The 55,035-nt window shown below is 37.1% G+C and overlaps 5 protein-coding genes across 5 annotated transcripts; 4 read left to right on the forward strand and 1 right to left on the reverse strand.

Annotated features, from left to right (window-relative positions):
* The first annotated feature begins 1,593 nt into the window (after positions 1-1,593).
* On the forward strand, positions 1,594-3,960 carry LOC112707817 (polyadenylate-binding protein-interacting protein 6). Its single transcript, XM_025759792.2, has 3 exons — positions 1,594-1,756; positions 2,298-2,748; positions 3,567-3,960. Exons 2-3 carry the CDS (start codon positions 2,353-2,355, stop codon positions 3,729-3,731), a joined length of 561 nt encoding a protein of 186 aa, XP_025615577.1. The 5' UTR covers positions 1,594-1,756; positions 2,298-2,352; the 3' UTR covers positions 3,732-3,960.
* Positions 3,961-7,918: 3,958 nt separating this feature from the next.
* LOC112705426 (uncharacterized mitochondrial protein AtMg00810-like) lies at positions 7,919-8,416 on the forward strand. The gene is made up of 2 exons (XM_025756257.2): positions 7,919-8,045; positions 8,136-8,416. Exons 1-2 carry the CDS (start codon positions 7,919-7,921, stop codon positions 8,414-8,416), a joined length of 408 nt encoding a protein of 135 aa, XP_025612042.2.
* Positions 8,417-19,206: 10,790 nt separating this feature from the next.
* On the forward strand, positions 19,207-25,584 carry LOC112707818 (DEAD-box ATP-dependent RNA helicase 10). Its single transcript, XM_025759793.3, has 13 exons — positions 19,207-19,670; positions 20,030-20,159; positions 20,264-20,333; positions 20,488-20,550; positions 21,367-21,441; positions 21,989-22,108; positions 22,725-22,766; positions 22,842-22,916; positions 24,007-24,153; positions 24,371-24,508; positions 24,648-24,759; positions 24,843-24,931; positions 25,198-25,584. Exons 1-13 carry the CDS (start codon positions 19,532-19,534, stop codon positions 25,318-25,320), a joined length of 1,323 nt encoding a protein of 440 aa, XP_025615578.1. The 5' UTR covers positions 19,207-19,531; the 3' UTR covers positions 25,321-25,584.
* Positions 25,585-26,386: 802 nt separating this feature from the next.
* Positions 26,387-29,507, forward strand: LOC112707819 (uncharacterized). The gene is made up of 3 exons (XM_072200105.1): positions 26,387-26,666; positions 28,214-28,557; positions 28,810-29,507. The coding sequence occupies exons 1-3, from the start codon at positions 26,502-26,504 to the stop codon at positions 29,246-29,248; spliced, it is 948 nt and encodes a 315-aa protein (XP_072056206.1). The 5' UTR covers positions 26,387-26,501; the 3' UTR covers positions 29,249-29,507.
* A 15,666-nt stretch (positions 29,508-45,173) lies between these two features.
* LOC112707820 (uncharacterized) lies at positions 45,174-50,867 on the reverse strand. Its single transcript, XM_025759796.3, has 5 exons — positions 50,617-50,867; positions 47,972-50,291; positions 47,199-47,319; positions 46,469-46,525; positions 45,174-46,360 (listed from the first exon to the last, which is right to left on the reverse strand). Exons 2-5 carry the CDS (start codon positions 50,221-50,223, stop codon positions 45,383-45,385), a joined length of 3,408 nt encoding a protein of 1,135 aa, XP_025615581.1. The 5' UTR covers positions 50,224-50,291; positions 50,617-50,867; the 3' UTR covers positions 45,174-45,382.
* Between the last annotated feature and the right edge of the window lie 4,168 nt (positions 50,868-55,035).

Below are 55,035 nucleotides of genomic sequence, written 5' to 3' on the forward strand. Positions count from 1 at the left end.
AAAAAATATGGAGATTTGGGGATTAGAGATCCTTATTGTGTAAATATTACTCTTTTTGGAAAACTAGTTTGGACTTTTTTCTAGCAGCCAAACAAATTATGGGTCCAATTGTTGGATGTCAATACCGATAACCTCTACATGACTGTTTTAGTTATCTTAAGAACAAGGACTCTCCCATTTAGAGGAGTCTTTGTAAGACTTGGGAAGTGTTGAAGGATGGGTTTGTTTGTTGTATTGGAGATTTGAACCAAAATTTTTGGTTTTCTAGCTGGAGGAGAGAAGGACGGCTATCTAATGAGATGTATTATGTTCACATTTCTTATTCAAATCTCCGGATACAGTATATTTGGTCGGTTGGTAGGTGGCATTTGGATACTCTTTATTCTCCTTTATCTCAAAATCTAAAAGGTAATATTCTCTCTTACAATCCAGATGAACAAGCAGGTCCGGAAGTAGGTTAGTATTGATGTGGGTTTGCTGCCAAAGTCTATGACTCACGCAATGGTTACTTGTGGTTGTGTAAGCAGCTGTTTGGTTGGGAGGAGTGGGAGAATTGACTTTGACTTTGGCGTCAGCTTGTTCCGAAAAAGCACAAGTTTTTGGCTTGGTTGTGTCTTAAGGAGGCTCTTCCTACTGCAAGTTTTCGCTTTAGAAGAGGGATGTCGTCATCGGATAGGTGTCCAAAATGTCTTTCTAACCAGGAATCGATTTTACATTGTATTCGAGATTGTCCAAAAGCTCAGCTTGTCTAGGTTGGATATTTCTTATCATCCTTTGGATTTGAAGAACTGATTCTTGTATTATAGCAGAGAATATCCGTTCAAGTTCTTTTCGGGACTTTGGTGGATATGGCGAGTAAGGAATAATGACATTTTTAATCCTCATGAAACTTGGCCTCCGGAAAAAGTAATTTGCCTGGCATTAACTTCAGAAAAAGGAGTTTAGGAATATTTTTGAATTACAAGGTATGTCTCTTCCCTCAACTCTAAATGGTTTTTGGAATTCCCTATTCATTGGTACTTTTAAAATTAATTGTGATGCTAGTTATTTTGGTTCAGGTGATAAGTGTTGGTTTTGCTTCTGTTATTAAAGATTGTAATGGGAGTTGGCAAATGGGGTGTTTGGGAATGATTGAGAGTAATAGTATTCTTTAAGAAAAATTATTTGCTATTTGGAGATGATATCTCTTAACTTGGAATGTGGATCAACGAGATGTTATTTGTGAGATGGATTGTGTGGAAGCATTTAATCTTGTTACTTAAGATGGTTTTGGGTTATTGATCCATTGGTACTCAAAATAAGAGATATCATGCATTGGAATTAGCGTGTTGATTTTCATTTGATTATGAGAGATGCAAACACGGTAGCAGATACTATAACAAAGATGACGATAAAGTTACAACTTTTTCATGTGGAACTTCCTTCACCTTAAGAAGAGTTTAAGAGTAGTCTTAAACGAAACTATCCCTCTATTTAAGAAATTCATTTATTTTGTTTGTTTTGTTTTTCTTTATTTAATTTATTTCGGTCACAACAAAAAAAAAACCCTTAAAATATATATTCTTAAATTTTGCTTGTCTTAAAATATATATTCACAAATAATATATATATCATTTATTTGCACTGTTAAGTTAGGAGTGAGTGATTGATTTTCCACCAAATTGATCACACAATTATTTGTTCTACACTTCTTCCCTCTGACTCTCTCCGTCTCACCGATCTCAATCATCACTCATCGCCCTTTCCCATTCAACTGGTTCGTTCTCTTTCTCTCTTCATATCAATCATAATTTCTTTACTGTTTTCTTTTTTTTGCCGTTTTTGTTTTCTTTTCCGATGAAAGTTCTAATCTTTTTTGAGACCCAATTGCGAAAAGGGACGAAAAGTTGCAAACTTTTCAATTTTTATTCTTCAGGGTTGTTTAATTTTCTTGATCATCTCATAATTTGTTATTTCTCTTGTAAAGGGAAATTGGGAAAGTTGAAGATTTGGGTTTTAGACTCTTAGTAGTGACTAGTTAGCATGTTAGTAAATATTATGATCCAGATTCTTTTTTAATTTTCTAAAGATTCTTTTTGCCATCACTTGAACTTGAAACAGTTGTTGTCTTGGTGAAAAAGGGAATTAAAAAATTTTAATTTCATTTTTTTTTCTTTCATGAATTCATTTTATCATTGAAGCTGGTAGAACCTGTTAGATTGATTGAATCTCTCTGGTGGATTTAGATTTTCTATTGAAGTCCTGGGGATTTATTGTCTAATTCTATGGTTCTTTGTTCTTTATGTGTGTGTATAAAGGCAAGAAGAAGAAGTAGAAGGAGATTGTTTTTGTGTTTTATTCGAATCAAGTTCAATGAAGCAAATAGTGTCTTCTTTGAATCCATATGCAGCATCCTATGTTCCACTCTCTAAAAGAGAGTCACATGATGCAACTGCTGATCCATTTCAGAGTCCTCCTTATCATGCTGCACAGAATCAACACCATCAGTTTCACTCGAGCGCTTTGGCTTCTAAACCGGTTGTCGAAACTTTCCAAGGGAATATCAACAACCCTGCATCTAGTTCTTATGGCTCGGTGCCGGCAGGTTTTGTAGATAACCAGTTCGCGGATTATGATCCTGATATGGATGTTGAATATCTTAGAATGCAGTTCCCGGGTATATCTGAAGAATCCCTTAGAGATGTCTATATGGTAAATGAGTGTGACATCGATGCTGCTGTTGAAATGCTGAACCAACTTGAACTTAAGGTAATGCTTTTTGGCTTTAAATTTTGTAGTCCACCGATGGCAAAGTTGTTTGGTTTGTTGATTGATTGTTTCATTGTTCTAGAAATTTTATATTCACAGTTTACCTAATTATGTACTCCATGCTACTCAAATTTGTGTGATTTTTTGCAAATGTTGAATCACTGATTGTGGCAAGAGTATTTGCAGTTGGAATTTAATCGCGGAGGAAAACAAATAATTGATATATGCTTGTTCACCTTTTGTACATTAAATCTCAACAAGTTATTTGAGATTCCTAGGTAGAATGTTTTGAATATTGGAAAGTTTGAATTCCATTTATTTCCCCTTTGAATTATTATAAGTACTTCATTTGGTTTCAAGTTCAATTGTTTTAATGGTTGGTCTTATTTTCTTGCAAGTAGTTCAGAGTTTGTTTGGTTTCCGGTTTCATTTTCTGATATCACTTCTAATGTTTTGTTTTCAGAGTGAAGGAAAAAAAAGTGAAAATAATACAATCCTCTCTTTACTTTTGCTTTTGTATGCACTTCTTTCACAAAATCTTGAAAACAAAAATATTCGAAATAGAAATAGGAAATCAAAATAGAAACAAAAAATGAAAACAGAAACCAAACAAATCGAGTCAATTCGAAGTTTTCCTACCTATTGATGTTTGACCTGTCTGTTTCATACCTGTTTGTCTGAGTTGATATAATTTCCCAAATTCATTAAATAGTATTTTTTTTTGTGTGACTAATCCATTAAATAGTATAACCAAATTATATTCATATTATGTCTCCGTGATACATATTCTAAGGGGTAATTGTTTACCCACTTTGCAGTTCGATGGTGTCGAGTCCTCTGGAAGTCTTCCGGAGACGCTGGATATTGGCGATGTATCGGAATCTGGATCAGCTTCTGATTCTGCATCATTGAAACTGAAGAATGTAGCAGCTGAAGCTAGCACTTCAACTTCTTCATCCCATTTATCTGCCAATACATTATGAAATTACATAAAAAGAAAAACGAATCTTTTGCTCAAATTGGTGTGTAAAATAGGGTAAAGTTTTACCTTAGGTTGAAGCAGCCTCTCACATACATAATTTGTTTTCTTTTTTTATTTTTGGGTGGTGTTTGTATAGTTTCTCAGCTGCATCTTGGTTTCTTTTTACCCCCTATGGACTATGGAGTATGGATTGAAAAATGTTTCTTTATTTTGATTTGTTAGTTGTTACACATTGAAGTGTGTGTGACTCTGCAGCTTTTACTTGTATGACATGCCAAAAATGGTACAAGAAAAGAAAAAAAATTGATCCAAAAGGTGATTTTAAAAAAAAAATATTTGGGATTTGGTTAGCTGGCTTGTTAAAGCATTGTAGCTTGTGAGCATACCTTGGAGATTTTGCAATGGAAGATTTGTTGTACGAAAAAGAAAATTTAAATTTTGAAGTATGCTATTGTGCCTTATTGATCACTTCATAATCAAATCCTTATTTTTTTCTGTCCTATTAGGTATATACCAAAATTAGTTATCTGCATAGAATATATATTACTATTCTTTTCATTTTAAAGAATTTTTTTGCAGCAAAAGTGTATAGTTAAGAACAAAAATATAGTTTATTGAACCCATATTTATCTTGGTAATAAAAGGTATTGAGAATCAGTTACAATTACAAGAAGAAATAAAAGAGTCGTGCCACACATTCAAATTTTTTTTGGCAATCAAATCTAACTTGGTCTAAATCTAATAAAAATTAATTTTATTAGTGAAAGCGTAAATACATGCTTTAATTACGTGAACGTTTTTGCGTTTCTCCTCCTCTTCCTTTTTTTTCGTGTTTCTACTCTTTCTTTTTCGCAGTTCTTCTTCCTCTTCGCGTGCTTTCTCCCTATCGTTATTCTTTTATTGTTGTTATTATTGTTGCGTATTTTTTTTCTTTTCTTCCTCCTCTTCCTAGTAATTTTTCAGTATTATGCATTTCTTCTTCTTCTTTATTTGATTTTTTCTTATTTTTATTCTCGTTGAAAGAGTAAAACCAGAAGAATAATGAGAAAGTAAAACAAGAAGAAGAAGAAGATGAACAAGAAAAGAAGAAGAAAATAATGATGAAGAAGAAGGAGGAGGAGTTTTGAACTATCATTAAGTAATTTCTGTGCATTCTGGATTTAATTTTATTGTATTTTGGTCTGAGCTTGTTTTGAACTGAGTTCGTTTGTGTGTCATCATCATTAAGGAATTTCGGTGCATTCTGAATTTGAACTGTTATACATATAAAAAGAAGATGACGACGATGACAATAACGATAACAATGATGATGATGGAGGAGATCCAAAAAACTCAAATGAAAAAAAAAATGAGGAAGAGGAGATTGAGGTGATGGTGTGGTGTGGTGTGGTGTGGTGACGACGACAATAACAAAAGATAATGAGATAAAAACAAATAGGAGGAGAAGAAGAAGAAGTAACAACATTAGTGGGACAAGGAGGAGGAGAAGTAACACGAAGAAGAATAAAAAGGAGCGCCTAATGTGAAAAACAGTTACAACAATTTAGTTGAAGTTGATTAAATATTTCACTTGGTTCCAGAGTTGTATTTGAAATAAATTTATATATTGTTGTCTATCAACTTTAATAATTTGGTCTCTTCTTAAAATAAGAACACAAGTTTAAATTTTGAAAAATTCACTTTTAAGAGGGCAAGTTACTTTACATATTTTATTTATCAATTTATCTGTAATATATACCTTTTGTTACGATTTACCTATGTATTATTTAATATTTAATTCTTTAAGTGAATAGGATAAAATCATAATAATTTTAAAATAAAAATTTATGTGAATTCTATCACCTTTTTTTAATAGTAACTAATTTTTTTATTTTTTCTTTGTTAGAATATAAGTAGGATCAATTAAGATTAGTTAGTACCATTTATATTTATATAGCATATTTATATATTTATTGTAAGATTTTATACTTTTATTACTTTGATTCTTCTAAGACCTATATATACTTATACATTATACATTTGTCAATACACTCAATACAGTTTTCTTTTTTATCTTTCATCTTTGTATCTAGTGTTATTAAAAAATCATATGTCTTTGCTGCCATAGATAGAAAGGATGAATTTTATCGAAACTGTGATCGTTTTGGACATCTTTTCTCTGATTGTTCTTCTATTGAATGTCAAAAATGTAAATTCCAAAGTAACATTAACTACAATTGTCCCAACCTGTTCTGTCATTATTGTAAGCTATCGGGATACGCGATTACTACCTGTCCTACTTGCCCACCATGTTCATATCATAACAAGTATCATTTTCGTCCTAACTACTCTAAGAATGTGCCTGCTACTGCTGCTAATAAATCTACTAGCTCCGTTTACTCAACCCATCTCTTGTCTCCCTATCCGATATTGAGTCCCTTCTTAAGCAACTTCTTTCTTTTCTGGTAATACTCTTGCTATTTTTTCCACTATTCCAAGTAATTCTAAATGATATTTTGATTTCAGTTGCTTTCATCACATGTATCCTTTGCGTCATCTTTTCTCATCTTTGTCTACCACTCCAAATGCACCTTCTGTCAATACCATTGATGGTTCCCTCTTGCATGCGACACATAAGGGTTTTATTTCACAGTCACATCTTAATCTCCCTGATACTTATTATATTCCAAAATTAAACTTTAATCTTATTTCTGTTGGTCAACTTGTTGATCTCGATTTTGCCATTATGATTAAAACTCAGTTTTCCAAGGTCATTAAAGTTTTCGACATGATAATGCTATGGAAAACAGTGACTCCAAACTTTTAACTTTTCTTGCTAATTAGAGTACTTTGTCTAAGTTTTCTTGCCCTAGTACATCTCAACAAAATGGACAGGTTGAACACAAACATCGTCACATTCTTAACTCTGTTCGTGCAATGCTTATTTCTTCTTTGTATCCTAAGCATACTTGGGATGAAGCTGTTCTTACTGCTGTCCATGTTATCAATATACTTCCTTCTTCTGCCATTGGTAACATTACTCCCTTTGAGCGTTTTTATCATACTCTCCAAATTATAGTTCTCTTCGAGTCTTTGGTTGTGTCTGTTTTGTTCTTCTTCAGCCTCATGAACATAATAAACTTAAACCTCGGGCTCCCATGTGTTGTTTTCTTGGTTATGACACTACAGACAAGGGTTATCGTTGTTGGGATCCTCTCTCTATCCATATTTGTATATCTCTTCATGTTGTATTCTAGGAGCATCACATGTTTTCTAGGTTCTCTTCATTTGAGTCCATTCCTCCTACTCATTCAACATTTTTTTACTAACCCCAATGTTGATCTTTTTCCTAGTGATGATTCCATAGGTTTTATCTCAAGTCAACCTCTCCAGCCCCCTACTCTTCTGCCTTCTCCATCTCCCGATGATTCCAGACCGGACGATGATCCTGCTCCTACTGTCATGCCTCCTCCCTCCAATCGTTCTTGTAGGGTAAAAAATCCACCTCCTCATCTTCTTTATTATCATTGTCTTTCTACTATTCTTTATCACCATGAACCTAAGTCATTCTGAGAAGCCTCCACAAATCCAATTCAGCAGCAAGCAATGCAGGAAGAAATCCAAGCACTTGAAAAATAACACACTTGGGACTTGGTTGATCCTCTTTCTGATCTAGAAGTTGTGGATAGTAGATGGGTATACAAGATCAAGACTCGCTTTAATAGTTCTATTTACCATTATAAGGTACGATTGGTTGCTCAAGGATGTACGCAAGAGTATGGTATTGATTATGAAGAGACTTTTTCTCAGGTTGCTTGTTTCACATCTGTTCGAGCTCTCGTTGCAATTGTTGCAGTCAAGAAATGGTCTCTCGGTCAGATATATATGAAGAATGCACTTCTTAATGGGGATTTGAAAAATAAGGTCTATATGAAACCACCTATAGGATATCCTTGTCCTTGTAGCAAAGTTTGTCTCCTTTGTAAGGTACTTTATAGTCTTAAGCAAGCTCCTCGTGAATGGTTTGAAAAGTTCAGTACCACTATATGCAATCTCGGTTTCACTTGCAATCCTTATGAGAATGCTCTCTTTATTCGTAAAAGTGAACATGGTGTTGTTTTTTTTTTGTATGTTGATGACATGATCATTAATGGAGATGATGTTGATGGTATCTCTGATCTTAAACCATCTTATTACCATACTTTTAAGATGAAAGATCTTGGTTCTCTCAGTTGTTTTCTTGGTCTAGAAGTCATAATCACAGATGACGGTATCTATCTCTCTCAAGCTAAGTATGTTTCGGATCTTGTTGCTCGAGCTGGAATTATAGATAGTCGTACTGAGTCTATTCCTCTTGAGCCTAATGTTCGATTTACTCCTATGGATGACACTGTTTTGGATAATCCTACTCTTTATTAACAATTAGTTGGAGGTCTCGTCTATTTGACTGTCACACGACCAGACATCGCCTATCTAGTTCATGTTCTTAACCAGTTCTTATCAGCTCCTCCTACTACTTACTATGTGGCAGTTCTTCGCATTCTTCACTACATCGAAGGCACTCTATTTCATGACCTTTATTTTTCTGCCTATTCATCTTTATCCCTTCATACGTACTCAGATGCTGATTGGGTTGATGATCCCACTGATCATCGTTCTACTACTGGTTATTGTTTGTTTCTTGGTGACTCTCTCATTTTCTGGTGAGCGAAGAAGCAAACGTTCACTACTCGATCAAGCACAGAAGCTGAATACCGTGCTGAGGTTGTCTCGATTCATTAGCTTCTCGAAGACTTCAGTGCTCCTCAGTCGTCTCCAACTGATTTTTTTGTGACAACCACAGTGCTATTCAGATTGCCTATAATGATGTTTTTCATGAATGCACCAAACACATTGAGATTGATTGTCACTTTGTCCGGCAACGTCTTCTTATTGATGTTGTTCATCTCATAGCTGTTGCCTGTTGGAACTTTGGATTAGACTTCTGATATCTTCATGAAGGCTCATCATCCTACTCATTTTCGGACTATAGTATCCAAACTCAAAATGATATCTTTAACTCCTACTTAAGTTTGAGAGGGGAGAGAAATATTAAAATATAATTAGGATCAATTAAAATTAGTTAGTATAATTTATATTTATATAGCATATCTATATATTTATTGTAGGATTTTATATTTTTATTATTTTGATTCTTTTAGTACCTATATATATCCTTGTACGTTGTACCTTTGTCAACATACTCAATAATACACTTTTTAAATTATTCTCTTGTTTTTAATATTCTTTAAGAGAATTGGGATATTTGGTTTAATTTCTTTGGTGTCTTATATTTTTTTTCTTCTTAAACATAAAAAGAAGTTCACCTTTTATCATTTGAACTCAAAAACAATTAATTATAAGACTAAAAAATTAATGTTACATTGGTTATTTTAAAAACCCTAACAAAAATAAAAAGTTAATTAATTCAACAATGAAGAAAAGATAATTGCTTTTGTGTGTTTGTTTTTTCGTTTTAGTCAAAACTGCATGTGCTTGGCTATTTATTTTTTTTACTTAAGGGTGCGTTTGCTTTTCTATTTTTTATTTTGTCAACATGTGTAATAAAAATATATTTTAAGAATATATAAAATAACAGTTTATTAAAATTTATTAAAAATTAAATTTTTTAATATTTTTAATATATTAAATAAATTTAATTTTAATGTATTATTAATTTAAAATAATTTTACACGTATTTTAAATTATATAATTGTTCATACCCTGGCCCAACGACAAAGGCCCAGGTCCAAATAAAAGGCCTAATCTAAAGGATTAAGCCTAGCTAAGTACCGACCTTCACGTAAGAAGTCGGTATCAACCACGACTTGGTCTGAAGAAGTCGGATGTGAGATTAGCTGGCAGATAAACACTCATTCAAATGAGTAACCGCCCCTAAAATCTCTCTAACCGCTTCATAAAGCCATATCTTAACCTCCCCAAGATAATGGGGCGGTTAACACCCTAAAGATACGGCACTACTCCAACGGTGGTTATTGGCTCACCACTATAAATACACTGACACCCCTCAGGTATCTCTAAGCCCAATACTCTCTAGACCTGCTCACACTCTTGCTAACTTAGGCATCGGAGTGTCTTTGCAGGTACCACCCCCATTCACTCACGTGTACAAGTCGGAAGAAGGCTCCAGCGTGCAAGCCAACTCGGAGCTCACCATCTTTCGGACGATTGGGCCATCCTACACCATTTACTCTATTAATCTCCGGTTACCCACCGTAACATTGGCGCCGTTGCCGGGGACCCGAGAGATCATCCATTGATGGCGGACAGATCCCATGAAGACGGCCATGTGGAAACAGATTCCGAACAAGAGAATCTGGACACAGGTAATAACAACATGGACTTAATCCTCCACCAGGAGGTCAACCATCAGCAGAGAGAGGACACCTCCGGGGTAAAAAACCCGAAGGCAAACTTCTCGGACGAACACGAATCAGAAAAAGGCGGACCATCCCACGTAACTGAACTAATGGGACTAGTCCATAGCCGCCTGGAACAATTAGAGCAAGAGCGGGAGAAGCAAAAGGAAACTGAAAAGTACCTCAAAGAGGAGATGGAGTGGCGAAAGGAGTTAGAAAGAAAACTCTTACAGCTAGAATCTTCTCTCAAGAATCACAACTCCAGCGACGAACGAGAAGAACAACTCTTGGGCGGAGACGATCCTTTCAGCGAGGACATAATGAGGGCAAAAGTTCCGAGAAACTTCAAAAGCCCTGATATGGACCTCTACGATGGAACCACGGACCCAAAGCATCATCTAAGCAACTTCAAAAGTCGGATGTATCTAACTGATGCTTCCGACGCCACTCGATGCAAAGCCTTCCCGACCACTTTATCAAAAGCGGCGATGAAGTGGTTCGATAGCCTTCCCCCAAGATCGATCACTAGCTTTGAAGACCTCTCAAGGAAGTTTTTGATGAGGTTCTCAATTCAGAAAGACAAGGTGAAGCACGCACCGAGCCTCCTGGGAGTAAAACAGGAGGTCGGAGAATCTTTACGAGCCTATATGGAAAGGTTCAATAAAGCTTGTTTGGAGATCCAAGACTTGCCCACAGAGGCAGTCATAATGGGGTTAGTCAATGGGCTCAGAGAAGGTCCATTCTCACAGTCCATATCTAAAAGACACCCCGTTTCTCTAAGTGATGTACAAGAAAGAGCTGAAAAGTACATCAATATGGAAGAAAACGCCAAGTTAAGAGACCTGAGTTGGCGATCTGGACCCCCTCCCTCAATTAAAGAGAGGGAGAGGGAAGCCAAGAAAAAGGAAGAACTCGGTCTCGAGAGGCCCAGGAAATATCACTCTTATACTCCTCTAAAAACTTCTATAGTGGATGTATACAGAGAGATTTGCCACACTGAAAGGCTGTCACCCCCTAGACCTATTAAAAATAAAAAAGGGGGGAGCCGCAGCGATTATTGCGAGTACCATAAAATATACGGTCACTCCACTAACGACTGTTACGACCTTAAGAATGTGATAGAAAAGCTGGCCAGAGAAGGTCGGCTCGATAGATATCTCATGGAAAGGTCGGACAATCACGGAAAGAGAAAGCGAGAAGATATGGATAGAAGAGACCCACCGCCGCAGACTCCAGAGAGACATATCCATATGATCTCAGGAGGATTTGCGGGAGGGGGGCTCACTAAATCCTCTCGCAAAAGACATCTCAAAAGAGTCTATCAAGTCGGGGAAGAGTCACCCGACCTCCCCACTATTTCGTTCACAAAAGAAGATGGGCAAGGGATAATCCCCGGGCACGACGATCCCGTGGTGATAACTATGATCCTAGCCAATGCCCATCTCCACCGAACTCTAGTGGACCAAGGAAGCTCGGCGGACATTCTCTTCAAACCTGCTTTCGACAAGCTTGGGTTAGATGAGAAAGAATTGAGAGCCTACCCCGACACCCTATATGGATTAGGGAACACGCCAATAAAACCACTAGGATTTTTACCCCTTCACACCACTTTCGGAAAGGGGGAAAAATCAAAGACTCTGAGTATAGACTTCATAGTCATTGATGAAGGGTCAGCTTATAATGCCTTAATTGGCAGGACTACCCTTAATCGGCTCGGAGCAGTGGTATCCACTCCCCACCTCTGCATGAAATTCCCGACCTCAGCGGGAATAGCAACGGTGAGAGGAGATCAAAAATTGGCGAGGAAATGCTACAATGAAAGCCTAAATCTGAGAGGAAAAGGCAAAGAAGTCCACACTATAGAGCTCGGTGACGCAAGGGCCAGAGAAGAACTGCGACCTCAACCGGGAGGAAAAACCGAGGAGATACAAGTCGGTGGAGAGGAAGGGAAAAACACATACATAGTAGCCAACCTAGGGGAAACCCTAAAACAAGGGTTGGCTGAACTCCTAAAAGCTAATTCCGACCTCTTCGCTTGGAAGGCTTCCGACATGCCCGGGATTGATCCCAAGCTCATGTCCCACAAGCTCTCGGTTTACCCAGGGTCCTGACCTGTACAACAAAGAAGACGCAAGCTCGGCACAGAGCGAGCCCTAATAGTAGAAGAGCAAGTACAGGCGCTCCGGGAGGCCGGCTTTATTAGAGAGGTCAAGTACCCAACATGGCTAGCCAATGTAGTGCTGGTCAAAAAACAGAATGGTAAATGGAGAATGTGCGTCGACTATACCGACTTGAATAAGGCATGTCCTAAGGACCCTTATCCCCTACCAAGTATTGATACCCTGGTGGACTCCAGCTCGGGGTACCAATACTTATCATTCATGGCGCCTACTCGGGATATAACCAAATCCCGATGTACGAACCCGACCAGGAGAAAACATCATTCATCACACCCCGAGCCAACTATTGCTACGTGGTCATGCCATTCGGATTAAAGAATGCAGGAGCCACATATCAAAGGTTGATGAATAAAGTGTTTTCTCCCCACTTGGGGAGCCTAATGGAAGTATACGTCGACGACATGCTAGTAAAAACCAAGGATGAAGTCGACCTCTTATCCGACCTCTCACAAGTCTTTGACACCATAAGGTTGCACGGGATGAGACTAAATCCTGCAAAGTGCGCCTTCGCGGTTGAAGCAGGAAAATTTCTAGGATTCATGCTAACACAAAGAGGGATTGAGGCCAATCCCGATAAATGTAGAGCCATCCTAGAAATGAAAAGTCCGACTTGTTTGAGAGAGGTCCAGCAGCTCAATGGTCGACTTGCAGCCCTCTCCAGATTTTTGGCAGGATCGGCAATAAAATCCCTTCCATTATTTTCCTTATTAAGAAAGGGATGCCCATTTGAATGGACTCCGGAATGCGAGGAGGCGTTCCAAGAGTTCAAAAGATTTTTAAGCCAACCTCCTATCCTATCCCGACCAGTACCTGGAAAAGACCTCGTTCTGTACTTATCCGTAGCAAACAGGGCTGTCTCGTCAGCCCTGATAAAAGTAGACGAGGTCGGACAACACCCGGTCTACTTTATCAGCAAGGTCCTACAAGGCCCTGAACTAAGGTACCACAAACTAGAAAAGTTTGCCTACTCCTTAGTGATAGCCTCACGAAGGCTACGACCTTACTTTCAAGCTCACACAATAAGAGTCCGTACGAACCAACCCATGAAGCAAATCCTCCAAAAGACGGATGTTGCAGGGAGAATGGTTCAATGGGCAATAGAGCTCTCCGAGTTCGACTTAAGATACGAAACTCGGACAGCAATTAAAGCCCAATGTCTCGCCGACTTCGTTGCAGAATATGCAGGGGATCGAGAGGACAAACCGACTACATGGGAACTCTATGTAGACGGATCCTCCAACAAAACAGGAAGTGGTGCAGGCATAATATTAGTAGATGAAAGAGGAACCCAAATAGAGGTTTCCTTAAAATTTGAATTTCCGGCTTCAAATAATCAGGCAGAGTATGAAGCCTTGATCGCCGGATTAAAGTTGGCAGAAGAAGTCGGTGCCACAAAGGTGATGATATACAGCGACTCACAGGTGGTAACCTCCCAAATAAGCGGAGAATATCAGGCGAAGGACCCTAATATGAAGAGGTACTTGGAAAAAACCTTGGAGCACCTTAGGCGCTTTGCAGAAACCGAGGTCAAACACATAACTCGGGATCTAAATAGCAGAGCGGATGCCCTATCCAAATTAGCAAGTACCAAACCAGGAGGAAACATGAGAAGCCTGATTCAAGAAACCCTCCAAGAGCCCTCAGTAGCAAAAGATAAGCAAGAGATACTCGAGGTAGACGGTTTAAACCTCGGATGGATGAATCCCTTAGTCGAATACCTGAAATATGACATCCTCCCTAAGGAGGAGAAAGAAGCTAAAAAGATCCGAAGGGAAGCACAACATTACACTTTGGTGAGAAATGTCCTCTACAGAAGAGGGATATCAACACCATTGTTAAAGTGTGTACCGACCTCAAGAACCGCCGAGGTGTTGGAGGAAGTACATAGTGGGATCTGCGGAAACCATCTCGGAGGTAGGTCGCTCGCCAAGAAAATAATCCGAGCAGGATTCTATTGGCCGACCTTGCAGAGAGATGCCACATAATTTGTGAAAAAATGTCAACCGTGCCAGATGCATGCAAATTTCCACGTGACTCCCCCAGAAGAGCTCATTAGTATCACTTCTCCATGGCCTTTTGCAAAATGGGGAATGGATTTGTTAGGTCCTTTTCCCCAAGCGCCAGGACAAGTCAAATACTTGATCGTGGGAATAGACTACTTCACAAAGTGGATAGAAGCAGAACCATTAGCTACTATCACCGCTCAAAGAAGTCGCAGGTTCCTTTACAAAAATATCATCACAAGATATGAGATACCTTATTCCATTACTACGGATAATGGAACCCAATTCACCGACGCTACCTTCCGAAGCTTAGCAGCCAGTATGAAAACTAAACATCAGTTCACCTCGGTAGAACACCCACAAGCCAATGGGCAAGCTGAGGCAGCCAACAAAGTCATACTAGAAGGACTAAAGAAGAGGCTACAGGAAGCAAAGGGAGCTTGGGCTGAAGAGCTCCCTCAGGTGCTATGGGCTTATAGGACAACCCCCCAATCCGCCACAGGAGAAACACCTTTCCGACTAGTCTATTGTATAGAAGCCATGATTCCAATAGAAATCAATGAGCAAAGCCCAAGGGTAATTCTCCACGACGAAGTCGGAAATGTACGGGGACACAAAGAGGAGCTCGACTTGCTCCCCGAAGTCCGAGAAAATGCCCAAATAAGAGAAGCAGCATTGAAACAAAGGATGACTACCAGATACAACAAGAAAGTCATTCAAAGAACATTTGCCCCGGATGACTTGGTCCTAATCAGAAACGACATTGGAGTCAACAAATCAGGAGAAGGAAAGCTCGCCGCAAATTGGAAGGGACCATACAAAATCAAGGAAGTGTTAGGGAAAGGTTATTATAAAGTAACCGACCTGAACGGCGCTGAGCTACCAAGGTCGTGGCATGCTTGTAATATGAAAAGGTACTACAGTTAAAAGCGAACTCTACTCCCTGATGTACTCTTTTCCCAACTTCATGATTTTTTTCCCAAAAGGGTTTTTTCTGGAGAAGGGTTTTTAACGAGGCATCATAGTAGAGGCTAAGGGAAAATAGGCTATCAAGACCCTTAGTAGCAAGAAGGTACCTCCTCAATTAATAAAGATCTTTTTCAATATCTCTTATAATATCCTTCTTTATTTTTCAAAGTTTTTCTACGAAACGCGCCGACTTAAGCTCGACAAAACGTGAAAATCCCATGAACCGACCTAAATGGTCGTCAGGATAAAACGACGAGGTACAAGTCGGCGTAAAGAGGTTGTATAAGTTGATCGTGAAAAACTCGGGAACAATCCGACTCCTAAGTCGAAATGAGAACCCGAGTAAAACAAGCTCGGAAACATTCCGAGTAGATGAAAAACGCATCACAAAAATAACCTAAGTCATAAAAACTCGCTAAAGCAAAGTTGAGTATAAAGGATAGCGAAAAGAGATTGAAAAACCTGAGAAAAGTTTAAAGGCTGCATAAAAGCCCTTAAACGAAAAGGCTTGAAAAAACAAAGACAAGCCAATAGGAAAGGTTTTCAGAGGAAAGATCATAAGGACGTTAAAATATTGAAAAGCATGCACGCATAAGATAACTTAAAACCCTTGTCCAAAAAAGGGCATTTATTTTGTTAACTTAAACCCTTATTCAAAAAAGGGTACTCGCCGAAATATTTTGTTTACGGCCTAAAAAGGCCAAAACAAATTGTTCACACAACCACCAAACAACATATAAATAAGTTTAAAAAAGGGGGGACTCACAGGCCGAGCCCCCATATAGCCATGAAAAATAAAGTCATTTTTTCAGAGGAGTAGACGAATCACCACCACCAGAGTCAGGAGGAGCGCCACCAGGACCAGGAAGAAAAGCTGAAGAGGAAGTCGGAGGAATGACTGAAGAGCTCGGAGCATCTTTGGAACGAGGAGGAGACTCAATAACCCTCTGCCCCCGAGTCTTCAATTCCGACTCGGAAATGGGGACAGGAGGATCCACGATGGCACCATCAATAACGACCTTATCAGGATGTAAAGGAGAAAGATCCAAGTCGGGAGCGATAACTCTGACTTGCTCCAAGAAAATTCTCCAAGACTCCTCGGCACCATCAGCGATAGAGTCCTCCAACTCGGCATACGCGTTCCGAGAATTCAGCAAATCCTTCCTCACAACCACAATATCTTGAAATAAACTTTGGTAACTGTCCTGTGCTGCCTTCCTCAAATTCGCCTCCATAGTACATTGGGCCTGCAGCTTGCTCTCCTTCTCCCGGAGGCTATCTCTCTCCTCCCTCAGTTTAGCCACCTCCTCCCTCAACTCCCTCTCATGATCCTGGTAAGCAAGGAGCCTCCCCTCTAACTCTTCAACCTTCGAGGTTTCCCCCAAAGAGCTAAGGGGAGTCTTCTCAAAAATGTCCAAAAGTTTACCACAAACACCCGCCGCCCTAAAACTCTCCTCGGCCAGAGTGGTGAGGTGATTTCGAACAGAAACATCATCCATGTTTATAAAAGGATAGATGTTCTTTCGGACGAATGCGAGAGCTTCCGCCTTAACCCCACCATCCAAAGAAGAGCCAGACTCTGAAGTCTTGCGCTTCTTCTTCTCTGGCTCTGGAAGAAGTTGGGCAGAAGGGAGTGGCCGTGACAAGGTTGAAGAAGAAATTATAATGGGTTGAGAGGGAGTGCCCACATTCTTAGGAGGAGGAGGAGGAGGAGGAGGAGAGATGATCGCTCTGGCACCACCGGGACTTCGCCTTAGCCTCCTGAACTCTTTGGTAAGACTCCTGAGCATTTTTCCTTGCCATATCTACAAGAGAAACAACTAACAAAAGTTACAAGTCGGTAACACTCAAGTCAACAGAAACAAGTCGGAAATAGGAAAATACATTTACTACCTAATTGCGACCGAACAAAGGTCGGCGTCCCCTGGAGGATTTTCCTAGTATCCAAGTATGGGGCCCTCCCCCACGCTTCTCGGAAAAACTCCACAATGGCCGCCTCCACCTCGTCTAGGTCATCTAGACCATACTTTTCACAAGGGGAGGCCTCCAGCCAATAAAGGGGAAAGCGAGGGGAAGAGTGCTCATCCAGGAAGAAGGGGTGGTGACCCTCTACAACTTGCACTTTGAAAAAATAGTTTTTGAAGTCATGGAAGGATTCGTCAAAAAGGGTGAAAATCCTCCGACCTTGTATGGCTCGGAAGGATACCCATTGTTGTTTGTTGTTTAGCCCACTAAAGGGCTTAGTCATATGAAAAAGAAAGAAGAAAATCCTCAAAGAGGTCGGAAAGTCCAAAGCGTGACTAATAAACTGATAGATCTTCAGAAAACCCCAAGAATTGGGGTGAAGTTGAGTAGGGGCAACTCGACAGTGATGCAAAACAGATATTTCGAAATCCGAGAAAGGAAGAAAAACACCCAAGCGGGTGATCATACATTCATACATAAAGAAAAAATGAGGGGCGGCCTCATTAACTCTCCCAAAACAAACCCGGTCTTCCGGACCCGGGGTTATCAACTCATATTTTGGCTCGTCCTCCTCCGAAGTACAAAGCCTGTGATGAGTACGAAGATGAGTGATAAACTCAGCATCGACCAGGGGTTCCTCCCCAAGGACCGTGACATCAACCCACTGAGAAAGAACATCTACAGAAGCCATTTTTTCTTTATATAATGAAAAGTGGCGGAAACCTACAAAAGGAAAAAAAGAAAAGGAAAATCAAAAAACACGGTCCCTAAGGAGGAGAGATATGAAGCCAGAATCTACAGACCAACCTATCCACCCACAAAACAAACACATGCAAACAGAAGGCATGACGTGAAAGAAATAAAACTAACCTTTATCCAGAAAGTGAAGGTTGGAAAGAGCAGAAATCTTCGAGCACAAGAATACAGCACGAACAAAGAAAGGAGAAGTTTGAAAGATTGCAGAGACGGAAAAATGAAAGAGAGGGAAAACATTTATAAACATGCTAAGGGACATAATGGTAAAAGCGGAGCAGTCATTAATGAGATTGCACCGTTACCAAAGCCCTCAATGCTTCCCCAACGGACACGACGCTTGAATTGACGTAACTGTCAGAAACAAAGGGTCGCGAAAATCACGTCGGTTTCTAAGACCCATGTTTCCTTCAAGTAAGTCGACTACGAACCCGAGTTAAGTACTTGAACCCAAACTTTAAAGAAAATTTGGGCTCAAGTAGGGGCACTGTTCATACCCTGGCCCAACGACAAAGGCCCAGGTCCAAATAAAAGGCCTAATCTGAAGGATTAAGCCTAGCTAAGTACCGACCTTCACGTAAGAAGTCGGTATCAACCACGACTTGGTCTGAAGAAGTCGGATGTGAGATTAGCTGGCAGATAAACACTCATTCAAATGAGTAACCGCCCCTAAAATCTCTCTAACCGCTTCATAAAGCCATATCTTAACCTCCCCAAGATAATGGGGCGGTTAACACCCTAAAGATACGGCAGTACTCCAACGGTGGTTATTGGCTCACCACTATAAATACACTGACACCCCTCAGGTATCTCTAAGCCCAATACTCTCTAGACCTGCTCACACTCTTGCTAACTTAGGCATCGGAGTGTCTTTGCAGGTACCACCCCCATTCACTCACGTGTACAAGTCGGAAGAAGGCTCCAGCGTGCAAGCCAACTCGGAGCTCACCATCTTTCGGACGATTGGGCCATCCTACACCATTTACTCTATTAATCTCCGGTTACCCACCGTAACAATAATGATATGTCAACAATAATAACTATTTAAGTTAACCACTAAAAATATTTTCGAATTATTTTTATATTAACAAAAATATCCTCAACTTTTAGAATTTTTTATTTTAATAAATTAAATAAATATTTTATTTATTAAAATAAATAATTTTAAAAATTATTACAAAAATACCTTAGTCTCTCTTATCTTCTTTAGTAACCAGCTGGGTATCTTTTAAAAATTTAAACCCTAGGCCTAGTTCAGTAACCAGCTCTCTCACTCACCCCACACACACAGGCACAGCGCCGCCCACCTCCCCCAGTTCTCTCACTCTCACCTCGGTTCACCGCCATCGCACGCTCGCCTCCGTCGCCGGGCCTCTTGCTGGATCCACCTCACGCTCGCGTCTCCTCCGCTCGTCATCCCTCGCGGGCTCCCTCTGCCTCGTATTCTGCTCGTCCGCCATCACTGCACCCAACGGTCTGTCCAGGTCTCTGCCCGCTCCTCCGTCCAGCCACCATTGAAGTTTGATATTGAGAATGGCGGAAGATAATAACGAAGTCACACAAACATTTAAGGATTTGGGATTATCTGAAGAATTGGTGGAAACTTGTGATAAATTAGGTTGGAAAAATCCATTGAAGATACAATCAGAAGCGATTCCTCTTGCACTACAAGGTTTATTCTTTTTCACTAATTATTATTATTATTACTGATTTCGAGCAGAGTTTTTGTGTAAATTATGAGTGTTAAATTCTAATTATACAATGCTCATTCCAATGTAATATATGTTATTGTTAGTTCAATATCTGTTAAGAGTGGGTGGCACATTGTTGATGATGGTTGAAATAATGGTGGAAACTCACATACATTTGTGATCACGTGGAGTGATAGTTAAAAACTGTTAGATGATTTATTGGTTTGACTAAATTATCATCAATCAACCTCACATGAATTCAACTGCATGTGAGTTGTCACCTTTAATAATTTATTAATTAGTAATTGCTTGCACTTATTTGGGCATGCTATTGTTATAGGAAAAGATGTGATTGGACTCGCCCAAACGGGTTCTGGTAAGACTGGAGCTTTTGCACTTCCCATATTGCATGCCCTCTTAGAGGCGCCACGCCCCAATGATTTCTTTGCATGTGTGTTGTCTCCCACAAGGTTTGATTCATACATTGATATAACTTTCATGTATTTTATTGAATTAATTGTTGATGTATAACTAGTTCAGTTCTTTGTTTTTCTCACACCTGTCTTTGATATAGAGAACTTGCTATTCAAATTGCTGAGCAGTTTGAAGCTTTAGGGTCTGGGATTGGTGTCAAGTGTGCTGTGGTGAGTTTTAACATTCATTTTTTTTATGGCTTCTTGAGACTCTTTCCAGCATTGCACTTAGTTTATTGTTTCGTGGAGCTGCTTTAGTGCTCTATTTATTACATGCTTTACATCGAATAAGCTCTTCTGTTGTGATCCTTTCTTTTTTTGCCAGCTTGTTGGAGGGATTGACATGGTACAGCAATCCATCAAGATAGCAAAGCAGCCTCATATTATTGTAAGTGCTTAGCAAAGCAATGCATTAAGATAGCATTTGTTAATTGGTTATTTACGGATCATATTTTTTAAATGAGTAATGCTACACACCCAAGTCTTTTTATGAACCAAGTTTAACCAAGTTAAACCATAAGACTTGGAGTAATGCTACTCATAACTGATTTTTGTTGATATTAGACCAACTTGGTTAATAAAAACACTTGGATGTGTAGCATTATTCTTTTTGGATTACTATATAATGGATACAGATGAACCTAGACAAATTTGTATAATGTTTTAAGTTGATGTCTTGGTGAACTATCCATTAATGTCAAGAGTAATTAGCGTCAAAATAATTAGTGATCTTTGATTGCATTGAATTCATTCTGTTGGTCTCTCTAGCTATTGTTAAGCTTCAGATCAAGTCCCATGCCATGCATGTTTGGAAATTTAAAAGTATTTTCATTTACCTTGAAGCGTTTTAATAAATTGTCTTGTCATAGTGTCTCAGATTGTTCAACTGTTCTTTTAGCATTTTGTTAATTTTTTCCATTTATTGTCTCGTTTGGTTTAAAAAGCCAGTGTTTGATGTCTATGATGTCATTTTTTATTCACTACATGGAAGAGACAGCCTAGTCCTGTCAAAGTGGTTGTCCTTGCTGATACACTAATGCTATATATGTGCGTTGAAATTAACTAGGCACATTCTGAATTTGCAAGACTGAGTTTGTGCTTATGATTTAGTGTTTCTTTGGTTGTTGAGTTATTTTCAGCCTTCTTATTTTTTGTCGATCCTGTGTTTCTTTTCCTCCTTTATGTTAAATTCATACCTTTGCAGGTCGGAACACCAGGACGCGTTTTAGATCACCTCAAAAACACCAAAGGATTTTCTCTTAATAGATTAAAATATTTGGTATGATTTGTACATAATGCTGATGTTACATTATTCTATGCTCAAGTTTTCTTTTCTTTTTATTTAATCCAATCATTTGATACACGTGCTGTGTGAACTATGTATTGATTGTACATAATGAGTTCTGAATATTTTTCACCACTTTTACTCTGCCCACCCAGTTTGCTCCTCGCATATATGAGCTCAAGAGTTCACCTCTTATTTCATTAAAATCTTTATTTACTCAATGTTGAGTTATGAAATACATAACATAATTCATGTAACTGACTTGATGCAATTTCTGCAAGTTGATTTTCTTTTGAGATTTATGTTTCTGCATTGGGTTAGGTGCTTTATATATTGTTGCAAAGTTATATCTTAAAGAATGTTTGATCCTGATTCAAAGTTACGAGAAAACATTTTATGGATTCTTTGGCCTATTTTTGGACTTTAAAGTTTACAAAAAGAAATATTTAATAAAAGTTTCCTGTTGTCTACCATAGCATTTTTTCATCTCTCATTTCTTTATCGTACATATATTTGAACTTGCTATATTCTACACATTCAGGTCCTAGATGAGGCAGACAGGCTGTTGAATGAGGACTTTGAGGAATCACTTAATGAGATTATACAATTGATTCCTCGCGAGCGGAGAACATTTCTGTTTTCTGCTACAATGACTAAGAAGGTATATACGAATATTTATGGACAACTGTCTACTTTACTTTATCATCGTGTGTACAATATGATTATTATGCACAGGGACAAATCCATAACAGTTGAAGAGGGGGAGGGGGTGGGGCTGAGACCATAAGTGAACAATGTAAAAATAAATATCAATTCTAGTGGAATAAATAAGTATTAAAGTATGTAAAAAATATGAGGAGATCAAGGGCTCAATAAACTTACTATGACCATATTTATGTTGGCATGCAGCTAGTTCATATGGAAATATGTGATAGGAGGAGTAGGAAAAATTATTTTTATAGATTGGAATAGATCAGATATATGTTGTCCGTTTCAGATTTATGGCATTTTGAATTTAGGACTATGTTGTTCTTCTAAGATTTATGGCATTTTGAATTTAGGACTTAAAAGGGTTCTGGTTTTCCTCTCTCTATGAATAAATTTTAATCCTATAATTTTAATTTTAGGCCAAGTCTATATTTTCCTATAGTTAGAAAAAGGCTTCTAGAAGCTGCTTATATACAACATATATATATATATATATATATATATATATATATATATATATATATATATATACAATGCTAATACAGCAAGTTGCACCCTCAATGCTGCAGGTCCAAAAGCTCCAAAGAGTTTGTTTAAGGAATCCTGTGAAGGTACCCTGTATATTTGCAAATATGTTTAGATTTTAGTTGTTCCAAATTTACTCAATTTGTTTTTGTTTAATTTAGATTGAAGCAGCCTCTAAGTATTCTACTGTTGACACACTGAAGCAGCAATATCGTTTCTTACCTGCCAAACACAAGGTTTGTGTTATCCATCATTGATTCTTCATAAAATGTTTGATTTTTGAAGGGGATTTCGGTAAGCGTAATTGAACATCATTCGTGTCATGTATTTTTGGCACAATGGACTAGATCTTATATGTTTGAATAATCATGACATTTACTTTAGAAAAACATCTACTTCTTGCAGCATGTTAGATTGACTGCATGGAGTTTTGTGGGAAAACTCTTCATTGAACTCTTCTATCAAATTGCCTTTTTGGACTGAGATCAATATAACTCTTGTCAAAAGGCATGCTTAGGTGCTAGAGGCGACGGGAGAAATGGTTCAGGAAAAACATTGAAAAAAGTATTAGATTTTTTAGAAAAATACAAAAAATGTTAAACGGGCTGCTCGCTTAACCTGTTATTTTTTTTCCGCCTGAAATTTAAACGGACCTGATTTTAAAGGTAAAAGCCTTCCCGTTTAAGCGGGGAAACAGGCTGATCCAACGGGTTTAGCCCATATTGACGGCCCTAGTTTTGGCTCTTTTTAGATGCTGAGAAGGCAAGGCGCTAAGGCATGTGCCTTGCTCTGAGGCTGCTTTCTGTTTCGTTTTTCTATATATTAGATGAGAGGAACCGTCCCTTTTGTTAAAGGGCTTAGTGTCAGCCAAAAATACACTAAATTATCTGAGTTAGCCCAATAAAATATTAGATACATACTCCTGCTACCCTAAAAGATATTAGGTTTTGCATAGAAGATAGAAGACCACTGCTTGACCTGCACAACAACAGAAGTTGAAATGCCAGAAGGGCACCACTTGACCACCCTGTTGCTTCTCTTCACCACCTTTTTTGGTTGAATTTTTGGCATTCCACAAGTAGTTTTTGTTTAGGAACTTATTATTATACTTTATTGAGGATGTGTCTAATTATCATTGTGAAGTACTTTATTTTGCACAATAGATATATATGCTACTGTTTTCTAATGCCTTTGTTTACTGAATCATACATTTTTTGGTGCCTTTTGCATTTGACTGAGTTTTATGCATTTTAGCTTTCATGAATCAGCCTATATCTTCTATGTGTGCAATCTATGTCCTGTTTAATTTATTGTGTTTTCTTATAGGATTGCTACCTTGTGTACATTCTCACTGAAATGGCTGGAAGTACATCAATGGTGTTCACTCGTACATGTGATTCAACTCGTCTTCTTGCTTTGATTCTTAGTAATCTTGGTCTCAAAGCCATCCCAATTAATGGTCATATGACCCAGGTAATTGTATTAAACATTCTTGTATTATAATAGTTAATTAGTAATTTCTTGCAAAATATTCTTTCTTCCACCATATGGGAGAGGGGATGTGTGGTGGATGATCAAACTCTCTCTCTCTCTCTCTCTCTCTCTCTCTCTCTCGTGCATGGACACATGCATATTTGTTATTTGTGGTTTGCCAGTTGTCTGTAATTCTTTTTTACAATAATCTTGACAGTCAAAAAGGCTTGGAGCCTTGAATTTATTCAAGTCGGGGGCTCGCAATATTCTCATTTGTACTGATGTAGCTAGTAGAGGATTGGATATTCCAACAGTAGATGTTGTGATTAACTATGACATCCCCACAAACTCCAAAGTAAGATGTGCTATAATTAATCTAACTTTTGAATTTAGCCTCATGTTATTTGTTCTACAAATTCTAGGTTGACGAATCATCTAATTTCTGCTCTAGACCTAAACCTAAATTGCTGGATTCCTTATCTTGTGGCCTGCAGGATTATATACATCGTGTAGGAAGGACTGCTCGTGCAGGGCGTTCTGGGGTTGCAATTTCCCTTGTGAACCAATATGAGCTGGAGTGGTACATTCAAATAGAGAAACTTATAGGTGAGAGTAGTAGTATATTCTTTAACATGTATTGTTAAGGCTGGGAACATTTTCTAAAGGCGTCAATGCAACTAATATTTCAGGCAAGAAGCTACCAGAATATCCTGCACAAGAAGAGGAAGTTCTACTTTTGGAAGAGCGGGTTAGCGAGGCCAAACGATTATCAGTAATGGTAATTTTGCATGCCAAACTTCGTTTAGTTTTTATTTTGGGATATTCTCCCAGTCTCATATTTTCTGAGGGAAACAAATTTGAGTTTACCTAAGTTCTAAGGGTTTGAGTAAACTGAGTTTGGTTACCTTGAATACCATTGATAGAAATCTGCATGTACATGAGCTTTGGATATAGTTTCTGAATTCTATGATGATGGTATTGAAATCAGTTAATGTATGTTTATATGCTTGATTTAATGCATTTTTTCCTCAAAACTTTATGTAGAAAATGAAGGAGGAAGCCATGGGGAAGAAGAAACGGAGAGGTGAATCAGATTATGGCGAAGAAGATATCGACAAATACTTAGGTCTCAAGGATAAGAAATCATCCAAAAAGTTTAGAAGATGATACCTTACCACTGCAGTTTCGTTTTCAAGTAATCATCATATATGTATATGGCAATTTTGGTATTTTATTTAACATTACTTAGTCTATATTGATGCTTTGGAGTTCCCGATGGAAGCTCTGGCTTTTGTCTTCATTATTGCATATTTATGGTTGACGGGACTTTGTAATATGGCTGAAAAGAAGCCTTGAAAAATCAATTACCTTGTACAACATGAACCTTCTATATTTTGCTAATTTTGCATCTAAGGCTATGATTGCAATCAATGAACTGTCTAAAACACAAATATCCGACCAAAGGTGATTCTGCATCACAGATTAAATGACAGAAAAAACTTGTGATAAATCACAGATTAAAGAAACATAATTTACCCACATTAATTCACACATTAAAAACCTTGTGGTAAATGACAGAAATAAAATTAAATCTTTTTAAGTAGTTGTGTTTATTTGTTATCAACTCTCCAAAAGGTCATTGCCTCCGCAAATCTATTAGATATAACAACACTAATATTCTATTTCTACATTTTAAAATTTTAGTTTTTAAAAAATGAGTATAATGTTAGATTAAGTTATTTAGAAATCAGTTAAAAAGTATTCTAAAAATAGTTGTTTTTGATATATATATTTTTAATTAAAAAAGTTACTTTCTTAACAAATACATGATACATCAAAATAATTAAATGGATAATGAATCATGATAACATTGTCCAATGTTTATTAATATTATTACATTTATTTAGGCTGTCACAAATTAAAACACTGAGAAACAGAATGCATATTCCATGCAACACGCAAAAGCAAATCCAATAAGCAGCACCTAAATATGCATTTTTCCCGTAACTAACTCTGATTATCATTTTCTATGATCCAAAATTTTCCCTTTGATTTCAACCGAGTTTCTTCTTCTTACGTCCAATTCAACAGAGTCTAACAACAACAACAATAATTCATGCAGTTCAAAACGTGACGCTAAATTCAAAATTCTTTTCTCACATTTTTCCCCTTGAATTTTACATGTAACAAGAAAACCGAAGATATATCTCTATTATAGTAATAATCATCATCAACTTTGGTTGATTTTGAAACCATTATGTGACTGTGTGAATTTAGAAGATTCTGATTTTTTCCTTCTTTTTTTTTCTTTTCCCATTTTTTCTTGGGAAATTAAAGTGTAAGAAAAGATGGGTGTAGATTACTATAGTATATTGAAGGTAGAAAGAAATGCAACGGAAGATGATTTAAAGAAAGCATACAGGAAATTGGCAATGAAATGGCATCCTGACAAGAACCCTAACAATAAGAAAGAAGCTGAAGCCAATTTCAAGCAAATCTCTGAGGCTTATGAGGTAACAAACAAAATTCTATTGCTTTGTAAATGAGATTTGCAACAATAGCTGAAATGATTTGGTTGGTGATTTCTTATAAGGTTAAGATTTAGGATTTTTTATGTGATTAGGAAAATTGGTGATTTTGTGATTTATAGTATAAATATTTGAGGGTTTTGTTGAAATCTTCTTAGTTTATGCTTTTGTAACTTCATCGCATTCATTGTTCCATGAAAATTATCTATCAATATCTTACTTTATGACCAATACCAGGTTGGTTGTGGTAGACAAATTCATCTGTAGGAGTAGCAGACGGCCAAAATCCACCGGGTCAATTCGTGTAATTCGCTAAAAAAGGTAGGTCGAATTGGAAATTTGAGATCGCCGTAATAAAAAATTTCATCTAACCCGCATGACTAATTCCTGGGTTTTGGTGGGACTTGTCCGCCTGCCATTCTTTTTTTTTTAAGTTATAATTTAGACATTGTTTAATTGATTAGAGACTTTGCTAATATTTAATTATATGTTTTGGATAATTTTAGTTTTATTATTTTGTTTCAAAAACTTGATTGATGATTATGCTTATTAGATATTTAAAATTATAAAGACTTTTTAGTATTTGTGAATTTAAAAATTATAATTTTTGTATGTTTTTAGAAATTATAAATTTATTAAACTGTTTATAAAATTATATATTTTTTAATATCTAATAATTTAATAAAAAAGAAAAAAAGAGAATTGACAGTCCACAAATTAACTGTTAAATGGGACGAGATAGAAATTTGGGACCGCCTCACTAGATGGGGTGGGTAGACTAGTTAGGAGTGACAATTGGTAGGGTAGGGTAGTATCCTATCCGCGGATTGAGAATATCCCAACCTTAACACTACACGTTTTTAACCTGCGGATTAGCAAAAAGATGTAATATTATTATAAAACTTATGATAATTTAAAATGATCTAATTTTTATGAAAAAAAATATTAAATTATCTATTAATGATCTTATTTTAGTGATCTTTTCCCTATCCTATGTGCACGAGAACCCTACTCCCACCCTACTGGCCTACTCTATCCACCGGATTGGGTATCCGCAGATAGAATTTGAATACAAGTTGTAAAGATCAAGACTTATCTTACACTGTATATAGCTAGATGATAATCCATAACTATTGTTCTGTTTTGAGGCAAGATTTTCTTCGAATTTTAGCTGGCGGAAAGCTTAATAGTTAATTGTGTGTAAAATGGAAAGTTTGAGATTGAATAGTGATTGGATTTGGAAGAATTTTTATATTTTGTTTTGCTCTTCCAAAATATTATGTGTACAATGATTGAAGTTGTTTGCATTAAACATTTTTAGTCAATAACTCATACAAATAATCTGTAACTTACATATTAGAAGTTAAAAACTTTAAGCAAAATTGTAGCGACTAAAAGAACAAGAAAAAATAAGACAAAAAATAAAATGAGTGAAACCAATACTATAATTGCTTTGGGGAAAAAAGTTGTTAGACAACTTTTAACTATTTAAATTACATTGTTCATTTAATTATTTATTTTTGTGAATTTAGGTATTGAGTGATCCTCAAAAGAGGGTGATTTATGATCAGCAAGGAGAGGAGGGTTTGAAACACATGCCACCACCTGGGAATGAACCAACAAATGGATTTAACCCAAGAAATGCAGAGGATATCTTTGCAGAGTTCTTTGGAGACAACCCTTTTGGATTTGGATCATCTGGACCTCATGGAAGGTCCAGGTTCCAAACCGACGGAGGCGGATCATTCAGCGGATTCCATGTGCCGCTGAAGAAGCCGCCTCCTGTTGAGAGCAAGTTGGCATGTAGTTTGGAAGAGTTGTACACTGGTTCCACAAGAAAAATGAAGATCTCAAGGATTGTTATGGATGCTAATGGGTGAGTATGTAGTATCTTGATCTCTATTTCTTCAAGAAAATTGATTTGCTATTTACTCTTCAAAATAACGAGTTAATTCAAACCAATCTGAATTGGTCGAGTAATCAGTTCACTTGTTCACATAAGCAAGTGTCGAGAGTTCAAATCCCGTATGTGCAGCAACTCATTGGTCAAATGTAAACCCTTAAATGAGTATAAACTTCTATTGTGGTCTTATTATTGCAATCTCACAAATCAAAATTGCTTTTGTAGGAGGCCAAACCCAGAAACAGAGATATTAACAATTGACATAAAGCCAGGTTGGAAAAAAGGAACAAAGATCACATTCCCAGACAAAGGTAACCAGCATCCAAACCAGCTTCCAGCAGACCTTGTTTTTATGGTTGATGAGAAGCCACATAATTTATTCAAGAGAGATGGCAATGACCTTATTATCACAAAAAATGTGTCGCTGGCCGAGGCCATCGGCGGCACTTCAGTGAACATTACAACACTCGACCGGCGCGAATTGTGCATACCGGTGACTCATATCATTAGCCCGGGTTACGAGTTGACTGTCCCAAAAGAAGGGATGCCTATAACAAAGGAGCCAGGACATAGGGGTGACTTGAGGATCAAGTTTGAGGTTAAGTTTCCCACAAAGTTGACACAAGAGCAAAGGGCAGGGCTCAGGAGAGCATTGGGTGGTTGAAATTGGAATCATTTGAGAATTTGTATTCTCTTCACACTCCTTTTGTTTCAAATTTTGTGTCCAGATACACTTGGTATTCATATACATCCATTTTTCAAAGGAAATGTGATTGGTGAATGTACATAGATCTTTTACCCTTTTGAAAAATGGTTCAAGTTAAACCACTCATTTCCTATGCTCCTATATTGTTTCTAGTCTATGATGTTCAATGGAAATGAATCAAATGATGTTGAGATGTTATTGTCAATGTTTAGAAATACTTAGTGGCTTTGTGTTTTTTTTTTTTTTTTTTTTTGCGTGTGTTTTTCCTATGGTTTAAGTTTTCCTTTGCTGCATATAAAAAAATTGGTGGGAAAAGAAAAAGTAAAAAACTTACCATTCATATTATTATTTTTATAATACTATAATAGTAACCAAAATTGAATTTATTGAGTGATAAACACGTTTTTGATAGTCTCAAATTCAGGTTTTAAAATAGACAAAATGAGTTTTACTAAAAAAAACCGTCACAAATTTTTATTAAGTGTATTTCACACTGCTATCAACATGTTTTTGTCATACACAGTCACATAGACACATACGCCATATTGAGAATAATTTACATTTTCTTTTCATATGTTTTTTTTTACCAAAGATAAGAGACTCGAATCCGCAACCTCTTAAATAAGTACGGGGAGAGTATGCCATTTGAACTCTTATTTATTGGCTTTCTTTTTATATGTTTGGTTTAAGAGAAAATCCATAAAAGTTGTATTTAGTATTTAAAAAAATAATATTTTCACTCTTAGTTTTTGTAATGTCACTTCACGCGTGATTTTTTTTATATTGTTTATCAAAATAGAAGCAGTAATGTCTATTTTTAATATTTAATAAAAATTAAAAAATGTATGAAATAATGTATATATGCATATTATAATAAAAATAATTTACTTAATTAAACCCCTTAAAGTTGAATGCTATCAAATTGTCCTACATGAAAATGCATTACAATTTTATCCTCCAACTTTTTATAGAAATCGTGGCACTGCTACTAGTTTTACCAAAAAAAAAAATATACAACCTGTGAAAGTACCATGATTTATGCTTTAAAAAAAAATCGTGGGTTTATTTTGGTTTTATGCTTAAACAAAGACAACCATTTATGGCCAAAAAGTAAATGTTATGATTAATGGATATTAACATGGATCTGAAATATGACATGATATGAGACATGTAAATACATTAGTTTTAAAATTTTATAAGACACGGTGACGTATAAAATATAAATTATTTTTTAAATAAATTATAATGATATTTTAATATTTTATTGATATTAAAATATAAATTAATTTATTAATTATTTTTAATATTTTTTAATTATATAAAATATTTAAAATATTTTTATTGCAATAAATAATAATATACTATTTCTAAATTCATTTTCAAAAATACATGTTAAGAAAAAGGATGGATATTGTTCATACCCTGGCCTAATACCAAGGCCCAGGTCCAACTAAAAGGCCTAATCTAAAGGGTTAAGCCTAGCTAAGCGCCGCCTTTCACATAAGAAGTCGGTGTCATTCACGACTTGATTTGAAGAGGTCGGATGTGAGATTGGCTGGCAGATAAACACTCATTCAAATGAGTAACCGCCCCTAAAATCTCTCTAACCGCCTCATAAAGCCATATCTTAACCTCCCCAAGATAATAGGGACGGTTACTACCCTAAAGATACGGCACTACACCAACGGTGGTTATTGGCTCACCACTATAAATACACTGACATCCCTCAGGTATCTCTAAGTCCAATACTCTCTAAGACCTGCTTACACTCTTGCTAACTTAGGCATCGGAGTGTCTTTGCAGGTACCACCCCCCATTCACACGCGAGCACAAGTCGGACGGAGCCTCCCGAGTAGCGGACCTTTCCGGAGTTCTCCTCCATCACACACTTGGGCCGCCAAACACCATCCGTCGTATTAATCTCCGGTTACCCACCGTAACATTGGCGCCGTTGCCGGGGACCCGAGAGATCACTCAACGATGGCGGATAGATCCCACGAAGAAGGCCATGCGGAAACAGATTCTGAACAAGAGAATCTAGACATGGGTAATGACAACGCCGACATGGCCCAGCACCAAGAGAATGATCCACACAGAGAAGGTACCTCCGGAGTAAAGAATCCGAAGGTAAATTCCTCAGATGGACGTGAATCAGAAAAAGGCGGACCATCTCACGTAACTGAACTAATGGGTTTGGTTCATAGCCGCCTGGAACAATTGGAACAAGAGCGGGAGAGGCAAAAGGAAACCGAAAGGTACCTTAAAGAGGAGATGGAAAGGCGAAAAGAGTTAGAAAGAAAACTCTTGCAACTAGAATCCTCCCTCAAGAACTCCCGCGATGAAGGAGAAGATCAACTCCCGGGCGGAGAAGATCCTTTCAGCGAGGACATAATGAGGGCAAAAGTTCCAAGGAACTTCAAAAGCCCTGATATGGACCTCTATGATGGAACTACGGATCCAAAGCATCATCTTAGCAACTTCAAAAGTCGGATGTATCTGGCTGATGCCTCCGACGCTACGAGATGCAAGGCCTTCCCGACCACTTTATCGAAAGCAGCAATGAAGTGGTTCGATAGCCTTCCCCCGAGATCCATCACCAGCTTTGAAGACCTCTCAAGGAAGTTCTTGATGAGGTTCTCAATTCAGAAGGATAAAGTAAAACATGCACCGAGCCTCCTGGGAGTAAAACAGGAGGTCGGAGAGTCTCTACGAGCCTATATGGAAAGGTTCAATAAGGCATGTTTAGAGATCCAGGACCTGCCCACAGAGGCAGTAATAATGGGGTTAGTCAATGGACTCAGAGAAGGTCCCTTCTCACAATCCATATCTAAAAGACACCCCGTTTCTCTAAGTGATGTACAAGAAAGGGCCGAAAAGTACATCAATATGGAAGAGAACGCAAAACTAAGAGACCTAAGTTCACGACCTGGACCTACTTCCTCCTCTAGGGAGAGGGAAAGGGAAGTCAGGAAGAAGGAAGAACCCGGTCTCGAAAGGCCCAGAAAGTATCACTCTTATACTCCTCTAAAGACTTCTATAGTGGATGTATACAGAGAGATTTGCAACACTGAAAGGCTGCCACCCCCAAGACCTATTAAAAACAAAAAAGGGGGAAGTCGCAGCGAGTATTGCGAGTACCATAAAATATATGGTCACTCCACCAACGACTGTTACGACCTCAAAAATGTGATAGAAAAGCTGGCTAGAGAAGGTCGGCTTGACAGATATCTCATGGAGAGGTCGGAGACCCATGGAAAGAGAAAGCGAGATGACATGGACAGGAGAGATCCTCCACCACAGACCCCTGAGAGGCACATCCACATGATCTCAGGAGGATTTGCGGGAGGTGGAGTCACCAAATCTTCTCGCAAAAGACATCTCAAAAGAGTCTATCAGGTCGGGGATGAGACACCCGACCTCCCCACTATATCATTCACAAAAGAGGATGGGCAAGGGATAATCCCCGGGCATGACGATCCCGTGGTGATAACTATGATCCTAGCCAACGCCCATCTCCACAGAACCCTAGTAGACCAAGGAAGCTTGGCGGACATCCTTTTCAAGCCCGCCTTCGACAAGCTAGGGTTAGATGAAAAAGAATTGAGAGCTTACCCAGACACCCTATATGGGTTAGGGGATACGCCAATAAAACCGCTGGGATTTTTGCCCCTTCACACAACTTTCGGAAAAGGGGAAAAATCAAGGACTCTGAGCATAGACTTCATAGTCATCGATGAAGGGTCAGCTTACAATGCCTTAATTGGCAGAACCACCCTTAATCGACTCGGAGCAGTGGTATCAACTCCTCACCTCTGCATGAAATTCCCGACTCCAGGAGGAATAGCAACGGTGAGGGGGGGATCAAAAATTGGCAAGGAAGTGCTATAATGAAAGCCTGAATCTGAGAGGGAAGGGCAAAGAAGTCCACACCATAGAGTTAGGTGGGGCAAGGACCAGAGAAGAGCTGCGACCCCAACCGGGGGGAAAAACCGAGGAGATACAAATCGGTGAGGAGGAAGGAAAAAACACTTACATAGGAGCCAACCTAGGGGAAACCCTGAAACAAAGGTTGGGTGAACTCCTAAGAGCTAATTCCGACCTCTTCGCCTGGAAGGCCTCCGACATGCCCGGGATTGATCCCGAGCTCATGTCCCATAGGCTCTCGGTTTACCCAGGGTCCCGACCTGTACAGCAAAGATGACGCAAGCTCGGCCCAAAGAGGGCCTCCATAGTGGAAGAGCAAGTACGGGCGCTCCTGGAAGCCGGCTTTATCAGAGAGGTCAAATACCCAACATGGCTAGCCAATGTAGTGCTAGTCAAAAAACAAAATGGTAAATGGAGAATATGCGTCGACTATACCGACCTGAATAAGGCATGTCCTAAGGACCCTTATCCCCTACCGAGTATTGATACCCTGGTGGACTCCAGCTCAGGGTACCAATACCTATCATTCATGGACGCCTACTCGGGATATAACCAAATCCCGATGCATGAACCCGACCAGGAGAAAACATCGTTCATCACACCAAAAGCCAACTACTGCTACGTGGTCATGCCATTCGGATTGAAGAATGCAGGAGCCACGTACCAGAGGCTGATGAACAAAGTGTTTTCCCCCCATCTAGGGAGCCTAATGGAGGTATACGTCGACGACATGTTAGTAAAAACCAAGCAAGAAGTCGACCTCTTAACCGACCTCTCACAAGTCTTCGACACTATAAGGTTGCATGGGATGAGACTAAATCCCGCAAAATGCGCCTTCGCAGTAGAAGCAGGAAAATTTCTAGGGTTCATGCTAACACAAAGAGGGATTGAAGCCAATCCCGACAAATGCAGAGCCATCCTAGAAATGAAAAGTCCGACTTGTTTGAGAGAGGTTCAACAGCTCAATGGCCGACTTGCAGCCCTCTCCAGATTCTTGGCAGGATCGGCACTAAAATCCCTTCCATTATTCTCCCTATTAAGGAAGGGATGCCGGTTTGAATGGACTCCGGAATGTGAGGAGGCGTTCCAAGAATTCAAAAAATTCTTAAGCCAACCTCCTATCTTAACCCGACCAGTACCGGGAAAAGACCTCGTCCTATACCTATCTGTCGCAAACAAGGCTGTCTCATCAGCCCTGATCAGAGAAGACGAGGTCGGGCAACACCCGGTCTATTTCACCAGTAAGGTTCTACAAGGTCCTGAGCTAAGGTACCACAAACTAGAGAAGTTTGCTTACTCCTTAGTGATAGCCTCACGAAGGCTACGACCTTACTTCCAAGCCCACACAATAAGAGTTCGTACGAACCAGCCCATGAAGCAAATCCTTCAAAAGACGGATGTTACAGGGAGAATGGTTCAATGGGCAATAGAGCTCTCCGAGTTTGATTTGAGATATGAAACTCGGACGGCAATTAAAGCCCAGTGCCTCGCCGACTTCATTGCAGAATACGCAGGTGAACAAGAGGAAAAACCGACTACATGGGAACTCTATGTGGACGGATCCTCCAACAAAACAGGGAACGGCGCAGGCATAATATTAGTAGATGGAAAAGGAACCCAGATAGAGGTCTCCTTAAAATTTGAATTTCCGGCTTCAAACAATCAGGCAGAATATGAAGCCTTGATTGCAGGATTAAAGTTAGCAGAAGAAGTTGGCGCCACAAAGGTGACGATCTACAGCGACTCACAAGTGGTGACTTCCCAAATAAGTGGGGAATATCAGGCAAAGGACCCCAATATGAAGAAATACTTGGAAAAAACCTTGGAACACCTAGGGCACTTTGCCGAAACCGAGGTCAAACATATAACTCGGGATCTAAATAGCAGAGCTGACGCCCTATCCAAGTTAGCAAGTACCAAACCCGGAGGGAACAACAGAAGCCTGATTCAAGAAACCCTCCAAGAACCCTCGGTATCAAAAGCAGAAGATAAACGAAAGGTACTTGAGGTAGTCGGCCTAAACCTTGGATGGATGAATCCCTTAGTCGAATACCTGAAATTCGACATCCTCCCCAAAGAGGAGAAGGAGGCTAAAAAGATCCGAAGGGAAGCACAACATTATACTTTGGTGAGAAATATCCTTTACAGAAGAGGGATATCAACACCATTGCTGAAGTGCGTACCGACCTCGAGAACCACCGAGGTGCTGGAGGAAGTACACAGTGGGATCTGCGGAAACCATCTCGGAGCAAGGGCACTGGCCAGAAAAGTGATCCGAGCAGGATTCTACTGGCCGACCTTGCAGAAGGATGCCACAGACTTTGTGAAAAAATGCCAGCCATTCCAGATGCATGCAAATTTCCACGTAGCTCCACCAGAAGAGCTCATTAGTATCACTTCCCCCTGGCCTTTCGCAAAATGGGGAATGGATTTGTTAGGTCCTTTTCCTCAAGCAACAGGGCAAGTCAAATACTTGATCGTGGGAATAGACTACTTCACAAAGTGGATAGAGGCAGAACCATTGGCCACCATCACCGCTCAAAGAAGTCGCAGGTTCCTCTACAAAAACATCATCACAAGGTATGAAATACCTTATTCCATCACCACAGATAATGGAACCCAATTCACCGACGCCACCTTCAGAAGCCTGGTAGCCAGTATGAAAATCAAACATCAATTCACCTCGGTAGAACACCCACAAGCCAATGGGCAAGCCGAGGCAGCTAACAAAGTCATACTGGCAGGTTTGAAGAAGAGACTACAGGAAGCAAAGGGGGCTTGGGCTGAAGAGCTCCCTCAAGTACTGTGGGCTTATAAGACGACACCCCAATCTGCCACAGGAGAGACACCCTTCCGACTCGTCTATGGGGTAGAAGCCATGATTCCCATAGAAATCAATGAGCAAAGCCCAAGGGTAATTCTCCATGATGAGGTCGGAAATGTACATGGGCACAAAGAGGAGCTCGACTTGCTCCCCGAAATCCGAGAGAACGCCCAGATAAGAGAAGCGGCATTAAAGCAAAGGATGACTACCAGATACAACAAAAAAGTCATTCGAAGAACATTTTCTGTAGACGACTTGGTCCTAATCAGAAACGACATTGGGGTCAACAAATCAGGAGATGGAAAGCTCGCCGCAAATTGGAAAGGGCCATACAAAATCAAGGAAGTGTTAGGGAAAGGTTATTATAAAGTAACCGACCTGGACGGCACTGAGTTACCAAGGTCGTGGCATGCTTGTAACATGAAAAGGTACTACAGTTAGAAGCGAACTCTACTCCCTGATGTACTCTTTTCCCAGCTTCATGATTTTTTCCCAAAAAAGGGTTTTTTCTGGAGAGGGGTTTTTAACGAGGCATCATAGTAGAGGCTAAGGGAAAATATGCTGTCAAGACCCTTAGTAGCAAAAAGGTACCTTCCCGATTAATAAAGATCTTTTTCATTACTATGTTTCTCTTAAATATCCTCCTCTATTTTATATAAGTCTTTTTACGAAACGCGCCGACTTAAGCTCGACAAAGCGTGAAAATCCCATGAACCGACCCAACGTGGTCGTCAGGATAAAACGACGAGGTACAAGTCGGTGTAAAGAGGTTATATGAGTTGATCGTATTAAACTCGGAAACTATCCGACTCTTAAGTCGAAAGGAAATCCGAGTAACGCAAACTCGAAAGAACTCCGAGTAAAAGAAAACCGAGTTCCGAGTAGATGAAAAACGCATCACAAAAATAACCTAAGTCATAAAAACTCACTACAGCAAAGTTGAGTATAAAGGATAACAAAAGAGATATGAAAACCTGAAAAAGTTTAAAGTTTGCGGACAAACCTTTGCACGAAAAAGGCTCAAGAAAACAATGCAAACTAGCAAAAGGTTTTTTCGAAAAGATCAAACATATTTCAAAGCAGAAAAGCATGTACACGCGCAAAGTAACTTAAACCCTTATCCAAAAAAGGGGGCACCTACTTCGATTAGAAAGCCCTTATCCAAAAAGGACATTTATTTTGTTTAAAACCCTTATCCAAAAAAGGGCAACGAACAGAATATTTTGTTTACGGCCTTAAAAGGCCAGAAGCAAATTGTTCACAACCACCAACGAATAAATAGGAGTTTAAAAAAGGGGGGACCCACAGGCCGGGCCCCCATATAGCCATAAAAATAAAGAAGTCATTTTTTGGACGAAGTAGAGGAATCACCACCACCAGGAGGAACACCACCAGGACCGGGAGGAGGAGCCAAAGAGGAAGTCGGAGCGAGGGTTGAAGAACTCGGAGCATCTTTGGAATGAGGAGGAGACTCTATAATCCTCTGCCCCCGAGTCTTTAGGTCTGACTCGGAAAGGACCTCGGGAGCAGGAGGATCAACAATGGCGCCATCAATCACCACTTTGTCAGGATGTAGTGGAGAAAGATCCAAGTCGGGGGCTATAACCCTGACCTGCTCCAGGAAAATTCTCCAAGACTCCTCGGCGCCATCGGCGATAGAGTCCTCCAAGTCAGCATAAGCATTCCGAGAGTTCAGCAAATCCTTCTTCACCTCCACCATATCTTTAAATAGGCTTTGGTAACTCTCCTGGGCTGCCTTCCTCAAATTTACCTCCATAGTACATTGGGCTCGCAGCTGGCTCTCCTTCTCTCGGAGGTCATCTCTCTCCTTCCTCAACTTATCCCTCTCCTCCTTCAACTCCTCTTGATGTTTTTCAAACAAAAGAAGCCTCTCCTCTAGCTCCGCAACCTTTGAGGAAGTCCCCAAGGAGCTGAGGGGAGTCTTCTCGAATATATCCAAAAGTTTGCCACAAACTCCCGCCGCCCTAAAGCTCTCCTCGGCCAGAGCGGTAAGGTGGCTCCGAACAGAAGCATCATCCATACTTATAAGAGGATAGATGTTCTTTCGGACGAATGCAAGAGCATCCGCCTTAACACCACCTTCCCAAGAAGGGCCAGACTCTGAAGTCTTGCGCTTCTTCTTCTCCGGCTCGGAGAGCAGTTGGGCAGAAGGGAGTGGTCGAGCCAAACTCGAAGAGGAGGAAATAATAATAGGTTGAGAGGGAGTACCCACGTTTCTAGGAGGAGGAGGAGGAGGAGGAGGAGGAGAGACGACCGCCTTGGAACCCCCGGACCTAGCCCGGGACTTCGCCTTAGCTTCCTGCACCCGCTGGTAGGACTCTTGAGCATTCTTTTTTGCCATATCTACAAAAGAAACAACCAAGTTACAAGTCGGTAAAATACAAGTCGGTAAAATACAAGTCGGCGAAAAACAACTCGGAAATAAGAAATGCATGTACTACCTATGCAAGATTGAACAAAAGTCGACGTCCCCTGAAGGATTTTTCTCGTATCCAAGTATGGGGCCCTCCCCCATGCTTCTCGGAAAAACCCCACAATGGCCGCCTCCACCTCGTCTAGGTCATCTAGACCAATCTTTTCACAAGGGGTGGCCGGCAGCCAGTAAAGGGGAAAGCGAGGGGAGGAATGCTCGTCCAGAAAAAAGGGGTGGTGACCCTCTACAGCTTGAACCTTGAAGAAAAAGTTTTTGAAGTCGTGGAAAGATTCGTCAAAAAGGGTGAAAATCCTCCGACCTTGAATGGCTCGGAAGGATACCCATTGTTGTTTGTTGTTTAGCCCACTAAAGGGCTTAGTCATATGGAAAAGATAAAAGAAGATTCTCAAGGAAGTCGGGAAGTCCAGAGCGTGGCTTATAAACTGATAAATCTTCAAAAAACCCCAGGAATTGGGGTGGAGTTGAGTAGGGGCAACCTTACAGTGGTGCAAAACGGATATCTCGAAGTCAGAGAAAGGAAGAAAAACACCCAAACGGGTGATCATACATTCATACATGAAGAAAAAATGAGGGACCGCCTCATTAACTCTCCAAAAACAGACCCGGTCTTCAGGACCCGGGATTACCAGTTCATATTTGGGCTCGTCCTCGTCCGAAGTACAGAGCCTATGATGAGTACGAAGGTGAGTGATGAACTCAGCGTCAACCAACGGTTCCTCCCCAAGGACCGTATCGTCAACCCACTGAGAAAGAATGTCTACAGAAGCCATTTTTTATATAAAGAAGAAAAGTGGCAGAAAACCTACAAAAAGGAAAAAGGAAAAGAAAATCAAAAAACACGGCCACTAAAGAAGAGAGATTCGAAACTAGAATCTACAGGTCAACCTATCTACTCGCCAAACAAAACATGCAAACATAAAGCATGACATGGAAAAAGCAAAACTAACCTTTATCCGAAAATGGAGGTTGGAGAAGAACAGAAGTCTTCGAACGCAAGGATGCAGTACGAACAAGATAAGGAGAAAGTTTGAAAGACTGCAGAAACGGAAAATGGAAAGAGAGGGAAAGTATTTATAAAAAAGGCTAAGGGGCATAATGGTAAAAAGCGAGGCAGTCATTAATGAGACTGCACCGTTACCAAAGCCCTCAATCCCTAAATGATCCCTCAACGGACACGACGCTTGAATTGACGTAACTGTCAGAAACTAAAAGTCACGAAAATCACGTCGGTTTCCAAGATCCGTGTTCTTTTAAACAAGTCGACTACGCACCCGAGTTGAATACTTGAACCCAAACTTTAAAGAAAATTTGGGCTCAAGTAGGGGCACTGTTCATACCCTGGCCCAATACCAAGGCCCAGGTCCAACTAAAAGGCCTAATCTAAAGGGTTAAGCCTAGCTAAGCGCCGCCTTTCACATAAGAAGTCGGTGTCATTCACGACTTGATTTAAAGAGGTCGGATGTGAGATTGGCTGGCAGATAAACACTCATTCAAATGAGTAACCGCCCCTAAAATCTCTCTAACCGCCTCATAAAGCCATATCTTAACCTCCCCAAGATAATAGGGACGGTTACTACCCTAAAGATACGGCACTACACCAACGGTGGTTATTGGCTCACCACTATAAATACACTGACATCCCTCAGGTATCTCTAAGTCCAATACTCTCTAAGACCTGCTTACACTCTTGCTAACTTAGGCATCGGAGTGTCTTTGCAGGTACCACCCCCATTCACACGCGAGCACAAGTCGGACGGAGCCTCCCGAGTAGCGGACCTTTCCGGAGTTCTCCTCCATCACACACTTGGGCCGCCAAACACCATCCGTCATATTAATCTCCGGTTACCCACCGTAACAGATATGCTGACACGTGATAATATTTAAGTGTGTTTAAATGTATTCAAAAAAAATTTTATTTTTTATTAAAACACAGTTGGACACAAGTCACACAACGGACAAATGTTAATGAGTGTCGAATTCAAAATATATCTGATAAGTAGGCATAATAACTCAACAAAATGTTCATGCTTCATAGAGCTTTAAATGTACTTTTATAAATGGGCATTTATCATGATTCACTCTTAAAGGAGCTTAAACCCATGAATCTCCCACGATTTAGTTACAAAAAAGCAAAAGATGGATATCATAATAAAGATTTTATAATTATTTTTATTGGAAAAATGTTTCTATTTTATTATTAGAAGATGAATTACAAAAATTGATTATGATATGATATAAATATAGTATCTTTATTTAAAGTAAGTCATAATTAATTAATTACAATGGGAAAGGCGGATCCAGCTTTCATCCAAGAACTCAGTAAAGCAAAAGGGATCCCTATGATTAAGAGAAAAAGACACTCTTGCCCTTAAAATGCTTGTGAAGGAAATTGTCAGTACATACAAAGAGTGGAGAATCTTTCAGATAATCACTATTAAAAAATAACTCAGTTTATCTCTTATCATAATTCCAATTAAAGAGATTAAGAGAGATAACTTTTCATAATTAATGAGAGATAAAGGCCTTAGTACACAATATTGATTAGTTTCACATACATACGCTTTTTATTGTACAGAGATGTATGCCAAGAATATGCTAAGGACATGGTGAAACTAACGTTGGAGTTGATGGAAATTATTACTCGAGTTTAGGTTTGTCATGAAAACGACGATTCCATGGGTCAAGACCAAGAAGACAGATGAGATTTTCATAAGAACAAGAGTAAGAGAAAAAAAATGGCCAATCGTTATCAGTGAAGGTGATATCTTTTAATAATTTTTGTGTTTTGTTTAGGTACGGCAGTTAATAAAGACATAAAAATTGTTAATGATTTGTGTTTAAAATTGTTTATGTTTCTCGTCTTGTTAGCATTAGCATGGAATGCCCCATTTGAATCGAGAGTCATAGCAACCATCGAAACAAAAAGTCTTAATTAGGAACAAATAAAAAAAAATGATTAGGTCATAACAGGATTCCGATGCACATAAATCGTAGGTATATCACAGGCATAATAGTTGCATGTCAAATTGGCCATAAACCACAGTTACAAATTGGGTTTTTCATATTATACACGATACGCATGAATGTTGGTCCAAACTAGGTTTTATGTTTCTATTTAAAATTTATAGGTGAGTTAGGATTTATATAAATATTGGGAGGATAAAATTATAGGAATATCCCATTTAGACCAATCTATTAGTATCTATCTTCAACTAAATTAAATAAGTAAATTACCTTTATAATAATATATGTAAACACACTATTTTTAATTAATTTTAATACAAATACAAATACAAATAAATATAATAAAAATATTTGACTAAATTTAAGTTTAATATTCAAAATAAGTTTTGTTTCTCTCTCCATTCTCTTTCTATTCTTTTTCCTCTCCATTTTACACATTTTTATTTGAGGAATGCTAGGGGTCAGTAATTTTAGTGTTGGGAGATCACTCACTTTTATTTTGATGGTTAAGTGTTGGCCGAAAAATACAAAAGTTGTTGGTCCCCTGGACTTTTTCTTTTTATTTTTAATATTGGATTAACAATGTTTTTTTTTGAATTGTGATCTTCTGTAATATTTTTTTAAAATGTGTAATAATTTAATTTTGGAAATACAACTTAAACCGTGCGATTTTTAAGAGGTACAGAAATTGGACCATCCGATTTCTGTACTCAGACCCTCTGATCTGTGTTTAAAAAATAAAAAAATTTGAAGTACATAAATCGAACGTCTAATTGTGTATTCCAATTTTTTTAAATTTTTTAAACACAAATTCAAAAGTCTAATTTGTGTATCTCTTATGATTTTAAAAATACAAAAAATTACAATATTAAAATATATTACTCATTTTATTTTTATATCTAAATTTTTTAGCCTCCATCTTATTGTGAACAAAACCTTGGCTTAGTTCGATTTTGTTGCAAAACCAAATCAAATCTTCAACTTGAGCTTAAGCAATAAATGAATGGAAAAGGAAAAAAGGCATCTTTGTCTCTTTGACACAATAAAACTATACGGATAGAATTATGACACTTGTCTCTACTATTTTTCGAATAATGCTAAATGTCAGTTTAAATAAATCTATAATAACTGTTTTTTAAATTTTAACTTATAAAAAATTATAATATTAATATTTAATATAATTTTAAAAATCATAATTTTTTAAAAAATTATTTAAATATTTATAAAAAAATTACTTTTTTTATAATAAATTTTTTTTATTATTCTTCTTTTAAAATAAATACTTTTAAAACTAAAAAATTCAATATAAAATAATTTATGTATGAGTTATTTTTAATATAAATTTTATATTATAAGTTTTTTTTTCAAAAAAAATTAATTAAATTATTTATCCAAATTGACACTTTAGACTAGTTTAGAAGTTAATTTTTTATATATACGTATTTCAGTTGATATATAAACGCAAAAGCAAAGATACATTTTATTGGTACTTTTTAATATTTAAAACAAACAAAAAATGTTTACGAGTTACAAATTTAAACTAAAACATTTGCTCCTTTTGCGTGGACAGCCAACGTAACAAAAGTACGGTATAGTATTTACAATTTATCATTTACGATGTAAAATTTTAATCTTTTAAAAAAATTCTTAATGCATAGAGTGAACCAAATGCAAATCTTAGTATCAGGGACAAGCGCATGCAATATGTTTAGGTACGGCAATTAATTAATTTATTATTTAATTGTTTGTTATTTGTTAGATTTGAATTGTTGTGAATTTCTGTTTCTCGTCTTGTTAGCATTAGCATGGAGTGCTAACATTTTCTCTCATTTGAATCGAGAGGTTTAGCAATTATCGAAACAAAAAATCTTAATTAGGAACAAATAGAAAAAATGATCAGGTCATAACAGGATTCTCATACACATAAATCGTAAGTATATCACAGGCACAATAGTTGCATGTCAAATTGGCTATAAACCGCGGTTACAAGAAGGATTTTTCATATTGTACACGATAGGCATAAATCGTTGGTCTAAACTAGGTTTTATGTTTTTATTTAAAATTTATAGGTGAGTTAGGATTTATATAAATATTGGGAGGATAAAATTATAGGGATATCTCATTTAGACCAATCTATTAGTATCTATCTTCAACTAAATTAAATAAGTAAATTATCTTTATAATAATAAATGTAAACACTATTTTTAATTAATTTTAATACAAATACAAATAAATATAATAAAAATATTTGACTAAATTTAAGTTTAATATTCAAAATAAGTTTTGTTTCTCTCTCTATTTTTTTCTATTTTTTTCTCTCCATTATACACATTTTTATTTTTAATATTAGATTAACAATGATATTTTTTTTAATTGTAATCTGCTGTGAAATTTTTGTAAGATGTAAGATTATTTAATTTATGAAATACAAATTAAGCCGTCCAATTTTTAAGAGATACAGAAATTGGACTGTCTAATTTATGTACTTGAACTCTCAGATCTGTGTTTAAAAAATAAAAAAGATTTGGAGTACACAAATAGTAGATTCAATTTGTGTACTCTAATTTTTTTTAATTTTTTAAACACAAATTAAAAGATTCAATTTATGTACTTTGCATAATATTAAAAAATATAAAAAATTACAATATTAAAATATATCACTCATCTTACTTCTATATCTAAATTTTTTAGTCTCCATCTTATTGTGAACAAAACCTTGGCTCGATTTTATTGCAAAACCAACTCAAATCTTTAACTTGAACTTAAGCAATAAATGAATCGAAAAGGAAAAAGGGCATCCGTATCTCTTTGACGCACATCCAGAATACACGGATAGAATTATGACACCTATCTCTACTGTTTTCCAAATACGGTTCCGTTACGTTACCAACAGCATATCTGCCAACTTCTGCCAACTCTTATTTATAATTGTGTTTCATGGAAGTGTGTTCGTGGATGTGTCTAATAAAAATGTCTTTTTTATAACTGTGTTTAATAGAAGTGCCTTTATAGATATATTTTTGGATGTGTCTCTTTATATATGTATTTAAAATATATTAATTATTAGACACATCTACGAACACACTTCCATGAAACACAAATATAAATAAGAATTGACAGAAATGGGCGGATAATATGTTGGTATCCTATACTTTTCCTTCCAAATAATACTAAATATCAGTTTGAATAAATCTATAAATAACTGTTTTTTAACTTTTTGTTTTTTACTTATAAAAAGTTATAATATTAATATTTAATATAATTTTAAAAATTAACTTATAAAATTTTTAAAAAATTATTTAAATACTTACAAAAAAAATTTTAAAAAAAAAGTAACTTTTTTTATAATAAAATTTTTTTATTATTCTTCTTTTAAAATAAACATTTTTAGAACTAAAAAATTTAATATAAAATTTTATTTACAAATTATTTTTAGTATAAATCTTTATATTATAAGTTTTTTCTCAGAAAAGCTTAATTAAATTATGTATCAAAATTGGCTCTTAGACTAGTTTGGAAGTTAATTTTTTTTATATACGTATTTCAGTTATTTCAGTTATATATAAACGTAAAAGCAAAGATACATTTTATCGGTACTTTAAAATATTTAAAACTAAAATATAGTGTGGAATTTACAACTTACTATTTACGATGTAAAATCTTAATTTTTTAAAAAAAATCCTTAATGCATAAAATGAACCAAATGCAAATCATGGTATCAGGAACAGGCGCATGCAATATGTTTACAGCATCATATTATTCACCAGATCACCTACACTTGGCTATCTTAAACATGAAAAAAGATAAAATATAGCCATTTGTTTGCTCCACATGGTAAAGAAAAAGATGCTACAAAAGTAAAAGAAAAAAAAAGGTTTCACATAAGCTTACAAAGGAGCTAACCTAACCTATATGCTAAAACAAACTAAAATCCCCTACTTCTAGTAACATTTTCAGGCCACGTGCCTTGCATAGGAGCACCATAGTGCTGTCCACCACTTGGTTGCAGGTGGTTGTTTCCCTGGTTAGGAGGAACCCAATTTGGACCAATATTTCTTTGGCCATGTGTCACATTCATAGGTGGTTGAAGATGTGGTGGTGTTGGCAAAGTAGGTGAACCTGGGAATGATTGATTCATCAAGTGAGGTCTAAGGTGAAAGTTTTGTTGGTGCAATGCCAATTGAGGTGGTGGTGGTGGTGGGAACTGGTGGTTCTGTTGTGAGTTTTGCGGCTGCCATTCAGGTATATCATCATCATCATCATTCCAAGGTTGGATTGAACCACCAAATTTGTCTTGCCAATTTCCTGAATGATGTGAATTTACTTTGCTTTGACCATATTTGTGCACAAGCTCCCTCATTTGATCAACAGGGCGTGATGGGGCCTGGTTAACCATTTGGAATGGAACCATACCTGGTGGTCCCCTAGGTCTTTGGACCATGTGTGATGATGTGTTTGGACCACCCATGAAACTGAACTCGGGTAGGTCATCCTCGGGCCGGGCCTGGTGAGGCCCAAACCCAGGAGGAATGTCATCATCATCATCATCATCAACACCATTCGGTGGTGGATTAGAGGGATTAGCAACATTCACATTCAAATTACTACTACCATCTTGCTGTCTCCTAGAGAAGTATTGTTGCCTTTTAGAGCTACTACTACTATGTTTGTGTTGTGATGAAGCGGTGGGTGAAATTGTTGACGAAGTTAAATTAGTTTTTCTCCATACAATAATACCAATTAGGCCATTATCAATAGAATTAACTGCCTCAATTTGTTCCTTTGGAAGTATCTTGCTCAGCATTTCAACTGTTTTGTTATGAGGTGGGCAAAAGTAAAGTTCAACTCCAGACACAGGCTCAGCAAATCCCACTCTCTCATCCGTAATATAAGATTCAGCCACCTGTAATCATACAAAAGAACAAAAAACATAAATCTAATATAGAAAAACATAATGCGCCGAAAAGCATAGAGACATAAGACAATGTAACATTTTCATCATAACCATTACCTCACGAAGTGTTGATTGCTGGCTGGGTGAAGACCCTTTCGAAACAAAGTGTACGACCTGCAATCAATAGTCAACAGAGATTTATACACTGCCAAAAAGGAAAGTGAAATGTGACAAAATAACACATTTTTTAAAGCAAACATCAGGCAGCAATTCAAACCACGCTGTTACACATCCTAATTGTCCCATGCATCCCTTGGAAACTACTAAACAAGCGAGTCGATTTGGTGATGAATAATTTTTTATATACCTTTTCACATGAAATGGTTACTGGACTTTTTAAGTCCATTTTTTTTTCTCACAAATACGCCAAAACATTTTTATATAACATCATTTTTAATTCAAAATTTCGTAGTTTTGAATATAAAGGTCTTAGGGAAGAAGCCTTTAAATCAGGTCACTAGATACGCCATAATTTAATTACAGAATTTCGCAAAATTTTAACTTGTAAACAATTTTACAGGTCTCTCAGCCATTGTTTTACCTTCGTTATTTTAAAAACTCTACCAGCCTTAATGGAGTAATGCCTCTATCAGTATTATCTCAATCGAAGGAAAAGGTGCAAACATATTGCACTCAAGACATAATTTGCCATTAGTAAAACGAAAGGAAAGCATCGAAATGCAACGTTTCTGATCTCTCTCTTTATCATTTCTTTCTGCATGGAAGATAACATAAACATACAAGACACAAGTACTAATTTAGTACAACAAGAAGAAACTTGAGATACCATTATAGCACGACTTCTTGACTGAGGAAGATCTTGCAAAAATTTCTCAAATGCTTCAAGTCGAACCCTTCCCTTGATCTCAAGAAAACCAGGCCAGTCTTTTGCAGTAGTTTTCTCACCACTTCAAGAATATAAAATTAAATCAGAAAAAAATCAGTACAATTTCTAACTCTTTTAAATAAGAATAATTCAATCTTCAGCATAATAAACGGCAATTCCACCTTTCAGACCCTCCAATCAAAGGGATAAAAACAAATAAATCCCACACAAAATCCTTGAAGAAGCACCGGTACATAGTTCAATATAATGTACTACCCTATATAGCATGCCCAATTAGTAATTACTACAACAATTGCAAAAGGAGATGACAGAAACAACAGATACAATAAATGTCTCTGGAAGTGTTTATGGCTAATGCTAAGGAGCAAAATTGAATAAGTAAATAACTCAAAAAAATCGGAAAAAAGTTTCGAAATGGCAATGCATGAGAGTCCAACCTGTTTAAGGCAACCCAGTATCAACAAGTAACAACCAACATTTTGCTCAGCTTTTAAAAATTCAAAGTAATAATAATAATAACTACTACCACACTGAAACCATATCATTGAACAAAAATACCCCCAACCAAATATATATATACATATAAAAGATGGCATGCAATACAACAAGTGAAATAAATAATACTTGCAGACATACACAACTTATCAACAAATGTCCTCAGCAAAATAGTGGCAACTTGTCGCAAAAGATGTCAGGAACATTTAATAAAATACCTTTTAAATATGCTTATTACTGAATCAGTCGTAGATATATTCAGTTGAAGCATTCCGTCCCAGAAGCATTCACCCTTAGTATGTACTGCAGTTTTTGCATACAAACTATTATTGCCATATCGCTCTTCGGCATGAAAATTACTTGTTCTCAGCTCAGCATCAACAGAAGCATTCTTCTTGTTATCCGTTAACCTTTCCTTTGCATGATCATCAGTTGGCTTCACACCAGCTTCGCTCTCATTGCAACGTCTATCAGAAATAGACCCAGATTCTGCATTAACCAGTTTTTCATCTTTGGCATCTAGATTTTCAGATTTATCAGGGGTGACACCAGCTTGCTCCCTTGGGGTTATATCCAAAGATTTTGATTTAGATCCAACCTCAGAATCGTCCTTGTTTGATTCAGGAGCTTCTTTACCTGATTCCATTGGTAAATTTTCAAATGGTGGCTCAGAATGAAGGGATTCCATGAATTCATCAAGAGAGACAATCGGTGGAAGAAAGTCAGGATCCTTCAGTGCATCATCTGTCATAAGGCCTTGCATTGGATCAGTCCCATCGTTGGATGAAATGGTAATGGAAAATGCATTGTCCTTCTCTGAATTGCTTTTCTCACCATCCGTGTTTTTATTTTCTTTGACCACAGCAGATTTGGAAGAAGTGGCCTCCCCACCTTTTTTAGTTTTTTGACTCCTGGCTTCCCCACCTTTTCTACTTGTTAGACTTCTAGAAGATGTGGTGCCACTGGAGATCTCCTCAATGGGAACGTTATCTTCATGTTCAACTTCCACCTGAAACTCACCTTTATGTGTTTTCTTGACTAACCTCTTAATATCAACATCTGAATCAGGTAAAACCACCATTTGAGCAAGCTCTTCAGCCTTGGCTATCCGCCATTGGGAGAGTTCCTTTGAAGCAAGTTCCTCTGCTGTCATGGAACACAATTGTTCGGGACGAATGTCACCCGACATAACCTTTTCTCTTAGTTCTGGATTATTTCTATCCTTCAAATTGAATAGGAGAGACCTCCCCTTCTCTTTGTACTTCTTATTCACACCTCCAAACAATTTGAAAAGTTCTTCTTCTATCCTTGATGCTAAAACTTCAGGTAATGGTTCCTCAGGTTCTGGTCTCTGCTCTATAACATTTTGACTTTCCTTTTGATTGTCCATGCCTACCACATCAGATAATACCCATGAAAGACCATTACCCTGCAAAAGATCATCTTTCACAAAAAAGCTGTCACTGAATGGAACATCATCAGTAGTCAAAGTGTAATCTGACTGGAAGTCTTGCTTATCACAGTTCAAACCGAGTATATTTTCATTATTTGATATATTTATAGATCCCATTTCAAAATCCTTGAATTTTTCAGAAAAATCTTCACTAGAAGATGCATTATTTCTCTGCTCTCCTGTTGCATGGTCAACTGAACCAGCTGCAGAAAAAGAAGGCTGAGCAGATTCAGAAATATCTTGCCTTTGCTCTGGGGCAATATCAATGGGTGCAGGTGCTGACCCATCCCACTGAGAGCTGTTCTCTAATTTCCCGTTAGTAGCAGCATCATTCATTGTGTTATTGTTCTGAGTCGGTTTATCTTGCTTAGAAACCAAGGCCAGAGCACCAGCTAATGACTCTCTCATCTTGGACCTAACACTTTCAGAAGATTCTGTTTGAACCTTGGATGGCTGCTTCATCTGCGTATTCTGATTTTTAGAATTCGAGGAACGTGGCGTACTTGATTTACTGGAAACAGATTCAGTCATCTGCACTTTTCTCTTATTGGAGACTGCCGATTGCTGAGGGCGGGGGGAGGCATTAGATGGGGATTGCATCTGCGCAGAACCTTTATTTGACAGATTAGAAGCTTGCTGCAACCAAGGTCTATTTCCCCCTTGTGCAACCCTTTTGTTGGATGTCACAGAGCTACCAGTTGATAATTCCATTGGTGCCTTCCGCTTGGGAGTTGTTACCAGCTGCTGTGGACCCATATTACTCATTCGTGCTTCTACTCGAACACTCTGCATAGCCGAATTCGATAAGCCCCGAGACCTGGGATCACCAGACCCATCTCTCAACAATCCAACATGATCATTTGCACCTCCGCGTTGCTGTGGAGTAGGATCAGCAGTTACAGGAGCCAATAACCCCATATCCATCTGTCCAGCCGTAGAATCTACTTTGGTCACAATTGGCTGCAACTGAGCCATCTGCATGCTCGGCATCGGCTCCGAAACCAGATTGTTGGACATCCTAGCCTCTATGCTCCATTAAAACCATAAATAACACCAATTTCAAGAATCCAAGCCAATATTTCAACCTGAAACAGTTAACAACAATTTGACAGCATTCATAATTAACAACACTTTATCCTTAAAATAACCACTTCAACATCAACAATCAGATAGCAGGTAGAAACTACAAAATCACCAACCAGAGGATGATTTCTTTCATTGCAATTAAATAATAATCTCAATGTGTAAAACCCAAAAATAACCTATGCTAACTTCCACAAATCAACCGATGAAATTTTATCAAACGATATGAACAAAACAAAATAAGGGAGAAAAAGAAGTCGAAAATAATCAAAGAACAATGAATTAATCTACGGAATCTAATGGAAAATCTAGAAATGAAAGACGTACCTCTAATTTCCGATCGGGAAGAGAGAGAGAGAGAAAGAAAGACGACGAGCGGCTGTGAGAGAAGAAGAGTGGTGGGTGGAAGAGTGGGAAGTGAAAACCCTAACCCTAATAAAGCGAGTGAGGAAGGAGAAGAGGTAAGAGAAGAGAACTATAGAAGATAACGATAGTGTATAAAAGAAAGGAGGAAAAGAGGAATGAGGTGGTACGAGTCTTGCTCACAATAAGAGCCGCAAAAGCATCTCTCTCTTTCACGTTCTTGATTCTTCTATAACTTGTATGCGAAAACGCACCGTTTCGCTAGGATATTTTTTTAAATTAAAAAAAAAACCCAAAACTAGAATTAGTACTTGAATTATCAAAACACATCTTCACATCCAAGTTTTATTGTTATTTAAGTCTAATTAAATAGGTTTAACACTAACAAAAATTACTCTTATTAAAAAACGTGTAATACACGCTAAAAATCCTAAATAAACGTTATTTTTTCTTTGCGCTCTAATATGAAAAATCGTTCATATCTCTTACTTAAAATTGCAACAAAGAAATTTAAAATTTCTCTCAATAATATTTTAAATTCTCTATAGAAACTATAGAAAAATCCAGTGCTGCATTTGAAATTATTAACAAAAAATACAGAAAAAAAAATTTTTTCCTCAAGGTACTTGTTCATTATATTTAGTTTTCTCCTTCGTATTTCTATTAGTTTGATTTAGGGTTTAGTGGATCAAGTTTTTCTAATTCAATTTTTTCTTTTTTTTCTACTTGTTCGATAAGTGTTTTGTTGATGATTGAGTGCTTGTTCAAATCTGAACTCATTTCGGTTCATTTGTGAATTAACTGAAGTTCACTTGATAATGCTATTAAGTATTGACCAAATTTTTTATTCCTTAATTATTTTCGGTTCATTTGGTTTCGCTTGAATTCGCTAAACGTGTTCATGTGTGTAACACCCTACTATACATAACTTTACGCTTAAGCCGTAGAATAGAGGTAGTGTGGTGTTACGGACTTCTAAAATAAAATACATGTATAATAGCGAAAAAATATAATACTATGAGCCTTGAAAAACGGGTAAAGCAAAATCGCAAAATAAAAAGCGCACGCTCAGAAAACGGAATTACTTGCGCGCTAAGAAACCTAAAGATCATAGATATGAATAAGCGAAAGAGTGGATAGATAGCCAAGAATATAGCATAGCTAGCTTCTGACTCAGCCTGCGAAGCCAAGGCTGGCCGGAGAATATTTACATACATATACAAGTATCCTAAAATACCCAAAATACAGAAATAAGGCTTTAACTCTCCTTAAACCTCTAAGAGGGACAAAATAAACAAGTTTCTTGGAGAGAAAGCTAAGCACATATGTACATAAATTGATAATCAAAAGAACCCAGGGATTACTCCCGTCAGGAATCTAGACGCCTAGCGATGAGCCTCTCGACTTGCATCTGAAAACAACAACACAGTATGGGGTGAGAACCGGAGGTTCTCAGCATGGTAAAGGTGTCACGCATATAATATATAAGGTCCTGGGAATGCCAGAGGCAATCCTATAACGCCAACACTCAATTATAAAACTTAAACTCTAAACATAAGGCATAAAAAGGGTAGGTGACCTAAAGAATTCTAAACTTACTTACTTTAAACCTAACGTTATCACCAAACCGATCCACCTTTCCTCCGCTCCTCCATCACCAGTGATTTAGCAGAGACAAACAGCCAAAATATTTCACGCACAAGTAGAAAACAGGTAGTGCAGGTAACAAATATAACAATTAGCATAATATATATTCAGTTAGGTAATCTCAAGTAATGCATAGCAGACAAAACAAACAGAATGCACATGATATATGCCTATCTTATGGTTGACGAGGCTCATCTGTCGGTTATCCAGCCAACCCGACAAGTCCGAAACCCTTAGATTGTCCCTCGTCGCGCATCCCTATGAGTCTATGCATAGATTTTCTCATTCATTCATAATTCATACATTCATTCATTTATTTATATCTCACTCAATGGAGAATATCCATTCCTAGGAATTTATATGTGCTCAGTCACCCTTACAACGTAGGATCAATAGAGTATCAAGTTTCAACCTAGAACACGTGGTGGCAAGCCACGGTTCTGTTTCCCAAGAAAACTTGTATCTCGTATATCATTAAATTCATAAGTTGCATAATATTCATAACCGTTCATATTCATCATATAATCATTCATCTTAGCCATAGCAACATATATTCATTTAACTTTTGCATCATTCTTTTATAATTCATCATGTTTATCCTTTTTCTTCATCCCCAAGTTACCTCAAATTCCTAACTTCATCTCACTGCTGAACTCTCTAATCACGTTTAGAACTAACAATATGAAAATAGAGGTTTATGAGGTCAAATTGGCTTTGAAAACGCAAAATACTAATTTGCTAAAAACAGGGGTATGCGTACGCATACACATGTGTGTGCATGAACAAATCTCTTGAAAACTGAGGTGTGCGTACGCATATTTATTTTACCAAATCAAAGTCTAATTGAGAAGAGAATTTGAGGGATTGGAATTTCTCAATTTGCGATTCATTTTATCTAATTTCATTAACTAATAATGTTAATGGAAGTGACATAATGACTAACATAATTAATTTAAAATCTTTAAATGACGAATTTGATTAAAAAAATCTTTTGGAAATCAAATTATTTTGATGAAAAAAGATATTTTTTAAATGAAAAAATATTATTTTTATTTTTTGGCGTGTTTGGCAACTTTCTAGTAGTAAAAGTAAAATCACTATAAAAAAAAACATCTTTTTTGAGAAACTATAATTTACATCTTTTTTTAAAAGATCCTTTTTCCTTAAAAAAAATACATTTTTCATGTAATAAATAAATAAAAAAGTACTTTTATACTGTTATACCTAAATATAATTGATAAATAAAAAGATCATTTTGTATGAGATACTCAAACACAAAATTACTTTTACTTTTCATAAAATCTTTTAAAAAAAAGATAACTTGAAAAAAGATTTTTTTTAAAAGATCACCAAAACAAGCCCATTCATATTATTTAATTGTATTCGGAATTAAAAATTTAAAATAATTTTAAAAACATTAAAATACTCTTATATTTAATTTTTAGGATATTAAAATAGTCTTTTAGGATTAATCTTGGAAATAATAAAATACTCCTTTAAAATTAAAATTGTTTAATTATATTTAAAATTTTATATTATAATTTTAAAATATTAAAATATCCCTTTAAAAAAAATATAGAGTAAAGTATCGTTTTTGTCCCAAATGTTTGGGGTTAGTTCCAAAGTTATCCCTAACGTTTATTTAAGTCCCTAACGTTTCAAAATTGACTCAATGTTGTCATGCCGTTAGGGATCTGTTAATAGAATTGACGGCGGGACAAAATTGAGACGATTTTGAAACGTTAGGGACTTAAATAAGACAAAAATGTTGGAGACAAAGAAGATACATAAAAATTAATTTTAATTTAATTTCATCTTTCATTTAATATTAATTTTTTACCGTACACAGTATTCAATTATTTTTTACTCATATCTAAGTAAATTACACTTAATCACATTACTTTCATTTTAAATAAATTAATTTTATTTATAATTTTAAAGAATGTTAATATATTAGAGACAACAGGTATAATTTATATTTTATTGTATATATATTATTTTTTTCTTTTCTGCAAGTTTATATACTAGTCATTCTATAAATATTTTACGATAACTAAAAATTTTTATGAGTAAAATTATAAAAAAATTAATTGATTTAGAATGAAAATAATGTGATTGAGTGTAATTTACTTAAATGTGATTAAAAGATAATTGAATACTATGTACAGTAAAAAATTGATATTATTGAAGGATAAAATTAAAATTTATTTCTATGTATCGTTTTTGTCCCCAACGTTTTTATCCTATTTAAGTTCCTAATGTTTCAAAATCGTCTCAATTTTGTCCCGCTGTCAATTTTGTTAACGGATCCTTAACGGCAGGACAATATTGAGTCAATTTTAAAACGTTAGGGACTTAAATAGGACGATTGAAACGTTAGGGACAACTTTGAGACTTACCCCAAACATTAGGGACAAAAACAATACTTTACTAAAAAATATATTTAACTATTTTTGTTTATTTCAGTCTTTATATTTATCTTAAATAATAAAAAAAAAGAAATATAACTCAATCGTATACACTTTACACTAAATACAATACAATGAATTATGTAATCTGACTAATCTCTATCATCTTTCCGTTTTTACCTTTTATCTTTTAATTTTTCTCTCAATATTAGTCTATTATCCAGACATTGCCTAATAATTTTATTTATATTTGAGAAGCTACATTTAGCTTTGGATAAATAACAAATGAAATTATTATTATTATTATTATTATTATTATTATTATTAT

Source organism: Arachis hypogaea, chromosome 8 (genome assembly GCF_003086295.3).
Source record: "Arachis hypogaea cultivar Tifrunner chromosome 8, arahy.Tifrunner.gnm2.J5K5, whole genome shotgun sequence".
Classification (NCBI taxonomy): domain Eukaryota; kingdom Viridiplantae; phylum Streptophyta; class Magnoliopsida; order Fabales; family Fabaceae; genus Arachis; species Arachis hypogaea.

Coding starts and splice junctions, on each gene's coding strand:
- LOC112707817 (XM_025759792.2), top strand. CDS start 2,353: ATGAAGCAAATAGTGTCTTCTTTGAATCCATATGCAGCATCCTATGTT. Junction 2,749..3,566: donor TGAACCAACTTGAACTTAAG/GTAATGCTTTTT, acceptor CCCACTTTGCAG/TTCGATGGTGTCGAGTCCTC.
- LOC112705426 (XM_025756257.2), top strand. CDS start 7,919: ATGAAAGATCTTGGTTCTCTCAGTTGTTTTCTTGGTCTAGAAGTCATA. Junction 8,046..8,135: donor AGCTGGAATTATAGATAGTC/GTACTGAGTCTA, acceptor ATTAACAATTAG/TTGGAGGTCTCGTCTATTTG.
- LOC112707818 (XM_025759793.3), top strand. CDS start 19,532: ATGGCGGAAGATAATAACGAAGTCACACAAACATTTAAGGATTTGGGA. Junction 22,767..22,841: donor GTTTAAGGAATCCTGTGAAG/GTACCCTGTATA, acceptor TGTTTAATTTAG/ATTGAAGCAGCCTCTAAGTA. Junction 24,760..24,842: donor TCAAATAGAGAAACTTATAG/GTGAGAGTAGTA, acceptor CTAATATTTCAG/GCAAGAAGCTACCAGAATAT.
- LOC112707819 (XM_072200105.1), top strand. CDS start 26,502: ATGGGTGTAGATTACTATAGTATATTGAAGGTAGAAAGAAATGCAACG. Junction 26,667..28,213: donor AAATCTCTGAGGCTTATGAG/GTAACAAACAAA, acceptor TTGTGAATTTAG/GTATTGAGTGATCCTCAAAA. Junction 28,558..28,809: donor ATTGTTATGGATGCTAATGG/GTGAGTATGTAG, acceptor TTGCTTTTGTAG/GAGGCCAAACCCAGAAACAG.
- LOC112707820 (XM_025759796.3), bottom strand. CDS start 50,223: ATGTCCAACAATCTGGTTTCGGAGCCGATGCCGAGCATGCAGATGGCT. Junction 47,320..47,971: donor GTAATAAGCATATTTAAAAG/GTATTTTATTAA, acceptor ATATTCTTGAAG/TGGTGAGAAAACTACTGCAA. Junction 46,526..47,198: donor CAAGAAGTCGTGCTATAATG/GTATCTCAAGTT, acceptor TATTGATTGCAG/GTCGTACACTTTGTTTCGAA.